The sequence below is a fragment of the Chiloscyllium plagiosum genome, chromosome 39 (assembly GCF_004010195.1).
Source record: "Chiloscyllium plagiosum isolate BGI_BamShark_2017 chromosome 39, ASM401019v2, whole genome shotgun sequence".
Classification (NCBI taxonomy): Eukaryota; Metazoa; Chordata; class Chondrichthyes; order Orectolobiformes; family Hemiscylliidae; genus Chiloscyllium; species Chiloscyllium plagiosum.
This window is the reverse complement of record NC_057748.1, coordinates 3,691,218-3,762,735: the sequence shown is the minus strand read 5'-3', so window position 1 is coordinate 3,762,735 and position 71,518 is coordinate 3,691,218. Positions and strand designations below refer to the sequence as shown.

The 71,518-nt window shown below is 45.8% G+C and overlaps 2 protein-coding genes across 8 annotated transcripts; one reads left to right on the top strand and one right to left on the bottom strand.

The window, feature by feature from the left end:
• Window positions 1-6,688: 6,688 nt before the first annotated feature.
• Window positions 6,689-26,700, top strand: LOC122542122 (interferon regulatory factor 3-like). Of its 5 annotated transcripts, none has more exons than XM_043679512.1 (9): window positions 6,689-6,713; window positions 10,656-10,821; window positions 11,587-11,758; window positions 13,937-14,037; window positions 16,739-16,793; window positions 19,774-20,013; window positions 24,464-24,829; window positions 25,654-25,775; window positions 26,454-26,700. In XM_043679512.1, exons 2-9 carry the CDS (start codon window positions 10,657-10,659, stop codon window positions 26,667-26,669), a joined length of 1,437 nt encoding a protein of 478 aa, XP_043535447.1. In that variant the 5' UTR covers window positions 6,689-6,713; window position 10,656; the 3' UTR covers window positions 26,670-26,700. The 5 variants fall into 5 exon arrangements, with proteins under 5 accessions (XP_043535447.1, XP_043535448.1, XP_043535446.1 ...); XM_043679513.1 differs by lacking the exon at window positions 6,689-6,713 and adding an exon at window positions 6,720-6,837 and having other exon boundaries at window positions 16,742-16,793; XM_043679511.1 differs by lacking the exon at window positions 6,689-6,713 and adding an exon at window positions 6,720-6,837.
• Window positions 26,701-29,879: 3,179 nt separating this feature from the next.
• On the bottom strand, window positions 29,880-70,928 carry scaf1 (SR-related CTD-associated factor 1). Of its 3 annotated transcripts, none has more exons than XM_043679508.1 (12): window positions 70,800-70,928; window positions 56,917-57,034; window positions 50,840-50,958; window positions 49,416-49,491; window positions 48,076-48,203; window positions 47,343-47,479; window positions 44,732-44,868; window positions 39,591-43,667; window positions 37,382-37,455; window positions 34,919-35,182; window positions 33,321-33,449; window positions 29,880-30,590 (listed from the first exon to the last, which is right to left on the bottom strand). In XM_043679508.1, the coding sequence occupies exons 2-12, from the start codon at window positions 57,008-57,010 to the stop codon at window positions 30,408-30,410; spliced, it is 5,418 nt and encodes a 1,805-aa protein (XP_043535443.1). In that variant the 5' UTR covers window positions 57,011-57,034; window positions 70,800-70,928; the 3' UTR covers window positions 29,880-30,407. The 3 variants fall into 3 exon arrangements, with proteins under 3 accessions (XP_043535443.1, XP_043535445.1, XP_043535444.1); XM_043679510.1 differs by having other exon boundaries at window positions 44,732-44,865; XM_043679509.1 differs by having other exon boundaries at window positions 70,805-70,920.
• Between the last annotated feature and the right edge of the window lie 590 nt (window positions 70,929-71,518).

Sequence of the window (71,518 nt, the reverse complement as noted above, 5' to 3'; positions counted from 1 at the left end):
AGTAATAGGAATGATATGCAGGGGCTATGCATGTCACTGTAACACTTCATTTACAGCATAAATCACTGAATTCATGATGTAACTTTGGCTTAAGTAAAACTTATCAGCAGAGTTCCTTCGCACTCATGCCCTCAACTGACCACTTAGACATCACGGTATTCATATCATAATATCCCTGCAGTGTGGGAGCAGGCCATTCAGCCCTTCAGGTCCACACCGACCCTCTGAACAGCATCCCACCCAGATCACCCCATCCCTGTAACCCTGCATTTCCCATGGCTAATCCACCCTAGCCTGCACATCCCTAGACACTATGGGCAATTTCCCAAGGCCACTCCACCCTAGCCTGCACATTTCTTGACACTATGGGTAATTTCCCAAGCTGAAGATGTGTTGCTGGAAAAGCGCAGCAGGTCAGGCAGCATCCAAGGAGCAGGAGAATCGATGTTTCGGGCATGAGCCCTTCTTCAGGAAATTTCCCAAGGCCAATCCACCCTAGCCTGCACATCCCTTGACACTATGGGCAATTTCCAAAGACAAATCCGCCCTAGCCTGCACATCCTTGGACACTATAGGCCATTTCCCAAGGCCAATCCATACTAGCCTGCACATCCTGGACACTATGGGCCATTTCCCAAGGCCAATGCAGCCTAGCCTGCACATCCTGGACACTATAGGCCATTTCCCAAGGCCAATCCACCCTAGCCTGCTCATCCTGGACACTATGGGCCATTTCCCAAGGCCAATCCATCCTAGCCTGCACATCCTGGACACTATGGGCCATTTACCAAGGCCAATCCATCCAAGCCTGCACATCCTGGACACTATGGGCCATTTCCCAAGGCCAATCCACCCTAGCCTGCTCATCCTGGACACTATGGGCCATTTCCCAAGGCCAATCCACCCTAGCCTGCACATCCTGGACACTATGGGCCATTTCCCAAGGCCAATCCACCCTAGCCTGCACATCCTGGACACTATGGGCCATTTCCCAAGGCCAATCCATCCTAGCCTGCACATCCTGGACACTATGGGCCATTTACCAAGGCCAATCCATCCTAGCCTGCACATCCTGGACACTATGGGCCATTTCCCAAGGCCAATCCACCCTAGCCTGCACATCCTGGACACTATGGGCCATTTCCCAAGGCCAATCCACCCTAGCCTGCACATCCTGGATACTATGGGCCATTTCCCAAGGCCAATCCACCCTAGCCTGCACATCCTGGACACTATGGGCATTTCTCAAGGCCAATCCATCCTAGCCTGCACATCCTGGACACTATGGGCCATTTCCCAAGGCCAATCCATCCTAGCCTGCACATCCTGGACACTATGGGCCATTTCCCAAGGCCAATCCACCCTAGCCTGCACATCCTGGACACTATGGGCCATTTCCCAAGGCCAATCCACCCTAGCCTGCACATCCTGGCACTTTGGGGCCATTTCCCAAGGCCAATCCATACTAGCCTGCACATCCTGGACACTATGGGCATTTCTCAAGGCCAATCCATCCTAGCCTGCACATCCTGGACACTATGGGCATTTCTCAAGGCCAATCCATCCTAGCCTGCACATCCTGGACACTATGGGCATTTCTCAAGGCCAATCCATCCTAGCCTGCACATCCTGGACACTATGGGCCATTTCCCAAGGCCAATCCACCCTAGCCTGCACATCCTGGACACTATGGGCCATTTTCCAAGGCCAATCCACCCTAGCCTGCACATCCTGGACACTATGGGCCATTTCCCAAGGCCAATCCACCCTAGCCTGCACATCCTCGACACTATGGGCCATTTCCCAAGGCCAATCCACCCTAGCCTGCACATCCTGGACACTATGGGCCATTTCCCAAGGCCAATCCACCCTAGCCTGCACATCTTTGGACTGTGGGAGAAAAACGGAGCACCCGGAGGAAACCTACAATAATGGTCACCAAGGGTGGAACTGAACACGGGTCACTGTACTATGAGCAGGAAAATCGACATTTCGGGATGGATCCCGATGAAGGGCTTCAGCCCGAAATGTTGATTCTCCTGCTCCTTGGATGCTGCCTGACCTGCTATGCTTTTCCAGCAACACGCTCTCGACTCTGATCTCCAGCATCTGCAGACCTGTACTATGAGGCAGCTGTACTAACCACTGAGCCTCCAGGGGGAGAAATTGACTTGGAATTGAACCAACTGTTGATATTTTTGTGGCCCTTCGATTGAACGGCAAGTATGTTTACACTGAGATAATAAATTAAAATAAAACTGTAATATTTGGACAGAATAATACAGTAAACTTTGTGGTGTTTAAGGTAGATCATTTTTGCTGCTTTATTGAGGATATTAGTTGATAAAAGTGCTGGCTAAAACACACAGTTTGTTGTACTCATTAATCTGTTTTGTTATCTAAAGCACTGCTGATTACTTCCGACTGCACATGCATGCATTTTTAACCGAGTTTTTTACAATTTAGATAAAAGTTCTTCTTTGTTTCTATGTCCCAAAGTTCCTCTGTTTCATTGTTGGCGGTCCCTCATGTCGAGGGTGGCTTGATTCTCTCTGGGAGAGTCGGTTCTGTGGTGGGTGAACCATCCAATCCCGGAGGAGCAGACTCTGTCCGACATGGATGGGGGGGGTGTGAGACTGTCTGGATACTGGTTCCTGGGGGTTGGTTTGGAAGAGTGATGTGGGTTGCAGGGTTTGGCTTCCAAGCTCAGTGTAGACCTCACCAGGATTCCCGTGTTGTTCTGCCACGTTTGCCATTGTGACCCCTGTCATGGTTCTGCCTGCTGTCCAGTAAATTTACCATCAACTCTACTGTAACTCCTCTGCATGCTCTTTCTGCTGTTTGCACTCCACTTGCACCTCGCAGAGTATTTGGTGTCTTTGTGGACACTTCTCCCATTTATGCGTTCCAGGGTCAAGTGAACCATTGTGTTAGTGGGAATGCTCCATTTGTTTCAGGGAGATTATTAAGAATGCTCTTGTTATGGTATCTGTGCCTTCCTAGTGATCACCTCCCAGCTGGGGTACAGCACCTGTTTACAGAGTCTGGTGCTAGGCGTACAAACAGTACGGCTCATCCATCGTAGCTGCTTACCTGTGCCCACTGCCTCGATCCTGGGAGTATCGGCCTGGTAGAGATCAGTCAGCGTTGGTGCACTTATCCCCCCCGGTGGATTTGTAGGAAAAAAATTGCAGGTGGTGACCTGACATAATGTTTGACAAAACTACTATCAATAATTGTTTTTTGTAAATATTTGTAACCGTATTTATAAGAGATAGCGTTCATAATGTGCATGCTCATTAAGCGTGGTGTCATCAAGCGTGGCCTGACTCTGTCATTAGCTCTTTGCTGTGTCTGGAATCTTGCTGTGCTCAAATCGATTCCCACCTTACAGCAGTGGCTGAGCCTCGCAAGCAAGCATGTTATTGGTTGCAAAGCATTCTGGGATGTCTGGAGGTCAGGAAGGATGCTATTCAAATGCAAATGTCAGCAAGCTTGGCCAATACCAAAAATGATTTGCATTTGAATAGCATCCTTTGTGGCCTCAGGATATCCCAGAGTGCTGCACAGCCAATGATATTTTATTATGCCTCCCATGGCCCTTTTCCGGGCAGGTTCTGTAACTGACCTGGGAGTGTCTGGGCCCAGGCAGTGACTGGATCGGCCAGAGACCCCCTCGTGACTCGTGTAAATTGATTAATGAACAGGATGTTAAAAAAGTGCAAGAAAACATCACCAGCTGTCTTTAAATGTGCACAACAGTGGCTCCTGCTGGCCAGTGGCTGCCTTGCAGGTGCAATCTTACACATTGCATACAGGAAGATGTTGATTGTCTAATTATAATGTCACTGGGTGGATAACCCAGACTTATAGGTTAATGTTCTGGGGGCATGGGGTTCAAATCACACCTCGGCAAATTTGGATTCAATGGGAAGTCAGCACAAGAGAGCTAGTTCCTCTGGCTTGCTAAACTCCTTCAGGAAGGAAATTTGTTATCCTGGGTTTATATATGACTTCAAACCCACAGGAATATGGCTGACCTTTTTTGCAGCAGCAGTGAAGACAGGCCCCACGCAGCAGCGGTGGAGTTAGGCCCCAGGCAGCAGCAGTGAAGACAGGCCCCACGCAGCAGCAGTGAAGACAGGCCCCAGGCAGCAGCGGTGCAGTTAGGCCCCAGGCAGCAGTTGGTGGGGTTAGGCCCCAGGCAGCAGTTGGTGGGGTTAGGCCCCACGCAGCAGTGGTGGAGTTGGGCCCCACGCAGCAGCGGTGGAGTTCGGCCCCAGACAGCAGCAACAGTCCTTAAGTCAGGGTGCGCTCCAGGCAGCAGCGGTGAAGGCAGGTGGCTGACTCTTTATTTTATTAAACAGTACAAAATACAATTGACAATAATCAGAAAGCAGCAGTTAAAAAAAAAACCTATATACATGAGAAAGGCAGCAAAGCCAAACCCCACCCTTTAACAAGTTTTCAGAGAAATGAGGACAAACCTCAAATCCCACTTCCATTCATCAAAGATAACAGTAACAAACACAGACAAGACAGTGCAATCAAATGAGAAACAGTGCATAGAGCACAGACCCAAGGTAGCTATAAGAGACACCTGACACCCACTTGCACAACATACTGATCAGACCACCCTTGGCTAGCCTTCCTGCAGGACAGTAGTCAGCCTTGGCTGACTCTTTATTACTGTCCAGGCAATAATTGCTGCCTTGGTCAGTAGCACCCACACCTCCGAATTAATTTTTTAAACGTCAAGGATGTACTTAAGTGTAGCAGACTGTGAAAGTTCATTCATTTGATTTTATAACACTCCAGCTTTCACATACACTGACAAATGTCTGTATGACTAACCCTATAGAATCGTACTGCACAGTGGGAGGCCGAATCTGACCCAGCCCATAACACCTATGTCCCATGAGTGAATAAAATGTGAAAGTGCCATGACAGGTAAGTGGAGGGGAGGGGGCACATCTGGAGGCAGTGTCTTCCAATTTATGCAAACTACATAGGAGACCAGTATTGGGCTGGGAGATGGGGTGGGGAAGGAGGGGGGTGTGGGGAGGAGGAGGAGGTGGGGGAGGACGGAATGATGGAGATAGAGATGGCTGTGGGAATGAGGGAGGCAGTGGGGAAGGAGGCAGTGGGTGGGAAGGAGGCGGCGATGGGAGAAGGTGGGTTGGAGGGAGGATGTAGTTGAGGTGGGGAGGAGGAATGGAGGGGGGAGGAGAGGAATGGAGGGGAAGGAGGGGGGAGAAGTTGGGAGAAGTGGAAGTGTGTAGGAGGGAGTTTGGAAGGGGCAGGAGTGATGTAGGAGGGTGGTGATAGTGGAGCAGATGGAATGGGGGGTGAAAGAGGAATGGAGGTTTGGACGAGGGGTGGAGGAAGGGGAGGAGAGAGTGGTGTTGGGGTTACGGGGTAGAGGTCTGGAGGAGACCTCTCCAGCCTGACCCTGCTGCTGTAGCTGGGCTTGGAAAGCAGCCTGGAGCACTGGCCCCTTGTCTGGATCTGCTCGACTTGTTTCAGTGTCTGCACTGGGCCATGGGGACTGCCCTGGGAGACCCAGCCGTGCTGCTTCACCCACCTGGACGTGGTCATCCATGAACTGAGTGTAGGGGAGCAGCCTCCTTCCCACCTCACCCTAACCCTTGCCAGGAAAATGACCCAGTGCTGGGATACTGGGGCAACTGCCCCTGTTCCCAGCCTTACCTGAGGATGCAAAATCCTGGCTCTTCCTCATCGTATTGTGAAATCTAGGGATGTGCCCATCCCAAAACCCTAACTGCAACTTGAGAAGGTGGTGGTGAACTATTTTCTTGGAACACAGTAGACCAAGGGATATTGGGAAGGAAAGAATATTCAACACGTGATATTGAGTTGGGTTGGCGTGTGTATTTGGGAACTGGGGGGGGTGGGGATAGTTTAACCCATTTTAACCCCTGCCTTTCTAGAGATGGTTAAAAATCACACACCACCAGGCCTATTTGGAAGCACTAGCTTTTGGAGCGCTGCTCCTTCATCAGGTAGATGTGGAGCAGGTTCATGAGGCACAGAATTTACCCCAAAAGATTACAGTGTCATGCAACTGAAATGATCATCTTTTGCTATAAATTCTGAGTCTCATGCTCCTGCTCCACATCTACCTGATGAAGGAGCAGCGCTCCAAAAGCTAGTGCTTCCAAATAAACCTGATGGACTATAACCTGGTGCTGTGTGATTTTTAACCATCTCTAGAAGGGCAGGGGTTAAAACGGGTTAAACCATCCCCACCCCATGGTGCTGTGTGATTTTTAACCATCTCTAGAAGGGCAGGGGTTAAAACGGGTTAAACCATCCTCACCCCATGGTGCTGTGTGATTTTTAACCATCTCTAGAAGGGCAGGGGTTAAAACGGGTTAAACCATCCCCACCCCCTGGTGCTGTGTGATTTTTAACTTTGTACACCCCAGTCCAACACCGGCACCTCCCCATCACGGTTTCCAGAGATGAACTTTCTAACTTGCACTCTAAACAAAGGGCGGATAATCCATTTTCTGCGTCACGGGAATTTCTGCTGGTAAACTTTGGCTCTTGGGCAATTCTGAAATCCACAACAGCAGAGCTGGGGAAACTTCCCTTTAAGACTTCGAGCGATACCAGAGGAACTGATGTCAGGGAAGGTGGAGCTGGCTGGCGTTTATTAGCAATTGGCTGGCCAGAGGAAATCCTGAAGTGTAAGTAAGAAGTGATCTGGTTCTGGGGGGGGGAACTAGCCCAGAAACCTGGCATCGCTGTGTCCTGCAACAGTTCAGTGGCTGCTGCAAGATTGGAGTAGACCCTTTGAAAATAAAGCTCCAGGTAAAGATGCTTTCGTTCACTTCCCTGAGGTAGGACGGAGAGGGGGGGCTGCGGTTAACAGTCCTCGCCGGAGAAACAGATCGATCTCCAGCAATCGGTGGTAATAAAACAGGTGGAGGGAGTGAGGGCTGCAGGTCGGGGTCAAAAAGGGTGGTGCTGGAAAAGCACAGCAGGTCAGGCAGCATCCGAGGAGCAGGAGAGTCAACATTTCGAGCATAAGCCCTTCATCAGGAATGAGGCCAAAGGGGACTGAGAGATGAATGGTAGGGTTGGGGCTGGGGGAAGGTAGCTAGGAAGGTGATAGGTAAATAAAGGTGGGGAGCAATGGTGATAGGGTGGAGCGGATAGGTGGGAAGGAAGATGGACAGGCCAAGAGGGCGGCGCTAAGTTGCAGGGTTGGATCTGGAATAAGGAGGGTGGAGGAAACCAGTGAAATCGGCTTTGATTCTGTGTGGGTAGAGGGTCCCAAGGCGGCACGGTGGCTCAGTGGTTAGCACTGCTGCCTCACAGCGCCAGGGACCAGGGTTCAATCCCAGCCTCGGGCAACTGTCTGTGTGGAGTTTGCACGTTCTCCCCATGTCGGTGTCGGTTTCCTCCAGGTGCTCCGGTTTCCTCCCACAATCCAAAGATGTGCAGGTCAGGTGAATTGGCCATGCTAAATTGCCCACAGTGTGAGGTGTATTAATCAGAGGGAAATGTGTCAGGGTGGGTTACTCTTCAGGGGGTTGGTGTGGACTTGTTGGGCTGAAGGGTCTGTTTCCACACTGTAGGGATCTAATCTTAGAAGATGAGGTATTCTTCTCTCAGTAGTCTGATGGTTAGGATTTGGCAATGGACAAGGCCCAGGGCCTGCATGTCCTTGGTGGAGTGGGAGTGGGAGTTGAAGTGTTCGGCCACAGGGCAGTGGGTTGATTGGTGCATGTGTTCCAGAGATGTTCTTTGAAACATTCTGCAAGTTGGCGTCCTGCCTCCCCAATGTGGAGGAGACCATGAAAATCTCTGTCGAATGTAGAAGAATCCTTTTGGGGCCTTGGATGGAGATGAGGGGGGAGGTGTGGGCGCAGGTTTTACACCTCTCGCAGTGGCAAGGGAAGGTGCCAGGAGGGGAGGGTGGGTTGGTGGGGGGTGTGGAGCTAATGAGGGAGTTGCGGAGGGAAGGGCCTCTGCAGAATGCTGAAAAGGGTGGTGAGGGAAACATATCTCTGGTGGTGGAATCTGTCTGTAGGTGGCAGAAATGGCAGAGGAGGCTGCGTTGTATTCAGAGGTTGGTGGGATGGAAGGTGAGGACCAGGGTGGGGATTTCTATCATTGTTGTGTTTGGAGGGGTGGGATTGAAGGTGCAAGAAGTGGTGGAGATGTGCTGGAGGGCATTGTTGATCACGTGGAAGGGGAAATTGCAGTCCTTGAAATAGGAGGCCATCTGGAATGTTCTGAGCAGATGCAGCGGAGGTGGAGGAATTGGGAGTAAAGGTTAACGTTTTTACGGGAGGATGGTGGGATGGTGGAGGTGATGAACGTTTCTGCAGGAATCGCCAATGGTCGACATGCAGACACGTTGGCTGCACTGCTGCGCATGCACTGGGGCGGGTTGATAATGTCATTCATCAGACGCCATGCGCAGCTGTGATGACATCACCACCACGAGGCGCAATGATATCATCTCCACATGTAGTGATCCAATGGCCTCTTTCTGCACCATAATGGTTCCGCGATTAACTATAATGAGTATCCTTTGCAAATAATAACCCCTTTTAGCTGTTTGCTTTAAAATTTATCATTTAGCTCAAGTGGTTGAACAGCTGGTTTGTAATGCCAACAGAGTGGGTTCAATTCCCACGCTGGTGAGGGACTCTCCTTCTCACTGTCTCCTCTCGCCTGAGGTGAGGTGTCCCTCAGGTTAAAATCCCACCAGTTGTCTCTCTTTCTCACTCTGCCTCCAATGAGAGAATAGCCCTATGGCCTGGTGGGACTATGGTAACACAGCTCTTTTTCATTTGCAAACACAAGGGAAAGGAAAAAGTGCAGCACGGTGGCTCAGTGGTTAGCACGGCTGCCTCATAGCGCTGGGAACCTGGGTTCAATTACAGCCTTGGGTGACTGTCTGTGTGGAGTTTGCACATTCACCCTGTGTCTGCGTGGGTTTCCCCTCAGTCCAGGGACGTGTAGGTTAGGTGCATCAGCCATGGGAAATGCAGAGTGATGAGGGTGAGCCTGGACAAGAAGCTTATCAGAGGGTCAGCAGGGAGTTGATGGATCAAATGGCCTGCTTCCACATTCTACGATTCTTCTATGAAAAAGCACAGGACACTCTAGTTCACAGCCTTTATGAAATTCAGGGTTGCTTCATTAATGGATTGGCAAAATATCATGCTTGGATTTGGAGCTGGGAGACTGAGAGCCGTAAATGTGCCCAAAGCAGCTAGATCTAACTCCCTACAGCTCCAAATTCCCCTCCATTTCCTGACAACAGGGTTAAAGTTCAGCCTGATATTTTCAGTGCTGGACAAATCGAGGAGAAAGTGCAGGCGATTATATTCTTGGATGATTTGAGCTGGTAATTATTCCCATCAGTACAAAGAAAGTAACTAAGGGCACTTGTGGCATAGTTGTAATGTCCCCCCTCTTGAGTGGAGGCCTGGGTTCACTCCCAACTTGCTCTAGCGCTGTGCAATAACGTCTCTGAAAATGGGTTAAAATAAAAAAAAATTCAGAGCAAGAGGGGTCCTCTTGTGGTACAGTGGTGGTGTCCCTACCATGGTGTAATGGAAGGCATTGTGAGGAGGGGGAGCAAATTTACTCAGGGCAACTTAAGGTGCAGGGGTAGTGTCCTTACCCCTGGACCAGCAGGCCTGGGTTCAAATCCCACCTACTGCAGGGGGGTGTAATAACATCTCTGAGCAGGTGGACCAGAAAACATCCAAACAGACAATCTGCTCACTATGTCTGTGGAATCTTGCTGTGCATCTTGTGGCTCGCTTCCAAGGAACTTCGGTGGCAATAAAGCATTTTGAGGCATCTAGTGGCTGGGACGGTTGCTATGTAAATGTATGCCTTTCTTTCTTGATTGAGTGGACGCTGAGAGGTGCTTCCCTTAGTTACAGGATCACAGTCTTGGGGTAAGGGAGTGGCCTTTTGCCTCACTGTAGGGATTCCATGTATGATCATGGAGCTGAGGAACATTGAAGAAAGATCTCAGTTGATGTCAGAAAATCTGTCTCGCGTTGCGTCACATTTTCCAAAAATGTCTTTCTTGTCCTCTCTGTGCTGCATACTCCATTTCTCTCTTCATCACCAACCCCACCCTCGCCCACCCACCAGATTATTCCTCCTCATTGCTTTTGCTCCAGCGCTTCAGCTCCCTGGGGGCATGATGGCCTAGTGGCATTATTGCTGAACTATTAATCCAGAGACCCAGGTCATGTTCTGGGGACCCAGGTTCGAATCCCACCAGGGCGGCTGGTGGCATTTGAATTCAATAAAAGGATCAGGAATTAAGAGTCTAATTTGATGACTCTGAATCTGATTGTTGGAAAATCCCATCTGGTTCACTAATGTCCTTCAGGGAAGGAAACTACTATCCTTACCCAGTCTGGCCTTCATGTGACTCCAGACCCAAAGCGATGTGGCTGGTTCTTAACTGCCACACTGAAACAGACACTTCAGCCCAACTCGTCCATGCTGACCAGACGTCCCTGAAGTAATCTAGTCCCATTTGTAAGCACTGGCACGTGTCTCTCTCAACCCTTCCAATTCATATATGTCCATATCCCATGAACAAAATTTTTAAAAATTCCTACTTTTTCCTTTGATCCCGACAGAATGGGTTCCCAGAAGCCGTTGTTGTGCGATTGGCTTATTGAGCAGATAAACAGTGGGCTGTACCCTGGCCTCTATTGGCTGAATGCGGAGAGAACTCGATTCCAGATCCCCTGGAAACATCACTCGAGGCACGACGTTTCTGAAGATGACTTCAAAATATTTGAGGTGCAGTTGTGTCAACTTCTTACTTGTCCAAAAATGATTGGTGGCTTGATTTTTGAAGTAATCCTGATTGTGACGAATTCTATTCTCCTGCTTTTTAAAAAAAACCTATTGGCATGTAGTGCCCGTAATGGACTCTGTGTGCGAATATTGGGTTGTCTGCACAGGACTGGTGGTGGATAGTCGTTTTTAAAATAAGCAAGAAAAAAGTCATGGTGATTTTGAAGGTGGGAGAGTCGCTCAATTGTGTGTGATAGCACTTCTGAGTACATAGAAAGAGAAACAAACTTGTATCCATTAATTCAGCCGGGTAACATTTCTTACTGTGTAACTATATAGAATACCAAAGTGAAAAATTGAAAGAACTGTGGATGCTGTAAATCAGGAATTGTTGGAAAAGCTCAGCAGGTCTGGCAGCATCTGTGGAGAGAAATCAGGATTGTTGTTGATTTGTTTTTTTTAAAAAAAATAAAGGCTCAGCTTGTGATGGCCGGGAATTGAACCCGGGTCAACTGCTTGGAAGGCAGCCATGCTCCTTCCACCAGTGCTGTGAGAAATCAGGGTTAATGTTTCAGGTCTTGACCCGGAATGTTAACTCTGATTTCTCTCCACAGGCACTGCCAGACCTGCTGAACTTTTCCAGCAATTTCTGTACAATCCAAGATCAGTAGTAATAGTTGCTTAAGTTCCTGTTTATTCAAGACTGTGAGTCTGTGTGGAAGCTGAGTTCAGCAGGGTAAGGATGAATACATTTTAAATATTCCGCAGGCTTGGGCGATAGCAAGTGGCCGATATAAGCCAGGGATTGATGTTCGTGACCCTATTGTATGGAAGAGAAACTTTCGCAGTGCTCTGAATCGGAAGAAGCATTTTCACCGCGTGGTTGACAGTAGGAATAATTCTGAGAGACCTCACCTGATTTATGAGATCCAGAGCATTGGTGAGTATTCTGCTCTCTCAAGGCTACAAGAGACTATGTTCTCAAGCCTCTGGAATGGGGCAATTTATTTATTATTCTGACTGGACAATATTTAGTTGCCTAGTTGCCATTGGGAAGGTGGGGGTGAGCTGCCTTATTGAACTACTGCAATCCATGGGCTGGAGATAGACTCACAATGTCCTTAGGGAGGTAACTACAGGATTTGGACCCAACGACACTGAAGGAACGGCGATATATTTCCAAGCCAGGATGGTGAGTGGCTTGGAAGGGAACTGGCAGGAGGTGGTGTTCCCATGTATCTGCTGTTCTTGTCCTTTGGTTGAGGACAAAATATTCCAAGAAGGAGTTCGATGTAGTTCTTAGGCCTGAAGGGATCAAAGGGTCTGGAGAGAAATTGGGAGCAGGCTATTGAGCCACATGATCAGACATGATCATAATTGAATATCAAAGCAGGTTTGAAGGGCCGAATAGCCTACTCTTGCTCCTGCTCCTCTTTTCCCTTCTGGGTGGGTGAAGTCATAGTTTGAGAAGGTGCTGTCGAAGGAGCCTTGTTGAGTTTCTGCAGTGCATCTTGTCGATGGTACACACTGCTGCTATAGAGTGGAGGGAGGGGATGCTTCTGGGTGTGGTGCCAATCAAGCGGCTGCTTTGTCCTGGATGGTGTCAAGCTTCCTGAGTGATGTTGGGACTGCACCCATGCAGGCAAGTGGGGGGTGTTCCATCACACTCCTGACTTGTGCCTTGTAGATTGTGGATAGGCTTTGGGGAGTCAGGAGGTGGGTCACTACAGTATTCCCAGCCTGTGATCTGCTCTTGCAGCCACTGTTTGTGTGGTGAGTTCAGTTGAGTTTCTGGTCAATGTTAATCCCCAGAATGTTGATAGTGGGGGATTTGGTGATGTCAAGGGGCAGTGATTAGATTGTCTCTTATGGGTGATGGTCATAGCCTGGCATTTGTGTGACATGAATGTTACTTTCCATTTGTCAGTTTAAGCCTGGATATTGTCCAGATCTTGTTGCATTTGAACATGGACTGCTTCAGTATCTGAGGAGTCACAAATTGTGCTGAATATCCCCACTTCAGACCTTTATAGTGGAGGGAAGGTCATTGATGAATCAGCTGAAGATGGTTGGGCCTAGGAGACTAATGTGGGGATTCGGGGCACTTGTGGTGCAGTGGTATTGTCCATAACTCTGAACCAGGAGGCCCAGGTTCAAGCCCCACCTGGCTCAGAAGTGTGCAATACCATTTCTGAACAAATTGATTATCAAGTATTGACTCTGAGGAACCCCTGATGAGATGTCCTGGAGTTGACGTGACTGATCTTGAACAATCGTGACCATCGGTGTGCCAGGTATGACTCCACCCAGCAAGGAGATTTGCTCCCGATTCCCTTGAACCTGCCCAGTCTTCAGACTTTGGTATCAGATTCAGCTCTGACAAGGGGTCATTTGACTTGAAACATTAGCTGGCCGTCTCTCTGCTTCTCTCCACGGATGTTGCCGGTCCTGCTGTGATCTCCAACACTCTTTTTTTTGTTTTTGGTCAGATTCTTTGCTGATGCCTCTCAATGGAGAAAGTGAGGACTGCAGATGCTGGAGATCGGAGCTGAAAATGTGATGCTGGAAAAGCGCAGCAGGTCAGGCAACATCCAAGGGGCAGGAGAATCGACCTTTCGGGTATGAGCCGAGGAGGGCTTCCTGAAGAAGGGCTCATGCCCGAAACGTCGATTCTCCTGCTCCTTGGATGCTGCCTGACCTGCTGCGCTTTTCCAGCAACACATTTTCAGCGCTGATGCCTCTCAATGACTGAGAAAGCTGGTCGAATTCAACTGTGGATCCATATATGCATCCATCTCATTCATTAAAATCTTTTCAGGAAGGAAATCTGCTGCACTTACCCGGTCTGGTCTACACATGACTCCAGACTCCTGACGATGTGATTGTGATTAACTCTTAACTGCCCTCTGAAGTGGCCTAGGGAGCCACTCGGCCTAAGGGCAATTAGGGATGGACAATAAATACTCCCCAGGCCAGCGACTCCTGAAAGATTACAGAGAAAGACCTGCCATTGGCACTGACATAGTATGAGTGCCTAGGTTTCTGTACTCCCTCCTGCTGTGTGAAGTTATAAAGTTGACTGTGTCTCACTGAAAGCCTTGTTCTTTTTCACTGAAAGGCCAGCAGAGTGGGGCCAGTGCCGAGGAGGAGAGTGAGGAAGTCAGTCCTGCCATCGACAGCGCCAGCCCTGGACTCTCCTCGGGCTCATCCCCAAACGTGGTACGTGTTACAATTTACGACGTTTGATGACCCACTGACTGTGGGGTTTTGTGAATGAGCAGTTTCCAGCGCAACAGTGGGGGCCATTCAGCCCATCCAATCCAAGCTGCTGTTTGTGCTTCACATGAATAAAAGTGAGGCAGTGGCCTGGTGGTATTATCGCTGGTGGTATTAATCCAGAGAGGAGAAAGTGAGGACTGCAGATGCTGGGGATCAGAGCTTAAAAATGCGCAGCAGGTCAGGCAGCATCAAAGGAGCAGGAGAATCAACGTTTCGGGCATAAGTGTTAATCCAGAGACACAGGTTCAACTGTTTGGACAGAAGATGGTGGGGGAGGGTTGGAATTTTAATGTCTGGGGACCCAGGTTCAAATCCTGCCACAGCATATGATGGAATTTGAATTCATTACAAAAAAAGATCTGGAATTAAGAATCGAATGATGACCATGAATCCTTTGTCAGGAACATCCCATCTGGTTCACTAATGTCCTCTCGGGAAGGAAACTGCCATCTTTACCCAGTCTGCATTACAAGTGACCTCATACCTACAGCTGTGTAATTGGCTCTTAATTGTCCCTCTGGGTGATTGGTGGGTGAGGGGCTGTCGGGGTTTAGATGGGGGGTGGGCGGTGTGTTGTTATCTGGTCTGGGAGGCAAGGGATGAATAATCCACTGAATTACTTACAAAAAGGATACAAAACCCTGTTTGTTCAGTGTTCCACACTTTTCCAGCATTGTTACAAATGAGGGGGAGTTCCCACACTGAGTATTTAAAAATCAAACACCTCTGCGTAGGTTTGAAAATTCTCAAATTCTGAATAAAGTAAAAACAAAATTGACATGGAGCTCACCTTCACTTTGTTCTTTGATCTCTTTTTACTCTCTCACATTTCTTCCACCTGATTTTCCTTCTCCCCTCAGCACACCCACTTGGGCGTCACATCTCTCACTCTTAGCTCCACCATTGGACAGTTCCTCTTCTGCCGTTTTCCCGAAGCTGACCGTTTTTCTTCCGGAGCTTTCTGAAGCGCTTCCTTCTCATGCTTGCGTTTTTCAACAAAACTGCTTTAATATTTCTACCTCGTTTGATCTCTGCAGCTTCATAATGGCCTTGGATCTCATCCAGTGAAAGGTGGGACATCATGTTGGGGGTGGCACAGTGGTTAGCACTGCTGTCTCACAGCACCAGGGTCCCAGGTTCGATTCCAGCCTCAGGCATTCTCTCCGTGTCTGTGCGGGTTTGCTCCGGGTGCTCCTGTTTCCTCCCACAGTCCAAAGATGTGCAGGTTGGGCGAATTGGCCATGGGACATTGCCCATGGTTCTAGGTGCATTAGTCAGAGGGAAATGGGTCTGGGTGGGTTACTGTTCGAAGGGTCAGTGTGGACTTGTTGGGCCGAAGGGCCTGTTTCCACACTGTAGGCAATCTAATCTAATCATGTTGAGGTTGTACAGGACACTGGTGAGGCCTCTTCAGGAGTACTGTGTCCAGTTCTGGTCACCCTGCTATAGGAAGGATAGTATTAAGTTGGAGAGGGCTCAGGAGAGATTTACCAGGAAGCTGCTGGGAATGGAGGGTTTGAGTTATGAGGAGACACTGGATAGTCTGGGACCTTTTTCACTGGAGTATAGGGGGTTGAGGGGTGACCTTGTAGAGGTTTATAAAACCATGAGGAGCATAGATAAGGTGAATGGCAGGTATCTTTTCCCTAGAGTGAGGGATTTCAAGAGCGGGGGCATATATTTAAGGTCAGAGGAGAAAGATTTAAACAGACATTAGGGGCACAGAGTAGCTTGTGTGTGGAATAAACTTCCAGAGGAAGTGGTGGATGCAGGTACAGTTATAATGTTTAAAAGACATTTGGATAAGTACATGAATAGGAAATGTTTGGAGGGACATCGGCCAGGAGCAGGCAGGTGAGACTGGTTTGGTGTGGGACTGTGGTTGGTATGGACTGGTTGGACTGTTTCCATGCTGTATGACTCAATGATTCTAGGATCAACTCAAAAGCCTGTCCAGAAGACTTCTTGTCCAATTTGTTCCACTTTGATATCAGCTGATCCTGATGCCATTATGGAACAAGACTAAATGGGTTGCTAACTTCCAAGGATTGAACACTGCCTAGTTGTGTAACTGGTCCCTCACTCCTCTCTAATTCCCTGTGGAGACATCTTTCCTGAGTCCACCCAGTCACACACCCCTTTGTAATATTAACAACTTAGATTAGGCCACTCCACTATCTTGTTCCTGGTGGGGGGAGAAAATACTTACCTGGATCTTGAATTGTTCCCCAGAGATCATAAGTTGCCATGGATACCCACTGAGGCTAGAGGATCCCTTCACAATATTCGATGGCTGAAAGATTCTCGTGAAAGTGTCTAAAATATCTCCACAGAAGCTGGTATCCCGACACTAGGATCCCTTTTATTTACAAATGGAGAGTCCTCGACACTGACCTCGCTCCCTCAGAGCCAGCTCTCGGAGTGAACAGAACTTATGACACTCCAGTATATATCTGTCAGCCAGGGCTCCCTGATTGAACCAGCTTAATAGCCCCAATCAGGGAACTCATATGCTATGAGATCCATTGGGCTGACCTTGCTAGAGTCATTACCAAGTTGATCAGGCTTGGAATCGGAGTTGTGTTTTCTGAGGGAGTGGTGTTAGTTCGCTCCGTGGGATAATCTTAACTCTGTCTTTCAGCAGGGGACCCTGGAGAGCAGTTTGCGAGACATGACGATATTCGACTGGGAGTCAGGTAAACAACATTGTTTCGTCTCTATCATACTATAGCTGTCTGTGTCTTTGATATCGCTAAAACCCTCGGCTTTTCCCCGCCGACGCAAATAGTCAATCGCAAGTGGATTTTTACAAAAGGGCACTGAGGCCAATTCAAGCACTGATCCCCCCCGCCCCCAATCTTAGGGTTGTTCAAGATTCAATGGGGTGACCAATTGGTTTTGTACCTTCAGGCATGGGGTGTCGGGCGGGGGCAAACCGTCGCTATCCCTTTGGGGGTAATTAGTTTGCCTTTTCTCCATTAGCTCCATCCCCCTTGCTGACTCAGTGGCTAACACTCATCTCTGACCTCCAAAGGTCAGGGTTCATGCATTGCTTTGGACATTTGAGCAACGAGACTTTACCGTCTGACAGAAAATGGTGGGGGAGGGTAGGAATTTTAAGGTTTTTTTTGGTTTTCCCTTAAGTACCTGGAGACTGTGGAACTGAGGGCATCAACAGGAGCATAACGATGGGGTTGAAGGACCAGTCTCCATGGAGATAGGAGCTGGGGTATTTAGAGAGGAAGGGGAAGTGATGGCTTAGCCCTATTATTGCTGAATTGCCAATCCAGAGACTCAAGAAATATACCGGGGACCTGGGTTTGAATCTCACCACAAGGCAGATGGTGGAATTTGAATTCAATAAAAACTTGGAAATGATGAGTCTAATAATAACCATGAATCGATTGTCAGTAAAACTAATTTGTTTCACTAATGCCCCTTAGGGAAGGAAACTGCCATCCTTGCCTGGTCTGGCCTACACGTGACTCCAGACCCACAGCAATGTGAATTGACTCTTAACTGCCTTCTGGGTAATTAGGGATGGGCAATAATGCTGGCCTGGGCACTGAATCCCTCATCCTGTGAATGAATTTAAAAAAAAAGCTCTTCTATTGAAAACCTCAGCACGCAAACTCCACCTTCACTAAAGTACTGAGTTAACCCAACCCCCTGTGACAGATGAACCTGAGTTCTCTGGTTGTGGGCTGGCCTACTGTGAAATCGCCGGGTTATCCAAAGCTAGAGTCTGTCTGCTCTCCTCAACGGTTTGCTTGCATTTCATAATTTAAAGCAAACCCCAGTCTGCTCTCTAACCAACCCCCCCTGTTCTGGGGGAAAAACTGGCCCTTTCTTAAAATAAAAACACAGGAAAAAACAAACCAACCTGTCAGGACACAACTCTGGGGCAGGTGAGAATTTCACACACCAGTAACAAGCTGCTGATATGTCTGAACAGGTTAAATCGGAAAATATGTTGTTACATGCTTTTGGAGTAGATTGGACTCAAACCTGGGGCTTCTTGGTGTGAGGTAGGGACACACCGTCTCCCCCAAAATAACCTTACAAAAGACGAGGCTCTTTCCTTTACTTTTAATCCCATATCCAGAAGTTCTCTTACATATGATTGATATGTTATTCCCCATCACCAAATCACCCATTTTGTTTTTTTTCCCCATCTCGTAACCACCAGTAGTAAATCACCCCGTGTTTCCAATCGAATAATATACGTTAAGGGTACGCTATCCTATCAAAGAAAACTAGCCCCTAAACATATGCTCCAATGAGCATACACTGCTGTCTGTTATCTGTGGAGCGTGGTCTCGTACATGCTATGGGGCTATTTTGGGTGCTGTAGTAGTGACCCTACTCCTAAACCAGGAGGTCTGGGTTCAAGTCTCACCTGCTCCAAAATGGGGGTAATAACATCTTTTGAACAGGTTGTTCAGAAAAACAGGTCTGGTCCATTCTTAGGGGGTCTTTTGAGGTGATGGTAGTGTCCCTATATCTGAGCCAGGAGTCCCAGGCACAAATCCCACCACTGTGTATAGTGATCTCTCCTGAATACGTTGATTCCAAAATTCTGCTCCGCCCTTAAATAGACCATCCTTGACAACGCTGTAATCCATTGTCTAGCCACTCTCCCTGGCATTGCTTTCGTGGCTACCAGAAACCTGTTCCCGTGGCCCAGGAGCTATAAGACCCTAAGGGCAGAAATTAGGCCTTTCATGCCCATCGAGTCTGCTCCACCATTCAATCGTGGCTGATAGACTTTTCAATCCCATTCTCCCACTTTCTCCCCGTAACCCTTGATCCTCTTGCTACTCAAGAACCTATCTATCTCAGTCTTAAATATACTCAATGACCCGGCCTCCACAGCCTTCTGTGGCAATGTATTCCATAGGTTCACCACTCTCTGACTGAAGAAGTTTCCCCTTATCACCATTCGAAAAGGTCTTCCCTTTACTCTAAGGCTATCCCCTTGCGTTCTAGTCTCTCTTACCAATGGAAACATCTTCCCAACATCTACTCTGTCCAAGCCATTCAATATCCTGTATGTTTCAATTAGATCCCCTCTCATCCTTCTAAACTACAATGAGTATAAACCCTGAGTCCTCAAACATTCCTCATACATTATGTCTTTCATTTCTGGGACTGTTCTCGTGAACCTCCTCTGAACATGCTCCAAGGCCAGTCCATCCTTCCTGAGATATGGGGCCCAAAACTGCACAGTACACTCCAAATGTGGTCTGACCCGAGCCTTGAACCTCAGAAGTACATCCCAGCTTTTATATTCAAGTTCTCTCAAAATAAATGCCCTCACTGTATTTGCCTTCCTAACTACTGACTCAACCTGCAAGTTTACCTTGAGAGAATCCTGGACTAGAACTCCCAAATGTCTTTGCACTTCACTTTGAACTGTCCCTCCTCCAACAATGGAATGCTCCCCCAGGGTATTGAGACTGGGGGCAAGTTAACTTCACCTCAGAGGTTCCACTGAGTCTGGGCGGGGCTGATGGCCTGTCGGGGGTGGGAGGGTGGCCTCGCACCCAGTTGGGATGGTGGCCATTCTCTATGCCACCAGCTGTTGTCCACGGAAGGTCCAAAAGGCCCAATGGCGGACAGCAGGAACAGGAGTGGACCTTGTCGCATATTGATCTGGTGCCTATCTCATCTCAGGGGGCGGTGGAGAAGGAACCATGATGGAAGTGGGAGCGGCCCCGTATTCTTCCGACTGTGCTCTGGATTATGCTGTGGCTCCAAACAACCTGAGTCAAATAGACCCCAGTGGCCAGCCCACTGCCGGTGCAGATGCTGCCTGTGCGATGCCACTTGCAGTCGAAGATCCCAACATGGTCATCCCAAACGTTGGCGAGTTTCAAACACAGATGAGGGGCTATTTCCAGAATGGACACTTCGGTTAGTTTTAATTTTCCGGTCTTTTGTTCTCTCCTTCAGCCTACGCGCTCTGTACACAAATAGTGGGTATTTAACAGGTTTAACTTCAAGTCCCTCTAACTTCCAGATAGTCATGGTCTGGACAAAGATTGCTGTCTCGTCCAATAAGGAATTCTGATTCTCCTTGGAAGCTGTTAAAGCAGGTCGGGAACTCGTGAAAGGTTCTGTGAAAGTACAAGTTGTATCTTTAATTGCGGTTGTGTGAGACACAAGATTGTAACTGTGAATCCCACTCAGTTACTGATTGTTCCAGTACGGTACTGAGTGAGGGGACATCAGAACTAGGAGCAGGAGTAGGCCATTCAGCCCCTCACACCTGCTCCACCATTCTATACCATCATAGCTGATCTCATCTCAGCCTCAACTCCAAATCGATTGCCATTTGAGGGAGAGAGTTTCAAAACTGGACTACACCTTGTGTGTGAAGGTTATATATCTAATTTCACTTCTGAAAGATCTGGGTGCACCTTGTAGACTTTGCGTGCCAATGGAAACAATCTCTGTCCATCTACTGGGGCAGCACAGCGGTTAGCACACTCTCAGCATCAGGGACCCAGGTTCAATTCCAGCCTCCGGTGACTGTGTGGAGTTTGCACACTCTTCCCCCGTGTCTGCGTGGGTTTTCTCCAGGTGCTCCGATTTCCTCCTAGTCTAAAGCTGTGCAGGTTAGGTGGAGTGGCCATGGGAAATTGTCCGTAGTGTCCAGGGATGTGTAGATTAAGTGGTTTAGCCATGGAAAACACCATGTCAGTGATGGGGTGAGTCTCTGTTCGGAGGGTCTCAGTTCAGACTCGGTGGGCTGAATGGCCTATTTCTGCACTGTAGAGTGCAGTGGTTGTAATGAGGTCAGCCAGGGAGACTTCTTGGAATATGAGTTTCCTGATTGGATTAATACTACCAATCAGGGAGTCTTCTGTGCACTTATTTCAAAGGTGTACTGTTAATTTAGCTTTGGAATCCTTCTGTTTGGGGGGAGAAAAGCATTTTAAGCACTAAGAATTGATTTTCTGACATAAAGAATCTTGTGTGTGTAGAGATCTATTGGTTTCATCTTATTTCTTTCGTTTGGCACCAAGGTTTATGTGGTGTCATCCCTCTAGTGGCTGAACCCTGCTACAACAGCCCTCTTCTTTTCTGGGTTACACCATATTTTCCCCCACACTGCTGCTTAACTGCGATATTTTCCCCAGCACCCATGGTGTGTGTGTGCAGGTATGAGACACAGTGAAAGACAACAGGTTTACAAATCTTTATTCAGTTTCCACCACCAGGAAGAAAAGAAACACCCGGGTGGCCAGTGACAAACACTGCCCTTCACATCAAAGGGCAGTGCTGTGTGATCAAACAGTGAAGGGGAGGGTAGGGACTAAATCAAAATAGAGTTGGAGGGAGAAATGATGCACTCCACTCCCTGCGGCGCCCACCTCTCCCTGAACAACTCCAGGGTGTTGGTGGACACCGCGTGCTCCTTCTCCAAGGACACCCGGGCTCTAACGTAACCGCGGAAGAGGAGCAGGCAGTCGGCCCTGACGTCCCCCTCCACGGCCCGCTGCCTGGACCTATTTATGGCCAGTTTAGCCAGGAGCAGACCCACGAGGAGGTCTTCAGACCTGCCCTCCCTCCTCTGTACCGGGTGCCTGAAGAGCAGGAGCGTGGGACTGAAGTGCAGCCAAAAGCAGAGGAGGAGGTTTTTAAGAAAATCAAAAAGGGAATGCAAACGCCCACACCCAATATACACGTGGTCCACGGACTCCACAGCGCCACAGAACAAGCAGTTGGGCTGGGAGTCCGTGAACCACCGCAATCTGTGGTTGTAGGGGACCACTGCGTGCAGCACCCTCCACCCCAGATCCCCGAGAGAAAGGGGGAGGGCTCCCGCGTAGAGAGCCCTCCACTGGGGATCCCCACCGCCCGGTGGCAAATGGGCACGCCAAGGCGTGTCCGGGCGGTGGATGAGGGAGAAGAGGGGATGGTGTGCAGCAGCAGTCGATACAGGGCCTTTTTACGTCCTTTAAAAGGGACAAAATTAAAATTCCGGAGGCGGCTCAGGTTGTGGGGCACAGGCTCCCGCGGGAAGTACGGGACCTTGGGGTCAATATGAAATTCCGTCCGGGCTGGGGTGAGCATGGATGGGATCCCACCGCACACCTGAGCGTCCTTCAACTGGTGCACTACGTCGGATCCGAGCACCGCTGTTTTGAGGCGTCGGATGGCGGTGGCCACATACTGGACGTCTACCGCTGCCCTGCCTGCTATGTCCTGCGGCAGCGTCCAGCCCAGGCCCCCGGCACCCAGCACGTCCCCTGGTCACCCTTGCCACCACGGCCTTCCCCTCTGACAGCCACTCGAACCCGCAAGAACGGAGGTGCGGATTCCTGAGCAACGGCTCCCTGACGACAGTCCTTTATTCGTAAAAACCCAGCCGCAGAAGCAGGTTCACTCACATTGGAAAGGCTACAACACTGAAAAATACAGACAAATCGAAGCAAAAGGAGAAAGAAACTAAAAAAGCAGAACACAGGAAGACAAATAGTAGAGAGAAACAAACAAGCCCTGTCTTCCATTTCAATAAAAGTTATCCACAAACTTTCAACAACAAATGGAAAGCATGGATAGTGTAGTGAATGACTTCTTCCCTGAATTACAACTATTTAAGCAACATAAACAGCATTAAAAAAACAGGAGTGGCAGAGGTTCTGTTCATTCTGAGAGAGCAGGAGCAGTGTCAAGGACTCTCCATGTGTAAGTAAAGGGGGACTTGGTGACTGGATTTATAGGGATTCTTTGTACATTCTTGAAGATAACTGGAAACACCACTCAAATTAGCCCTTTTACCGTTGGTCCTCTGTTCCAAGGTACACAGTGCTATTTTACATCACCTCATCTGATAACTTAACCCTTGGAATACACGACTAGGGTGTGACCCTGGCTGTGAGTGGAATTAATCAGAAGTTAATGCTGTCTACGGGTGAGGAGTTGCTGAAAGTAATTACATTAGTTCTATGTTGTCAGACTGAGGCTGTTCAAGTCTGATGTAGATAGACAGGCAGGCAGATTTTAATTAGGGTTATCAGATCAATCATAATCTCATTGAATGGTGGGGTAGAGTCATAGTCTATGCTGACCAGATATCCCACCCCAATCTAGTCCCATTTGCTTGCACTTGGTCCATATCCCTCTGAACCCTGGTAGTGCTTATTTTTTCCCCAGCCCCCATGTTGTGTATGTGCAGGTATGAGACACAGTGAAAGACACAAGGTGCACAAATCTATTCATTTTCCACCACCAGGAAGAAAGGAAACACCCAAGTGGCCAGTGACAAGCGGTGCCCTTCACATCAAAGCACAGTGCTGGGTGATTAAACAGTGAAGGGGAGGGCAGGGATTAAATCAAAATAGAGTCGCGAACCCTTCTTATTCATATATCCATCCCGATGCCTTTTAAATGTTGTAACTGTACCAGCTTCCATCACTTCCTCTGGCAGCTCATTCCATTCAAACACCATCCTCTGTGTGAAAACATTGCCCCTGAGGTCCCTTTTATGTCTTTTCCCTCTCACCGTAAACCTATACCCTCAAGATCTAGACTCCCCTACTCCAGGGAAAAGAACTTGTCTATTTATCCTATCCATGCCCCTCATGATTTTATAAACCTCTATAAGGTCACCCCTCTGCCTCCAACGCTCCAGGGAAAACAGCCCCAGTCTATTCAACCTCTCCCTATAGCTCAAACCCTCCAACACCCTTGTAAATCTTTTCTGAACCCTTTCATGTTTCTCCTTCAAGCATCCTTCCAATAGCAGAGAGACTAGTTTTGCATGCAATACTCCAATAGTGGCCTAACTAATGTCCTGTACAGCTGCAACATGACCTCCCAACTCCTATAATCAATACTCTGACCGATAAAGGAAAGCATACCAAACACCATCTTCACTGTCCTGTGTGATGGCTGACTTCTGCTTCTATGTCTCAGAGCATCATAGAATCCTTACAGTGTGGACATAGGCCATCTGGCCTATTGAGTCTACACCAACCCACCAGACCCAACCCCTATCCTACATTTCCCATGGCTAATCCACCTGACCTGCTCATCTTTGGACTGTGGGAGGAAACTGGAGCACCCGGTGGAAACGCACACACACTGGCAGAATGTGCAAACTCCAGACAGACAGTTGCCTGAGGGTGGAATTGAACCCGGATCCCTGGGGCTCTGAGGCAGCAATAGCTAACCACTGTGTCACCCTGGTAACTAACAGTGTGGTCATGGTATGGTAACAAACAAACATGTCTTGTTTTACAAGGTTACAGTTTCACTGGGGTGAAATGAGACACTGGCTCAAAGGTTTGGGATACAAAGATTCACAGTGAACATGGAATATTTAAATACTTACACAAAGCTTGTGTTTCCACAGCAACCGAGTTTGAGATAACAATCTACTATCGTGGCAAGAGGGTGAAGGAGCAGACTTTGAAGAACATCAATGGATTCCGACTGTTTTACACATCGGAATCTAAATTCCCGTACCTGGAGGACCTCCAGTTCCCAGACGCAGCCTCCTGTTTGACTGACCAGCAACAAATCGTGTACACAAATGTGTTGTTGGAGGGGATGGGCCAAGGGCTGACTGTGGAAGTGAACAATAATCAGATCTGCGCGCAGAGACACGGGAGCTGTAGGGCCTTCTGGTCAATGACGGAGCACCCCAGCAGTAAGGAACCTCGACAGATCTCCAGCAGGGAGCTCACTGTCCTGTATGGCCTGCCCCAGTTTCATCAAGGTTGGTGCTGGAGTTGACATAGCACACATCTCACTGTCACATTACAGACATCCTCCACACCTGTCACCATTAGACTCACACTTGGACCCTAAGATACAGGAGTAGATTCAGGCCGTTTGGCCCATCATGTTTGCTCTGCCATTTGATCATGTCTGATAGGTTTCTCAACTCCATTCTCCCTGTTAATGCCTGATCAATTGCTAATCAAGGACCTATCCAACTCTGTCTTAAATACACTCAATAACTTGGTGTAGTTTCTACCTTTTCAAAAAGTCAAACCTTTGATCCCAGGCTATGCTTTCAGGTGTCGAGAAAGAAATGGCCACAAAATTCGGGATTATTTTGACAAGAAACAGGTATAAAACTAATGTTTCAGTAATGGTGAGCATCAATTGTTGTAAAAACCCATCTGGTTCATCAGTGTCCCTTCGGGAAGTTCTCCAAGATGGTCTCCGTGATTGCTGACCCACAGAATTGTGTTTGACTCTTAATTGCCCTCTGAAAATAGCCGGGACAGTTAATGAGTTCAGGGGCACTTAGGTACAGGCAATAAACCCTGGTGTTGCCAGCGACACCCACATCCTACAAAAGAATAATAAAACTTTTTCCACATTTTTGTGGAGTCCACTTGTAAGGGCACTGAGGGGAGAGGCGGGTGAACAGGTTGAAGGGAGGTGTAGGTGTGGGAACACAGACAGGGCACGTGGTGAGGTCTGAACCAGCCACTGGTATAAACCTCCGGTAGTTCCATTACTGTTTAGTCAGCACAAGGGCTGCTATTGGGTTCTGCCGCACCGTAAATATTCCAAAACCTTTCTCCACAGAACTGTGTGCCTTTCTGAACTCTGAGCGTGGCTCTCCGCAGTATTCGATTTGGCTATGTTTCGGGGAGCTCTGGCCAGACTGTGGTGATAGACCCTGGCATAAGAAGATGATCATGGTGCAGGTAAGGCCAGCCTGTGATACCCACAGTGGATTTTACCCCTTGACTTTGGCCTGTCCCTCCCTGCTCCGTTGACTCCACCCTGAATCCAAGGCATCTCTCCCCGTTTCCCCATCCCACCAGTACCACAATCCTATTCCTCAAACTCTGAAATCGCTCTTCCTCTCTTGACAGGGGAGCTTTCAGACCCCGTGTAGTTGGGCCAAATGGCCTACTTAGTGTTGTACATTCCACATTATCCAAGCTGAGGGTGGAGATGCTTAAACCCTGCCAGCTGGGAAAGACCTCAGTCCAATATGACAGGGACCGGAGAGTGTTTCCTCAAACATGACCACTGAAAATTTCTACTCAATATCCACTTTCTCTTCGCAGCCTACAACACAACCTCCTGTAACTGCCACTGGAAATGGGAAGAGGCCATTCATCCCCTCAAACCTGTTCTGCCATTCAGTAGGATGGTTGCTGATGTGTTCCTCAACTTGCATTCTCCTGCCTTAGCTCCAGTTTCCTTGCTGTCTATTTGTGGCAGGTTACATCAAGTGGTGTGGGGACACTTCAAAGGTGCGATGAGCTGCCCAGGGGCACTGAATGCCCAGAACTACAATTAGCGTCAAATATGTTTTAACTATGGCAGGGGATTCCAGCCGCTGGACTGATGGGTTCTTCTTCCCCTCCTTTCAGGTGACACCTATAACCTTCAAGCTGTTACATGAACTGGCACACGGAGTGGGAGCCTCCTCACTGAATGGTGATTCTATAAACCTCGAGCTTTCTGACCCCCTCTCCTCCTCCAGCCTCCTGTCTATACTGGAACAGTGCATGGATGTCGAGTACACAGACAGTACCTCCCTTGGACAACTGGTCTCTGATGACCATTGCGGTGACAAGAGGGAGTGACTGTATCGAAATAAACACATTAATCCAGAGACTGGGAGTTCAAATTTCATGATGATGGGGGTTGGGGGGGGAAGGGGTGGATGAGTGAAATGATAAAAATTTATAAAGAAAAGTAATCCGGCAGTGGTTTGGGAAGTGATTGTGAAACTGTTGCATCACTGTAAAAGCCCAACTTGTGTCGATAGGCTGGGAAGTGAGAAACTATAGGTGATCCAATCCCACACCAATAACACTTGACTCATAACAGCCCCTCCGAAAGGAGACCCTCGGTCATACCAAGCTGTCAATCACTGGTCAGGAAAGCCCACAGGAGGGGCAATAAACATCAGAGAAAGGGTGCAAGCCTAAGTATAGGCAAAGTGCTCCAGATCAACAGAGAAATGAAGGGAATCGGAGAGGCCAGCTACTAACAATTGAAAACCAAAGCAGGTCAGTGACTGTGGGGAGGACAGGCTCAATTCTGAAGAGGCTTCACTGGAAACCTTGATGTATTTATGTAAATAACATTCCTATCTTTCCATGGGGAAACCCTGCTGAGAACTGGGCTTGGCTGAATCCATGGCACCACATGCCAAAGGCAAAAGTTGCTAAAGCAGCCAGTTTTCAAATTCTGACTGTGGGTCCAATTATGCATTTATTTCTATCCTGTAATTCCCCCTTTGAACGCTGTGAAGTTTCAAACGCATGAATCAATGAGCTTCTGGGAACAGATCTGCTACCAGTATGCACTCTGAAGCAAAGGTATACATGCTTTGTCCGTACATCAGTCACGCAGAGGCTGCTGCTGGAGTTAGGTTTCCTCCAGGCATATAAAGCTATCTCTGAGTTGTTTTTCACAATGTGCCACAGCACTGGAATGCAGTGGTCCCAGGACTGCAAGTAGGCAAGCACTTGCCTGTACAGACCTGCTCCTCTCACTAGCTCACTGCTGGTGAAGCCAACACTGCTGTCCTTGTTGATAGCCCAGAATCAACTTGTGCCAGGCAGAGAGAGAGCACTAAATGAAATAAAATGCTGTCTCATGTCTCCTACTGTTTTTCAAAGAGACAAGCACTCCTGTTCTGTAACAATCTGACTTTTATTTTTACAATATTCTCAATAACAGGCAGATAAATACAATATTAGCACGGCTGATGGAGCACTGAGCTGTCTACCAAAACTGATCATCTCCCCACCAATCCAACAACAACTGGCCCATTATCACTTCTGGGTGGGGATGACTGTACAATTGGAATTTATTTCTCTTCAGATAGAGATTCAAACTTTTACAATGATTTCACTTTGCCTGATTTTATCAAGAGCCACGCAAGGGGGAGGGAATCGCTGTTTTTTTAAAAAATAATTGTCCGTTCCTTTTCTCTTTGGCAACTGACCCCTGCTGCGGGACCCACTTCATCCAAAGCAGCATCTTTGCTGATTGCCCAGTGATTTATTTCATCGTTGGTGCTGTGATGTCAGAGACTGCCAGTCACATTGGTGAAAGGACACAGTGGGAATTGTAGGAAGAATAACAAGTAAAACTCTGAAGACATTTCACCTCATTTAGCTCAGCAAATCCTAACATCAGTGTGTTCCTCATTTCAGCGGTGCTAATACTGTTTAATAGTTCTATTTTTATTCAGGGTGGGAGGTGTGGAAACATTAGGGCGGGCCCCCTCAACTGCGAATATAAACAGCCCAAATAAATTAGTTGTTTTACAAAACAGTTTGTCCAATTTTCTTGAGGCAGTGAGCTTATTTCTTTTAACTAAAAAAAATTGTTTTTAATGAGATACTGTAATTTCACAAGGGGGGCCCTACTGCCTCCTTTTAAATGTGCATTCTTTATTACCTAGTATTTAAAAAGGCCAGCAAAACCCCAAATATCAATATATATATACTCCTTGGGTCAGTGAAACTGCTTTGGTTCCACAGACACATACGCACGCACACACACACACACACAGTCTCATTCATCAAATAACCACCTTTCAACAGACACACACACTGGCAAATCCATCCAGAGGTATAGACGACATCAAACGACAGTCAGACAAAGGCTGGGAATGTTGCACTGTCATCACACTGAATTTCTCAGCCCACCCACCCTCCCTCTCCTCCCCAGCTTCATCACCTCCCTCCCCCACAAACCACTCCTCGAAATTACAGAATGTACAGGACATAGCCCCAGCTTAAATCTTAAACCCAGCCCCTTATCACATTGCCAGAAATGACATAAAGCAGGTCACACATACAAGACGACTGAACTTCTTTGCACCTTTGAGCTAGACTGTTCCTGTGCAGAAACAAAAAAGCAAATTACAGCAACAGAGTCAGATGTGGCAATTCAACCTTGAGGTGCGCAACGGGGGTGCGATGCCTAGCAAGTTGCCTGAGTTAATCCCGTATTCTATAACATGATTGGCAGCAGATTGAGAGGGGGGTGGGGTGTGAATATGGGAAGGGCATGGGGCACAATTGCTGACTAAAAGCACTAAAATTAAAACAGCAGTGTTGCCTAAATTCCCTCTCAGAAACCCAGAGAGACCGCGGGGCAGGGGTGGTCACAGCCATTTGATTGCCCAAGCTTACCATAAAATATCTGGGTTCAAAATCTTTTGGTGTGTTTTTTTTTGGTTGGAAAAGTAATTGCCAGAAATTTCAAATTAAAGGTATTCCTTCATTCTTCATGAGGGCTCCTCAATTCTGTCTTGGGGATGAGACTCTTAACCCTCGCCAGAAAGTCTGAGCAAGTCTTCTAGTCCCTTCTGTGGACCTTGTGCCTAACGCCTGACACTCACAAATGGTTCTGTGGGAGAAAGATGGTGGCATAGCGTTGTACCAGATGTGTGATTAGACAGTCCCTAATACAGAATAAAACAGCCCCATTCTCCAAGAACTAACACTCACTCTACAACAGTGATTTGCAGCGGATGAAAATACTTTGGCCATAGATGCCTCATGGGCCACTAACTCCAGTATTGAGTGGATGATGAACGTAAAAGTGTCCAGAGACTGCAGTCCTGAAACAGTGCTCACCAGTACAATCCTTATGACTTCCCTAGTTAAAATACGCAAATGAAAATACTTAAATCAATTCCCCTCTGCCATTTTCCAACATTGTACTATACATGTGTGTATATATACTTTTGTAAAAGAAAGAGTAGAATAGCATAGACATCAACAGGAAAAATCATTTCTCTCTGATACATTGCCTTCTCTCAGAATGGCTGACTGTGTAATATCGTTTATTACCATTTAAAAGACAGTGCAGCTGTATGGAATTCACTGACCTACAAAAAAACTTCATGCATGAAGAAAATGGGAGGGAGGGAAGGGAAGAAGGAAGGAGGAGGAGGAGGAGAAGGAAGAGAAAAACAAATAAAAACCAACAGGACACGGGAGGAGATGAGAAAGCTTGCCAGTGGCTCCTAACTTATATACAGCGATCAGGAGATACAGTAAACAGTTCTTAAAAGGTTCTTTTTTTGTCCTTTACTTTCCAAGAATATTCTGCCCCCTCCCTCCCTCCCTCCCTCCCCACCCCTCAGCATTTCATTAAAAGTGTCCCAAGTTTCTTACATCTAATTCAGGATCATTAGGCACTGCCACAATGAGATAAACCCAGGAACGTCAGAATGACTTTCTAAAGTTTTCTTTTTTAAAAAAAAGTCTTCACACTTATTAAAATGAAAATAAAAGGAGGTGCGCAAAATTATTGAATTCTGGTAAATAATAAAAACTGTCTCTCGTTCCCGTTTACGTCTGTGCTGAGGCTTTTCCATGTTTGTCTAACTTCCCGGCCTCCTTCCCGTTGCTCTGGCGTCCTCCTTCTTCGGGTCTCTTGCTGTGTCTTCGTGCATACTTGTATTTCTCCACGTACGCTTTCACCAAGTTGGCAACTTTGACAGGGTTGATTTCGCCACTTTTACTGTGGCAGATCTGCAGCAGAGAGAGGTGAGGTTCGGTTCGGTTCGGCTGAGAATGGGCACTTTCGGTAGGTAACAATACCTGGACAGCGCAAAAGTGAGGACTGCAGACGCTGGAAACCAGAGTTTAGATCAGAGCGGTGCTGGAAAAGCACAGCAGGTCAGGCAGCATCCGAGGGGCAGGAAAATCAATGTTTCAATGATGAAGGGCTTTTGCCCAAAACGTCGATTTTCCTGCTCCTCGGATGCTGCCCGACCTGCTGTGCTTTTCCAGCACCACTCTGACCTCAACAATACCTGGACAACCACTTGAGTTTAAGCTGATAGGCGGCAAGGAACATTCGTGTCACACAAATACTAGGAAATGACCATCTCTAACAAGGGAGAAGCTAACCATCTCATGACGTTCAATGGCATCACCATCACTGAATGGCCACCATCCTGGGTTACCATCGATCAGCAACATATTTGGACCAGCCACGTAAATACTGCAGCTTCAAGAGCTGGTCAGCGAGTGGAAATTGTACAGAGGAACCCTTGACTCCAGAAACCTGTCCATCACTCGGCTTATGTCAGGGGTATGATGAAATATTCCTAAGTTGCCTGAGTGAGTACAGCTCTACAAATACTCAGAGAGTTAGGTGATACTGTGATTTGGCCAAGCTAAGTGGGCAGATACGTGACAGATGCAGTACAATGTGGATAAATCTGAGGTTATCCACTTTGGCCGCAAATCCTAGCAGGGAGATTATTAGCTGAATGACCATAGATTGGGAAAGTATAGTGAGACCTGGGTGCCCTCGTACACCAGCCACTGAAAAGTAAGAGGTTGGGATATCTGGTCGGCATGGACGGGTTGGACCGAAAGGTCTGTTTCCATGTTGTACATCTCTATGACTCTATAACTGCAGGTGGTGAAGGCAGCAAATGATTATGTTGACCTTCACAGCAAGAGGATTCATGTACAGGAGCAGCAATGTCTTGTTGTAACTGTACAGGACAGCAGGGAGACCACACCTTGAGTATTATGTACAGTTTTGATCTCCTTATATGAAGGAGGAAGTTCTGGCTATGGAGGGAGTGCATAGAGCGTTTCCCAGCTTGATTCCTGGGATTTGGGGAGGGTGTATCATAAAGCTGGGCTCCTCTTCTGCAGTAGAGAGCACCTCAACCTCCCTGCCTAGACCCTTCTGCCCTCCAGACACAGTTCCCCACCCACTTTCTCTCAACACTCGAGTGTCCTGTTATTGACTTGAGCAATGTGAAAACTGATGTGTTTAGTGCGATTAAGGGACCCATGGAGCGGAATACAATAAACCTGCAGAGGGATACAGACATATTGATTAAGGGGACAAGTTGTAAAATAATGGAGTCAGCATTGAGAGTGAAGAAATTCCTCGTCACCTCTGAGTTGTGAATCTCTATTGCAGAGAATTGGGGCTGCTCAGTCCACTAATAAATTGAAACTATAGGTGTTGGAATTAAGAGGCGTGGGATAGTGTGGGAAAGTGGAGTTGAGATGGATCAGTCATGATTTTGATTAACAGTGATTAATAGTTTCCAGCTCCTAATGTTCAAGTTTTGTAGAAGGGTGTCTTGTCTCTGATGTCATTTCCTGTCTATATATGAACATACCCTTTCTTCCGTCTTCCATCATCGGGGGGGTGACTGAAAATTACAAACCCACATCAATTTAGGAATTCCCTAACAAAAATACTTCTCACATTTGGTGGAAGGGCTAGTCTTGAGAGTATAACCACCATTAATAACTTTTATTACATCAGCGTAAGCTATGACCCACCAGTCTTTTTACAGCCCAGAACATAATGTCGATTGTTCCTTCACTGACATTGGGTCTGAATCCTGAGATTATCTCCTTAGCAGCACAATGGGTGTCACTACAGCGGTTCAGCTACATGCCTCACCACCAACATTTTACAAAATCGTGAGGGGCATGGATAGGATAAACAGACAAAGTCTTTTCCCTGGTGTGGGGGAGTCCAGAAGTAGAGGGCATAGGTTTAGGGTGAGATGGGAAAGATATAAAAGAGACCTCAGGGGCAACTTTTTCACGCAGAGGGTGATATGTGTATGGAATGAGCTGGCAGAGGAAGTGATGGAGGCTGGTACAATTGCAACATTTAAAAGGCATTTGGATGGGTATATGAATAGGAAGGGTTTGGAGGGACATGGGCCAGGTGCTGGAAGGTGGGACTAGATTGGGTTGGGATATCTGACCGGCATGGAGGGATTGGACCGAAGGGTCTGTTCTGTGCTGTACATCTCTGTGACACTATAACCTCTGAAGAGGTAACTAGGAACAGCAATAAATGCTGGTCTCCCCAGTGAAAAGGTGATGACTTTCCTCAGAGACCAGTCACATTCGGAAAGATGGAACTATAAATTGCACAGCTGGCAGTCTGGCATGTTGGAGCCCTTTGGAGACTAGGATCCAACAAAGTTTATTTTTATTCTATAGGAACAAATTACTGCAGATGCTGGAAACTGTACTGAAAACAAAAATGCTGGAGATCCCAGGGTTTCAGACAGCATCCCCGGATGATCCGCTGTGATCTGCAGCATTTTAGTTATTTTTATTCTGTTTCAGTTCTGACACTTAGACCAAGAGAAAGGGAACTAATGACAGTCAGTACATTTTAGACTGAGTTGGGGATGGGTGTTAAAGTTCTCACCATTTTGAGTCACTGCAGAAACCATCCATCAACAGTTGAGAAGGGCTTACCTTGTGTACGGCTTTGCGGAGAATATCTTTGTAATCATCCTTGTTGATCTCCTTTTTCTGATAGAAGGGTTTGATGGCGAGTTTCACCTCCTCCACTGCACGCTCCTGCGTGTGCAGCTTCTTCAGGTACTGCGACCAGAGGGAGAAACACGGTCAGCACGCATCCTCTCTCCGTGAAACATTTTCCCTCGTCTGCCCGAGCAGCTCAACCCAAAGTGGGCATCCCTTCGGTCACCGAGCACAGACCGGTTAAGCACGGGTGTGTATATAAGATGATACTGTATATATTGTGGATGGGGTGCAGAGGAGATTTATTGCCTGGGATGTCGCATTTCAGTGATGAAGAGAGGCTGAAGCTCAGATTGTTTTCTTTGGTGCAGAGAAGGTTGGAGGGAGAAAGGGGGGAACCAGATAGAGGTGTATACGATGATGAGGGGCATGGACAGGAAGCAGCTGTTCCCTTCAGTCAAAGGAGCCAGAACAAGAGGGCTCACTTTCAAAGTGAAAAGCAAGGGGTTTAGAGGGGATTTGAGAAAATGCTTTTGTCACCCGGAGGATGTTGGGGTGGAATGCACTGCCTAGGAGTGTGGTTGAGACACATGAGCACTTGAAGGCTATGGGCCTAGTGTGGGAAAGTGGGACTAACGTAGGGAGTGGCGTATCTCTCGCAGTACAGACTCGATGGGCTAAAAAGCCTTTTCTATATGATTAGGGAGCGAAAAGGCGAGGTAGAAAGCCTCATTGCTTTGAATCAGAATTGTCTTATGGGAAGGATCCAGTGAGGATAAGGAAGTCAATCAGCTGTAGATGATAACCAGGAGGGAAGATGAACCGTACAGGGAAGGATAAAGAGTGGGGAGCGGAATGGAAGGAGGGGAATAAAGGAGCCAACAATGAGGTGGAGAGAGAAGAGAGTGGAATGAGTTCACAGTCTATGGCAGTTCGAAGAATGAGAGCTAATCTTGTTGAATTCTTTAGAAGGGTCGACAGGGTAATGATGAGAGGTTTTATTTTGTCGCTGGCTAGATCCTCCATCTCAGGATAAGGACTTGAGTTTTTTTAACACTGACATCAAGAGACACTACTCCACGCAGAAAGTTGTGAACGTTTGCTATTCTATACTCAAGGCAGCTGTGGATGTTCAGTGGTTAATAACATCCATGACAGAGGCTGATGATCTGTTGTGAAACCTAATGGTGTAGAAGGCTCAAGGGAACATCTAGCTTACACCTCCAGTTCCATATGTTCTTATGAGCGGTTGGTTAAATGCTGTGTCAAAACAGTGTGCTCATTTGGGTGAAGGAGAGGGGTTAACTCTGTGTGTGTGCTGATGCTTCACAAGTAAAGTTTGGCGTTGGGAGTTGCAGGGTTTCTGATGAAATTTCCCATGCCTGCTTTTATTCCAATCCCCTTGCAGGAGAGCAGTGACTCCAGGCTGAGGGTACAAGGGGGTCCAAGAGGTGGGATGAGCACTGACATCTACCCACCCTCTCACCCAGGCCCAACCACACTTGTGCTTCTATCATAAATAAGAAATAAGATTCTTTGTACATGGGACAAATCTGGGGCATTCTGCTGAGGTAACGCAAAAGGCTTACCCTGTCGCTGTCCATGTTGCCATCTGTGCTGGTGGTGCCTTCCATCTTGCTGGGCTCTGTGCTCTCCAATGTGCTATACAGCTTCCCAGAGCTGGAGGTTGGAGGCTGAACTGCAGACCCTGACAGTGCAGGCAGCCCCGCTGAGCAGCCCAACATCGACAAGGAGCCCTGCCGGAGAAACTTGGGTGCCGGCTGGTTGGCAGGAAGGTGGGAGGACAGGCTGGTCGGCACTGGTGGCACGGGGGGCTTAGTCTGGCTGAGAATCTGGAGGCCAACAGAGCAGTTAGAGAGGATTGCTGCGTGCCTTGTGGGTTACTGAGGCTTCTTCAACACAAGGTATCACAGATTGCAGTGTCACAATATCCAGAGTTGCTCAGACAATTACAGGCCACACAAGACCATTTGCCAGTTTGTCTGTACTGGGTTTGAAAGCAGTGTCCTATCGGTCCCACACCAGCCTTCCTCATTTCCCCAAAACCTTGCAAATTTAACGTATTAACCATACACAAACTAAAGTTTCATGTCAACACGCCTTAAAGTCGTATAATTCTTATGAGATGCTTTGAAAGTGTCTACTACCACTACCTTAATCAGCAATTAGACCTGTAAAGACTAATGGGCCTATGATCACAGAAAACACTACACAGTGAGCACAGGGATGGGATGTCACACCTTTGCTCTTTCTTGCAGAGAATCTGCATCTGAATTTGCTGCTCTCCATGGACAGTGGACGTCCTGTGCAGTCACTGCCTCTGAGTCAGCCTGAATTCAAAGCCCAAACTTGAAGGAGAGTTCATAACAGGGCCAAATCATCAATCATTCCAGCACACACCAACGGCTGGGGGTGGGAGTGGGACACACCAACGGCTGGGGGTGGGAGTGGGACACACCAACGGCTGGGGGTGGGAGTGGGACAGATTCCTGGTCAGCTGTGGTGACCAGCCGTCACGATCCAGAGCTCCAGGGCAGAAGGTGCAAGCATCCACAGCAACTTGAGGACTCCCAGAGTGAAGTGTAACACACTACCACCACACTATGAAGTGCAGTTTAGGTACAATAACAGATTCTTCTTATAGAGAACTGGCTCTTGAAATGTTCCTTAGAGCAGTGAGGTCGCACTAACCCTTCAGAGGGCACCTCACACCCACATGATGAAAATTCCCAGTCAAGTGCCTCACTGTAGTGAGTTACCATCCCACTGTGATGGTTGCTGTGGCAGTAGCAGTATATGGGTATTTATGCAGATGCCAGAGTGGCAATTCCTCCTGAATGAACATCCAGAGGCCCAGCTTTTTGTTCCGGAGGGCTATAGGTTCAGATCCCAACACAGCTGCTGGGAGAATTGAAATTCAGTTCATAAATCTGGAATTTATTCATGGTGAGAACGAGGCTATAATTGCTTGTTAGAAAAATCCATTTGGTTTACTAGAGTCATGGAGATGCACAGCACGGAAACAGACCCTTCGGTCCAACTCATCCATGCCGACCAAAGATCCCAACCCAATCTAGTCCCACCTGCCAGCACCTGGCCCATATCTCTCTAAACCCTTCCTATTCATATACCCATTCAGATGCCTTTTAAATGTTGCAATTGTACCAGCCTCCACCACTCCCTCTGGCAGCTCATTCCATACACATACCACCCTCTGTATGAAAAAGTTGCCCTTTAGGTCTCTTTCCCCTCTCACCCTAAACCTATGTCCTCTAGTTCTGGACTCCCCCACCCTAGAGAAAAGACTTTACCTAATTATCCTATCCATATGATTTTATAAACCTCTATAAGGTCACCCCTCAGTCTCCGACACTCCAGGGAAAACAGCCTTAGCATGTTCAGCCTCTCCCTGTAGCTCAAATCCCCCAACCCTGGCAACATCCTTGTAAATCTTTTCTGAACCCTTTCAAATTTTAAAACATCTTTCCAATGGGAAGGAGACTAGAATTGCACGCAATATTCCAACAGTGGCCTAACTAATGTCCTGTACAGCCGCAACATTTCTTCCCAATTCCTGTACTCAATACTCTGACCAATAAAGGAAAGCATACCAAATGCCTTCTTCACTATCCTATCTACCTGCGACTCCACTTTTAAGGAGCTACGAACTACACTCTTTTCAGCAACATTCCTTACCATTAAGTGTGTAAGTCCTGCTAAGATTTGCTTTCTCAAAATGCAGCAACCTCATATTTATTTAAACTCCATCTAATCTGCCGCCCTTACCAGGACTGGCCTATGTGTGAATTCAGACGCCACAGTAATGGGGTTGGCTCTTTTAATCCCTCTTAAATGGCTAAACTAGCCACTCAGTTAAAAGGGTACTGAGGGATGGATAACAAATACTGGCCTTTGCCAGTGAAATGCACATCCCATGAAAGAATAAAGAAAATCTTTCTTTGGAATTAACTGCAGCTTTACTAGAGAATCCGTAAGTACAGATTTGGAGCTGTCAGTTGCAGTGACATTACCTGGGTGATTGCTTGAATAGAATCCTGGGCCTTTGCTCGGTTGGCTTCCTCCATCTTGAACAGCAGTGCAGTAACTAAGAACCAAAACACAAGGATAATGTTCGAAAATTATACTGTTCAAAGCACAAATGGCAGTCTCAGAACTCAATAACCAACAAGAGTACTATTGGCAGAGGCTGCAGTGAATATAGAACTGAGGCAACAGAACTTTCAGGAGTAATCTGGCTGTTCTCCACAGTGTACAAGCATTTGGGCAAAGAATCATAGAATCCCAACAATGTGGAAGCAGGCCATTTGACCAATCAAGTCCACACCAACTCTCCAAACAGTATCCCACCCAGACTCAATTCCCCACATTTCCCATGGCTAATCCACCTAACCTGCACAACTTTGGACCATAGAAGGAAACAGTCACCTGAAGGTGGTATCAAACCTAGGACCCTGGCGCTGTGAGCCAGCAATGCTAATCACTCAGCCACTGTGCCACCCCAAAATAGGAATCTTGCGATGGCTAGGAAAGTTGACCACATTTTCTTGGCCCCATTTCCTCAACCACAATTCCCATCAGCGCTGCACTGAACAGAGATGGAAAGACGATGAATAACCTTGGTTTAAACAGTAATTGGTTAAATACTTGAAGGGAGAAGAGATTGCAGAGGAAAGGGCATATGAAGTTGCACTATCTTGATGGTTCTACCAAAAAGCCAACACCGGCATAATGGGCCTAATGGCCTCCTTCTGCACTGCTTCATTCCAGTATTCCAACATACATACATGGGTCTCGTGGTACAATGATGATGTGGGTCTTTGGACCAGCGGGCCCAGAGTCAAGGTTAGAGTAGTACTGGAAAAGCACAGTAGGTCAGGCAGCATCCAAGGAGCAGGAAAATCAACGTTTCGGGCAAAAGCCCTTCATCAGGGATCCTTGATGAAGGGCTCCTGCCTGAAACATCGATTTTCCTGCTCCTCAATGCTGCCTGACGTGCTGTGCTGTTCCAGCACTACTCTAACCTTGACTCTGATCTCCAGCATCTGCAGTCCTCACTTTCGCCCAGAGGGCCCAGATAAAAGCCCCCCCCTCAGACATGGATAATGCCCAAACAGGTTAACTTACAGGAATTTGTTTCCTGCCTGACCTCAATCTTGAACTTGTATCAAAGGAAGAGATGTGTGTGTGTGTGTGTTTGTCAGTATGTTGACAGTCCTAACCATTTCTCCTCCATAGCCATTGAATCTAACAGTAGAAAGGAAAGTGTTTAGTTTCTCATGGATGATGCCAAGTGACCTGCAAACACAAATGTGGGCATCAAAAAACTACAAATGCCACGTTATTGGCAATTTGCAGGATGAGCTGATCTTGGGAAAATAAAATTATCAACTGTGATAGAACCTATAGACAACAAACTACTCCAAAGGTCTCCGAGGAACTAACCGACCATTGCTTGAACTTGGAGCTCTACCTAACCAGATATGGATGGAATCGCTCAGCTTACTGATGTACACTCTGCAAGTATTGGCCACGGTTGGGACAGCTGCCTCCCACACTCTTGTTTATAACTTCTTGCCAATGTGCCTACAGGTTTGAGTCCTTTTAATTCAAGTTTTCAAATGCTTCTGACTGCATGAGATGATAACTTGCGTACAACAGGAAACGAGGGGCTGGGCTTAGTGATTCTGCCAAGGAATTATTAGTAAAATATCATACATTGCTCAAAGTCCCGGCAATGCCTGCACACAACAGCAGTATTCAGCTAAGTTGTGAGGGAGCAGAGGCAGGAGTTGTAGGACTGAGCATACTGCCCATTCGCTGCAGGAACATCAGCCCTGCCTTCCCCTACCCAGGCACACACAAGCAGAGGATCGGAATTGAGCGAGACAAGCCCAAAGAAATCTGACAGGGAGATCTTCCCCTAAAGCAATCACTCAAAGGAGACATCAGACACCATCTATGGCAGTGTAAACCTCATGCCTGCCTGAAATAACACCTTGAGGTGAGGTCAGTGAGAGGAATACAAAGTATACTGATCTTAATAACGGTTCCTTTTCTAACACTGGTTTCACTTCCAGGATAAAATATACAGCGCAACTCAGAAAGATTTGCACATCAGTCTGAAACACAGGATCATTCAACTCGGTTTTGTGTGGCATGTGGCCAAAGCCAGGCTTCATTAGGGCCTCCTCTCCAACACTACACAGAGACGTCACTTACGTGCTAACATTCCTCCGCCTGTTTGCAGGTCCCAAGACAACGGTTTGCTCAGTGCTCTCGGCTTGTCTCCATTGACCTTTGAAGTGTCGCTGTGCTCGTGATAGTCCTTCTGTTGCTGCGGAGGGGGTGGGGGAGGGGGCTGCTGGTGGACAGTTGGCTCCTTTGGCGTGAAGGCAGCCTCCACGGGCTGGGGAGCACACTCTGAAATCTGAGAGAGGGGGGACAGCCCCTGCTCCACCGTGTCCTTCGACGGGCTCGGGAGGTTGACTTTGTCGTCGGATTTCTCCGACGAAGACCACGACAGCTCTTCCTTGATCCTGAAGGGACTGGACTCTTTGCTGCTGCTGCTGCTGCTGCCACTGTCAGTCGCTGCCTTCTTCAGGGCCGTTTTCGGCTTGGCTTCCTTCTTCTTTTTCCCGGATCCCTTCACCTTGGCGCCGGCTGCTTTCGTTTTCTTGGGCGCGGAGCGGGGCTTGGCCACGGCCTTTCCCTTTGGCGCCCGCAAGGCGATGCCTTTGCTCTCCGAACTGACGGCTCGGTGCCTGCCGGGCTTGGAGTCATGGATCTGTTCCTCGGTTTTCATAAACGGCGATCTGCTCTCCCTATCGCGACTGAACTTCACGCCAATCAAGCCTCCGCCTTTGCCACGGTCTTCCTTCATTGAGGCAGCACAGCTCACCCCATCTCGGATTAGAACTGCTACCTTGGATTGGAGCTTCACTTTCCTGGGCACCTGTTTGCTTTCCTTGGGCACAGACTTGACCTTTTTCCCGGACTGGCTGCCAATCAAGTGCTCTTTCCCTTTTTTCTCTGCCTTCAAGCTCTCTGACCCGGCTGCCCCCTTCTGCCCATCCGGTAGCTTTTTCCTTCGCTTCTCTTTGCCTGACTTCTCATCTGCATGAGCTCGCTTTCGGTCTTTGACTTTGAGAAGCTTTGCCCCAGGGTCTCCGGCTCTGTGGCTTTTCTCGTGACTGCTTCGCCTCTCGTTCTTGCTCCCTTGGCCCTTTCCAGGAACCCTGCTCTCCTGCGCGTGGTCCCCAGCCTCGACGTCAGAGAAACTGTTCTCAAAGCCCAACTCGTCGGAGTCGTACATGGCTTCCCGGGTTGGAGACAGAGCTGCCACCTCCATGGGATCATCTTGGTCTTCCTCACCTGGATTCACAGTAATGGTCCTGGTAATTGAGCGAGCTTTAATTAAGATGTCATCATCGTTTAGGTCTTGAATTGAGGGGGGGACCACTATTCTGCTGTCCCGCCTTCCCTTTACAGTCTTCTCATGTTTCTTTTCACTTGGGGGGTTTCTCTCTCTACTTCTGTCCTTCTCTTTCTCGTTCCTCTCTTTCGATCTTCTGGGAGAAGGGCTGAGTGCTCTCTTCTCCCTCTGTGACCGCTCCGTGGACCTGGACCTTGAATGCCTTCGGCGTTTTACTGCTTCCAGCTCCCGGTGTTTCTCCTTCTTCCTCCTCTCCTTCCTGGACTTGCTGCTTGACCGGGAACGATGGAATGACCCACTCTCCTTCGATTGGGGCACGCGGTTTTTCCACCTCTCGGCTGAAGCCCTCAGAGGCCCGAGCGCAGAAATGCTAGTGCTGTTGGAAGGTGACCACGATCTGGATCTACGATGCTCTCGAGAACGGGTCCGGGACCGAGATACCTTATGACGTGATCTGGAATTTGACCTCCTTCGTTCCCAGGATCTAGATCTGGATCTGGACTTTTTGCGGTGGATTCGCAACCTACTTCTAGACGAGGACCTTTTACGTTCCCGTGACTGGGACCTGGATCGTTTGCGATCTTTCGACCGGGCCTTTTTGTGCTCTCTCTTGCGCTTTTTCCGGCTGCGGGAGCTGGATTCGGAATGTGACCCAGACTGGGTCTTGGACTCTGCTGGCGACCTGGACTCTTTCACATACTTCTCCCTCTGCTGGTTTGTCACTTTTCTTCTCTGGTCCACTTTCTTTCGCCCTCCATCTGCTGAGCTCTCGCCCAGATCTATCTGCAGTGCCCCTTCATCGGAATCAGCGTGCAAAGAGATGAAATCATCTCCTTCAACTCCCCTCAGGCGCTCAAAGATACGCCCGCGACTGCGAAAGGTTCTAGCAGGACTGAAGTTCTCTTCATCTTGCTGCACAATCTCGCCCTCTTCGATTTCAGAGTCTTCATATTTACGTGCATCCTCTGGCCACTTGGAAACGTTCACCGTGAAAACCAGATTGTCTTTTCTTTCCACAGTACGGTGGGATTTGTGGTGGTACCTGGAGGCAGAAGCAGACTTGCTCTTGTGCTCTGCCTTTGAATGCACTTTGGAGTCGGATTTGTCCTTTCGAACCACTTCAGTTCTTGCCCGTTGCCTCGATGCGGACTTGGACGTGACACAGCTACTTGAGCTCGACTTTGCTTTTAACCGGCTCTGGGATTCCAGCGATTCTACTGGCTCAGAGATGGTCCTTTCAGAATTCTTCTGATACCTGGGGGCACTGAGTGAACCTGCATCTGTTTCTTGTTTCGCTGTTTCCAGGGGGCCAGAATTGCCCTTTGCTTCAAGACCCAGCTCTTTTGTGTGTTCACTTTTCCAAATGTCTCCCTCCTGCAAGGAGCAGACTAAGACTTCTTTCTGCACCGATTTCAATGAAAGCTTCACTGTTTCATTCTCCATTTGTAAATTGGGGCCAGGACTCTGCATTAAGCTATAATCAATGCCAACTGGTGATAACAATGGCTCCTCATCTTCAAACATTGCATCGCTGGTCCCCTCTCTAGCCAGCTCATTTTGAGACTGAATATCATTTTCTGAGTCAATCGATTCAGTCTCTTGTTGTGAGACTGAGTCCAGCTGAACATTGATCTGCAGTTTGGAGTCACTTTCAAATTCATTTTTGATCGCACAGCTTAACCCTTCTGCAAAGCCCGTCTGGAGCTCAGATTCTAAATCTCTGTACTCAGGGGAGCTGTAGAGATCAGGTTCCAGACTGGATTTGACCACGTTGCCGCAGTCAATCTGCAGTTCCACGTCTGACAGAGCACATGTTGTTGATTCCGGTGACTGGTCTTCTTCGTATTCAGGACTCTCACAATCCTCTTCTTCAGTTAGCCCTGCATCACTAACAATTTTCAGCTCACCTTCTGAATCATCTCCTAATGGACTTAAATTATTAGAACTTGCAATGGATCCTGTGGGATCAAAAGGGTCATATTTCTCCTCATCCTCTTCCTCCTCTTCAGCTTCCTCCTCACCGTCATCCAATTCAATCCTGTCTTTTGGGGAGAAGTCACCACCCATAAACTCTCCGTTGACATTCTCCTCATCAGTTGGACTGAATGGGTCATAGGTATCAGGCCCCAATCGACTATCAGAACAAGTAATCCGGTTGGTAACGTTCTGCTGACAAGAGACAGAGCTGGATTCAGCCTTTTCCGGACATGTTTGAGAGACACTGGATGAACTTGGTTGGTTTCCTGAGTTGGAGCACCCACCTCCATTCAATGGTCTTTGTTGACCATTTGAGATACCACTGCCGTTCCCAAGAACCAGGCCCCAGTTGGCTCCTTCAGAGGGCTGAGAGCTCTGGGTATCACCCACTAGCCTTTTTAAAGGAGAATCCGATGATTTTTGATCTGTGCTAGGATTTGCAATTCCACCGAGCCCACTGCCTCTCTGAGATAGGCAGTTGAGCTCCACATCCAATAGATCCAGTTTTCTCTTCATTCCCAAATCCTTATCTGGGGAGAAAACTGGGGTTCTGAAGTCTTTAGTCACTGGCTGACTACCTGTCTCTGTCCTTAGTTCTTTGTTTCTCATTCGAGAGATCCCCAAAGTTTCAGATTCCTCTAGGCTGCCCGTGTTCCTCAGCAAACCTTGTCTCAAAAGTTCCAAGGATGCTGGTGACAACATATATCGATCCAATAAATGCAATCCATTGTTTGTCTTTTTAGCGCCATGGGACTCCACAGATGGGTTTGCATCGTCTCTCATGCCGGACAGTCCACCACTGCATACGCAATCTTGGTAAGGTAAAGCTTCTCCCAAGATGCTGTGAAACGGTACTCTCTGTGATGAAGGTGGTAGGCCAGCCGACGCTGCACGGAGAAATGCAAAACATACATCAGTAAGTTGCAACTGACTCATCAGAAGTCACATTTTTAATTAATTGCAATGCCCTCCCCTCTTTCTTTCTTGTAGAGGGTGATTTCTGCTAGTCTGTATGGTTACAGTGCAGAGCTTTAACCAAGATGTTAGACAGTGTGTAAGAACTCAGGCAGCGAGTAGTGGGTGGCCTGTTTGAGCATGGAAAATGTTTAATTCTATCCTCACCAGAAGGTACCAAACATGCCATTTGCTACTGGAACTATTAGATGGCAAAATATCTAGCCCAGGGACTTGGAAGTCAAATGAAACCTTCTGAATGCATACTTTGGCTGAAAATAGCCATCTCAGTGGAGACTAAGAATTGAAATGAGTATTTCTTGAACCGTATGGTTTAACATCAGAGAACCTCTGCCTTCTTTATACAGGAGGAGTAATATTAAAATGTACGCCTTTTTATGCAATTTCCATGAAACTTAACTAAATATAGCCCATGTAAAGCTTATGGTATGGAAATTAGCTTTTAATATGCAATAACAGCACTGTGGGACCTCTTTATTTGCATAGGGTCATCTTCAGCATGTAAATGTCAAATTACCAGATTACACCATGTGCAGTGAGTGGGGAAGCAATGATGCAGAGAACCATAGTATGGTTGAGACGAGAAGTGTGAATGGCTCCAAGGGGAAGCTAGACAAACACAAAAGGTACAGAAAGATAAACTAGGCTGAGATGAAGTAGGTTACAGCAGGCTTGCATACAGCATAAGTGCTAGCATGAACTGGTTGGGCCAAATGGCTTATTTCTATGATGTACATTCCATTTAATTCTGTACATCATCCTCACCCACCCCAAAAATAATTTAAGGACAGCAAATAATTCAATGTTTAACAGCATCATTCATACCTTGAGTGTAGCAACACACCTTGTAGATCAACCTGAAAGATATCACAGTGCATCAACCCAGAGTGATGCAACCCAATAACAGGTGTCACACATCCTGAGTTGCTTCTGTTGGAGAGACAGTGGAAAAGAAACAAGAAAGACCTTTCCCCACCTGACTTTTTGTATCTCCAGGCTCGATCCTTCTTGAGCGTAAACCCTGGGTGATGCACAACGCGGATCCCAAGACTGGAGATGCCGTCTTCTTGCAGGTCACTTGTGGCCTCCGTGCTTTCCGGCTCCAACCTGCTACTAGGAGCCAAACCAATGCAGAGATTAAAGAACTCCTAATGGAGCTAAGCTCAACCTCATGGAAACAAAGACCACCAACTTAACCAATCAAATTTACCAACAGTCCAGGAGGTCCTGAGCTTGCATTGTGCTGCCAGCTAAAAAATGACAGGTGCCATTTTTCTAATGATGGCGTATATTCAGCAAACATCCAACATGGAACTGGGCACTTACGCTGAAACAGAATGCAACATTCAACCCATGACAGCAATGCGCATTTGTATAGCACTTTAACCTTGCAAAACATGCCAAGCTGCTTTGCAGCAGCTATTCAGAGAGACAGGTCCAATGAAAAAGGGAATTTGCAGAAACATTTTAAAGGAGGAGAAAGACTGAAACAACTGAAGGCATGGCTGCCAGTGAAATGATCAAATGCGAGGATTTCAGAAGGCCTGAATGTGAGGAGTGCAATTAAAATATCGTGGGGCTAGAAAAGGTTCCAGAGATAGTGCATCTCATTATGTTCCCATTGAGCTGCACCTTAATCACTTCTAACCTTGATTCCAGAACACACAAAATTTTGCAGAACAAAAATCTAGCAAACCCAGTTCTGAAATTTACAATTCGTTTTCAACGATAGGTTTTCTTTTGGGGAGGAGAGGGCAGAGAGTTCCAGACTTCCATCCCCATTGTGTGAATGTATACTTCCTGACATCGCTCCTGAACTACTTGGCTCTTGTTCTGAGATTATGCACGCTTGTTCTGGACTCTCCCAGAGGATGCAGATTCTATGTACCTGATCAAATCCTTTAATCAGCTTACATGTATCAATCACACGTCAATGGCATTTTTTCCATTTCTTGCAACAGCTAATCTGAAGAATTTGAGGTGAAACAGTGGGTCACTGTGTTGAAGTGCAGGCAGTTTATTTGTTCTAATCCTCTATTGATTCTTCCCCTCACTATTTCCGTAATCCTTCCTACAGCTTTATAACTGCATTCCTCTGAGCCTGGCCTTTTGCACATCTTTGACAGTCGCGCCTTCAGATGCCTAGGTTTCAAGCACATCTTTCTGAAACCCGCATCCTCCACACTTCTGAAAATCTCTTTTTCTCTTTATGTAGCTGCTTTGAAACACTAGGTTAACTGGGTTATAGGTACGTATAAATATGATCTGGAGGTGCCGGTGTTGGACTGGGGTGTACAAAGTTAAAAATCACATACCACCTGGTTATAGTCCAACAGGTTTAATTGGAAACACTAGCTTTCGGAGCGCTGCTCCTTCATCACCTGAAAGCTAGTGCTTCCAATTAAACCTGTTGGACTATAACCTGGTGTTGTGTGATTTTTAACTTTGTATAATATGAGGCATTGCAGTTGTGGCTTCACTGGGTAGCACTCTCACTTTTGAGTCAGAGGGTCTGAGGGTTCAACTCCCCATGCAAGGGATTGCAGGACAAAATCAATGTACAAGCCCCCAGTCCAGAAAGGAGGGTTTACTGCACTTGTGAGACCTGTTCTCTTTGAATGTGAGACTGAACAGATCTCCCAGGTGGAATAAAAGGACCCATGATCACCAGGCAGCTGAAGGCATGGCTGCCAGTACTGATCTTTCCCCGTGCTGAGGCCTCTTCTGGGGTACTGTATCCAGGATATTATTAAACTGGATACTGTTCAGAAGGTTTACCAGGATGTTGCCAGGAATGGAGGGTTTGAGTTATAAGGAGAGGCTGGATAGGCTTGGACGTTTTCACTGAAGTGTAGGAGGTTGACAGGTGACCTTATAAAGGTTTATAAAATCATGAGAGATATAGATAAGTTGAATGGTAGGTATCTTTTCCCTAGGGTGGGGAATTTCTAGACTAGGGGGCATATTTTTAAGATGAGAGGAGAGACAATTTAAAAGAAGCTAATGGAGGGGGGGGGAGGGGGCAACTTTTTTTTTAAACACAGAGTGGTTCGTGTGTGGAATGAATTTCCAGAGGGGGTGATGGACGTGGGAACAGTTACAACGTGTTAAAGACATTTGGATATGTACATGAATAAGAAATGTTTGGAGGGATAAGGGCCAAGTACAGGCAGGTGGGACTAGTTTAGTTTGGGATTGTAATCGGCGTGGACTGGTTGGACCAAAGGGTCTGTTTCTGTGCTGTATGACTATGACTCTATAACCAATAATATGAAAAGGAAATGGAGATGGCCTGATAATCATCTCATTCTTGTTTGTGAGTGCTTGCTGTGTGCAAACTGGTAACTTTGTCCCTAAAAAGACAACAGCAACTGACTCAAGACAAACTATGATGATTGTAAAGGAATTTGGAACGTGGTGGATTAGACTCAAAAAGCTGAATGGACTACTCTCGCTCTTACGTTGCGAAAGGCACTAAAGAAATGCAAGTTCTTTGTTTCTTCAATAGCTTAACAAGTGTATGTGTTAGGGAAGAGAGACAGTAGCATCTAACTCAGCAATAAAAGGAGAAGAAAGGTGATTCTTACAAATAAGAAGCTCCCAGATCTGCAACAGGCTCAGGTTCTGGATTCAGCCGTGTTCGGAAAGTGGCTCCATATGTGGATCCGATATGTTGCAGTGCACTGGTGAGGTGGGACAGTAAAACAGATACCACTTCCTTCTCCTTCATAGGAAAAAGAACAGTAAAGAGTGCAGAAAGTCAATCTCTAGCACAGTCTCAATGATGGTGGAAGCAGACAGTGTTAAATACAAAAGTGAAATCCTACAGATGCTGCTAATCTGAATGAGAATCATATCTGACTGGAAATGTTAACTGCTTCCCTCTACACAGATGATGCCAGAACTGTTGAGGTTCTCCAGCATTTTCTGTGTTTGTTTCAAAATTGTACAGATTTTTTCCAGAAGTAACACCTGTTTCGGTTTCTGTTTGACAGAGGCTGATAGGACGGTCAGTATATGAATAATTTGACACATAACGTACGGGCAGTGGAGACTGGAAGGAAAAGCAAGTTTGGAGTTTGCATTCACAAAAAAACTCTTGCACTGAAGGTTGTCCTCACCTCATGTCTGTTGTAAAGTCATTGACAGAGAATGATCACTGAGATTAATCAGTGATTGCATTATCATAGTATCATGTGACTAGGAGAGTATTAGAAAGGGAGAATGCAGGACTGTGCATTTTTTAAAATGTCCAGCAACTCTTACGTTTCTAGGATGTGAGGGCAAATTTACAGCCAATAGGCAGTTCCAATATCTTACCGGGTTCCCATTGCTGGTTGTACTGTGAAGACCAGCCACTGCAATCTCCGGTGAGTTCCTAGTGATGGCATTTGAACCTGCTGGTGTGCATGTCTTCCTCCTTCTAATCTGTTTCTGCTTCCTGGAATCTGGGGGAATAGGAGCCACAAATAAAATCATACAGTGTGTAATGAGGGCATTCAGCCCACTTCAGCTGTGCTGGCTCTTTGGCAAAACTACCTGCTGCTCTCTCGTTATAATCCTGTAAATTGCTCGTATTCAAGTAGAAACTCAATTCTCCTTTGACTGCTTGATCAGTTTGCACTGCCCTTTCAGATCACCAAAGGAAAGTAGAAGGGCTATCTCAGAGACAGCCTCCACATAGCTTAATAAAGATTCACGTTTAAGCTTACAACATCACTGGGATCTCAGATTCTGTCACAGCCCGAGAACACACTGCTGGTGTATATTGCAGGTTTGTGTGATGCATATGGGACTGCATGTGTATTTACAGTGCTTCTCTACATACACAGACGCAATGGACCTTAAATAAGTCAACATGTAGCCCTGCAGCACTACCACTGTGCTGTTATCTAGACTGTAGTGAAGGATAATGGTTGGGATAGGACATCTTCACACAATGTTTACTGGAGTGCTCTCAGCCATACAAATGTGGGTTTGCATCTCTCAAACAGACACAATAGTGCTGTGTGCACAAACCAGACACTGGTAATATAGAGCAATTAGGGATGGTTATTAAGTGCTGACCTTGCTAACAGCATTCATCCCACAAATATGAAAAAGGCAGCAGGTCCAACTTGAGATGATAAATAAGGTTAACACATATACAGACAAGAAATCAAAATTACAGGTCTCTCCTCCAAGACACAGCTGTCAATATCTACATCAATCGCTAATTAATTACCTTTGTTATTCCTGCCATAGGACATGGTTGTTATAAGGCAGCTCTGTTGGCAACTGCACACTTCTCCCACTAGATTGCTGATCCCCACACCTCATTAAGCGACATCAAGCACACACTTGACAGGTATCTTTACAGATATACAGCCCCTTTCAGCCTCTGGAGCATGGACATCAACTCCATTATCATTTGTACCTTTGCATAACAAAAATCTATTGACCTGAACTCTTGAAAATTTGAATTATCCCATCATCAATGACTGTACATACAGGAGGTTTCCAGTTTTCCACCAGCCTTTTTGACTCAAGAAGCATTTTCTGATTTGACTCTTGAATGTCCTACCTCTAATAATTCAGAAAATAATCATCTCCGGACCTGATCGTAGGAGAGTTTTAACTGCATTCAAGCTCGGATGCACTTTATGAAGGGTCACACATACCTCGTTGACATGTTTTCCCGCAGTCATTTGGTTGTCGAGTGGCTGCATTCAAATCTCTTAAGTGCTGCAGCGTGTTCTGGAAAATAAATCACGGTTTCTCTTTGACACAGGCTGATGTGACGGTCAGCTCACTCACAGTCAACCATAACCCAGCATTCTGCACTCTGTACTGAATGGGAGCACTCTTGTCTTCAATCAACTCTACATCACTGTGAAACACTTTAGAAATAATAGTTGATATACGAGTTACTGTGACTAATGACATGTTAGCTACAGTGTCAGTGTCGCTATGGCTTACTGAATTGCATTCCATCCCAAAGTCAGAAGAGTATGGGTTCAATCCCTCTCTGGAGAGTTCTAGGGTGGCAGATCTGAAATATGGAGGGAGTGCTGCAAGGTCAGAGTTACTGTCATTCAGATGAGATGTTAATCTGAGACCCCCGCTGACTCTATCAAGCAGACATAAGACCCTCTGGTATTATTTTGAAGAACAAGTCATCTTACCATGTTGATCCCTCAGTTAACACGAGACCAGATCATCTCCTCACTGTCTTATTTAACGTTGGATCTTGCTGCTTGCAAATTAGCTGCTATCATCCCAACATCCTAACAGCATCTAACTTCAAAAACTGTTGTACAGAATGCAAAGTGATTTGAGAAGTGAAAGGCGAAGCAGATCCTATGAACAGCAACAGGTAAGGACCTAAAAGGCTGTTTTATGAATATTATTTGAGGTTTCAACAGCGGAATGGAAACCAGGTTGTACATCCCCAGTACTTGTCTTTCAAGTAGTGCTAAGGAGATCCAATCTAACTCTCTAACCTTCTGACTGAGAATGGCCAACCAACTTCAATCACAGTCAACAGATTTGAGCGGGAGGCACAGCAGGTCAGACAGTATCTGAGCAGCAGGAAAGTCGATGTTTGGGGCGGCACGGTGGCTCAGTGGTTAGCACTGCTGCCTCACAGCACCAGGTTCAATTCCAGCCTTGAGCAACTGTCTGTGTGGAGTTTGCACATTCTCCCAGTGTCTGCGTGGGTTTCCTCCGGGTGCTCCGGTTTCCTCCCACAGTCCAGAGATGTGCAGGTCAGGTGAATTGGCCATGCTAAATTGCCCATAGTGTTAGGTGCATCATTCAGAGGGAAATGGGTCTGGGTGGGTTACTCTTTGGAGGGTCGGTGTGGATTAGTTGGTCCGAAGGGCCTGTTTCCACATTGTAGATAATCTAATCTAAAAAAAAGGTGACTCTCCTGCTCCTCGGATGCTGTCTGACCTGTTGTGTTTTTCCAGCCTCACATCTGGCCTCCTGCATCTGCAGTCCTTACTGTCTCCAATTTCAATATTTGAATATCGGATCTGCAGCTCCCTGAGAATAGCAGGAATTCTTGGAGATGTCCGCACAGCATTACAACGTTAAACATTACCTTAACTTGCTGCACACATGGCTGGGTGCAGTTGACCTGTGTCGAAGTGTTGCACTCAGTCCATTTATCGAGTGGGCTCCTCCCCAGTGGCTGTAGGATCAGCCGTACCTGCTCAGCACCTGCAACACACAGAACCAAAGCCACTACTTAACACAACATCCAGCAAACCAGGAACGTGGACTCCTGATAATGACTAACAATGAGAGAGCCTGTTTTATAAATTTGATTTGGAAGAAATTGAAGGAGGCATTGCTGTAAGCTGAGGAATATAGTTAAGAGAAAAGTACAATGCGACTCCGACAAACATTTTCAGAAGAAATATCAACCCTGGAGGGAATGCAGCGTTGATTTATCAGAATGAAAGCTGACCTCCATCTACGAAATGGCAAAGAGAGATTAACACAAATTGGAATTTAGAAGATTAAGGCCAGATTTGATCAAAGTTTTAAGCTATTAAGGGAAACTGATAGGGTAGTTAGAGAGAAACTATTTCCGTTGGACTGATAAGGTAGATAGAGATAAACTATTTCTGTTGGTTGGGGAATATCGGATTAGGGAACATAGCCTAATCAGGAGCAAAACAAGCAACGCTTCTACACCATAAATGCCAGTACAACTCTAAAACTCCCTTCCACAAGCACAAGTTGATAGTGGGTCATTTGCTAACTTTAAATCTGCGATTGCCAGATTTTCAATGGTATGAGTGATATAGGGCAGAGACGGGCACCTGGTGTTAGATCATTGATCACTCAAGGTCTTACTGTAGGGTGGAGGACACTCAAGGGGCTAACGGCCTCCTCCTGCTCCTATGGTTCGGACAATGTTTTTAAAGAACAATAAGGCTAGAAATGAAAAAAATACTGAGGATGCAGAAAGGGCTGGAAATCCTCTGCAGGTTTGGAAGTCTCTGTGGAGAAAAGCAGCATTAACATCTCAGGTGTGTGACATCATCAGATCTATGTTAGTGACCATTTCAGCATTTTCTGTTTTATTTCTATTAAAAATGTATAAGAGATTACGTAGTTGGTTTTGATGTGAGGAGATTAAGGAATGACAGAATTAAGGAATTAAAGAATTATGAGTAAAGAGATTATTACAGTGTGCGCAACACAAAGAAAGGTTATTTGGCCCAGATTAGAGCGGTGTTGGAAAAGTACAGCAGGTCAGGCAGCATCCGAGGAGCAGGAAAATCGATGTTTCGCCCTTGAAGGGCTTTTGCCTGAAACATCGATATTCCTGCTCCTCGATGCTGCCTGACCTGCTGTGCTTTTCCAGCACCACGCCAAGCTTGACTCTCATCTCCAATATCTGCAGTCCTCACTTCTGCCCAAGTTATTTGGCCCAACTTGTCCATAGCACCTTTAACCATCGCAGCCTATCAACATATCCTTCTATTCCTTTAACAAAAACAGAAACTTCTGAGAGAACCCAGTAGGTCCGGCAGCACCTATGGAAAGTAAGTAGAGCTAACATCCTGAAGAAGGGTCGCTAGACTCAAAAGGTTAACTCTGTTTCTCTCTCCACAGATCCTGCCAGACCTGCTGAGTTTTCCCGGCAGTTTCTGATTTCCAGCATGTGCAGTTCTTTGCTTTTTTCTCTCGCATTTATTCAGCAACGTTTTGACCACAGATATACTATTTGGCTCAATACTCCCTGTGTAGTGAGTACAACATTCTTACCCCACTCGAGAACAGAAGCCTCCTCTTAATTCAGCACAGGATTTCTTGGTGACTGACCTTTCCCCACAAAGAGAAAAAGCTGTTCCCAAGTTGACAGGATTGACATTAAATGCATGTTTCCTCTTGTGGGACAAATTGAAATGAGGGGACATGGTTTAAATGTAAGTCATCTCCGGTTAATGTTGGAGATGAGAATTGTTTTGCTGTCAACAGATCACTGATCTGTTAATTCTCTTCCTCAGAGAATAGTGGAAGCAGTGCCACGGAATACTGCTAAAGCCAGGTTTGATAGATTCTTTACTGGTGAAGTATTGAAGGAAAGACAGTAGACAAAACAGAGGCCACAACCAAACAGGCCACGATTCCATCAAATGGCAGAACAGGTTCAAGGGATTGAATACCCTGCACATGTTCCTAATTCAAATATCTGTATATCCATAAGTCTATTCTCATCATCTTAAAGATCTCTATGCTACCTCTCACTTTTATGCTAACGAACAAACGATGACAGCACATTTAATATTATAATCTTTATCATGATCAAATAATACTTTACCGGGGTAACCCTGTTCTTGAAGTATAAGCATCCTTGTAATACTGGCTCTTGTTTTCAGAGTGTGAATTTTCATTGAAAGTCAATGCAGTGGGGACTGTTGCAAGGTGCAGTACCCTAGGGTCTGTTAGTACATCTCTGCATGAACTACATATGGTTCATGTGTTACAGCAGGCAGCAGCAAGAATTGAATGTTGCCTGTAGACCAGTTTGTGCAGGTCTCAGCACTGTCTCACAAATGGCAGTAACAGACGCCTGTGAGCAGGTTTCTGCTCGTCCTCTCCGCCTTGCAGTAGATTGCAACAACGGGTAGGATGAAAGTAATCACTGTTCAAATGGGATTACACAGCAGGAATGCCTCTGGGCTAATCAAAGTTTCGAAGAAGTCATCGAGTGATCTCAGCAAAGCAAAGGACGTTAGTGCTGGAGAACTGAGCACTTCCAGCATTCCCAGGTCACTGGTAGGATGGTTAAATGCAGTGCAGAGCTCTCAGGACTTTACACCATCATCAGAGGAACATCCAATGCTTTGGAGGTCAGTTAGCTCAGTTGGTTGGATGGCTAGTTTATTACGCAGAATGATGGCAACAGTGGAGGTCACAATCTGGGTCTCACTTTTTCAACCTCGCTTGACGCAGAGTGACCCTCGGGTTAAATTCACTATTTGTTTCGGTATAATGAGCGAGCAGCCCTATGGTTCTCTAGGACTATGACAACATTTTAGTGTGTAAAGTGACAGATATCAACTTCTCTTAGCGATCTATCTGTCCTGTAGCTTGGAATGTTTTACTATGTTTAAGCTTGTATATAAATACATGTAATTGTGATTCCACCCAGTGGAGCTGCTATTTCTAGCTTTTTGGTTAAGAAATCAAGCTGAAGGATTGAAGCTTATAAGATAAGATGGCAGTGATATTGGAAAGAGCAGAAGTAATCAGACAAATCAGGAACTACTAGTCAGCTGTGCTCTGTGGATTGTTTAAAAAAAATCTATAATAAGAGAATGAATCAAAGACTGACATACGTGACTTTTGCTTGGGTTCTGGGAAAGACTGGGTGGCAATTTTTGATTGAATATTGGGGCAAGGGCTTTTGGAACTTAGAAACAAAGTTCAGAACAATGACATAGTACCATTGATAAACTAGAAAGCTAAAGGGAGTACAGAGCAATAAAACAGAGCAAAAAAAGGCTCTGGTGGAGTATGGTAGAGACCCTACCTCTGAGCCAGGAAGCCTAGGTTCAAGTCTCACCTCCTCTAAAGATGTGTAGTAACACCTCTGAGAAGGTCAATTAGAAATTATCAATAAAAGAGACCAAGGAATCAAGGAATGTGGAGAGTTGAGACAAGAATCATCTTTCAGGCAAGCTCAATGCCATCCACAAGATGTTAAAAAGTACTCTCTCCAGCATTTAACAAAAGAAAAACAAAATAGGGTGGATACTACAAATCTGAAAGAGGAGGTGAAAATGCTGACAATGGTCAGCAGGTCAGGTATGATCATGAAAGAGAGAGAGGAACAAAATGATTCAGCTTTTCAGGCCGATAGCATTTTGTCAGATCTTTAACATTCAAGTCTGGGATGGATTTGGACTCTCTGGATTCTTGATGGTTTCTCATAAGAAGTATTTTAAAAAAAAAACAAGAGCATCATGAAAGCAAAACCGAAGGGGAGGCAGATGGGTCAGGGAAGCCAAGAAGGATCAATGGTGGACCCAAAGAAAACAGGTGGCTGCTATTGGTTAGGCTGGGTATAGGCGAGTGTCAACTTAGTTGATAAGTTCTGCTATGGATGAATGCCAACTAAAACTCGATCACCTGACTTATTTTGCATAAGCATGTAGCCAACGAGTGAAGGAAACTCCACTCCATCCCACTGATCTGGGCGAAATGTGAAATCAGCCCTAAATGGTACCTAGCTCACCACAGAACCCAGGCAACAGTAACACCAGAATGAACCCACGAAGGAACATGTGGATGGCCTTGTGACCAAACACTGACACCATGTGGTTCTGAACCATCACTGCATATCCACTCGCAATTATATCCCCACTGGTCCGTTCAATGTGAAAAACAAACAACATTTCTGTTTCTTTTAAAACCAAAAACACAGGCTTATGTTCCTTGGGTTACAAAACACCTTTTCAAACAAAGGGTAATGAAAATATAGAACTCATGGATGTTTACATCCATTGAAACTATTCTAATGCAAGTGAAAATCAGAATACTGTTAGCAGGTTATGAGAGTTTCTGATTCAACCATCCTTTCAGGAAGTGATTTCCAGACTCCCACCACCTTCTAGGCGAAAATAAAATCTCCCCAATTCTTCTCTTAGCCTCCTACCTCATGCCTTAAACCTGTGCCTCCTGGCTATCGACACATCAACTGATAAAAAAAACTGCTTTCCTATCTACTCTTATGTCCATCATACGTTGTACACCTCTCAACCTTCACTACTACAAGAAAAAAAACAACCCCAGCTGATCCAATCCTTCCTCATAGCTCAGATCCTCCACGGTAGTGTTCTGGTACATCTCTCCTCAACATTTTTATTGCAATCATATCCTTGCGATAATGTGGTGACCGGAACTGCATGTAGCAATCTATTTGTAGCCTAACCAGCATTTGATACAGTTTCGGTGTAACCTCCTTGCTCTTGTACTCTATGCTTTGACTAATAAAGTTGATGTGCGTTGCTGGGAAAGCACAGCAGGTCAAGCAGCATCCGAGGAGCAGGAGAATCGACGTTTCAGGCATAAGCCCTTCATCAGGAATTTTGGCTCATAAAGGCAAGTATTCCGTATACTTTCCCAACTACTGCATCTACATGTTCGGCTACTTTCAGGGATCTGTGGATATTCAGAACAAGGTCCCTTGGACCTTCAGTACTTTCCAGTGCCCTACCAGTCATAGTATGCCCCCTCTGCCCAAATATTGCTAAGCATTCAGGGCATTGAGGAGAGCAGTTGGAAGTGATAAACTGAGACTGATAAATTTTTAACATAAAACAAAGTGCTACGGAGAAGCTCAGTAGATCTAAGGTCAACTGTGGAGAGAGAAACAGAATTAATGTCTCGAGCCCAATAGGGCTCTTCTATAGAAGATAGTATCTGTACCTAACAAAACTCTAACAGTTTGGAAAGGTGAGGGATCAAGGTTGCTGTATATTGCAGTTAGCACCTGAAAGGGTTAACTGATGTCATGAGATAAGCTCCACCAAAATCTCAAGGATTGTTCGGAGAAGAACAAATTCGAAGTCAGTTCTAGGTCCGTGCTAAGTGTATGTAGCAAACTGCAAAGTTTACTTACTCTTAAGTATAGCTTGAGGTCTCACAAAAACCTCTCATGTAACTCAGATGTAACTAGCCATTTAGTACTATGTAGTAAACCTATTTCAGCTTTCAAGACCAAGCATCTCCTCGAGATATTGTATGACACCCTTGCCATTCGCTATAAGTAACTAAAACTAATGTCAAGGAGGAGAATTGGTGGCAACTAATCTGCCCCAAAGCACCTCAGATGGTTCCAGTGAACATAGCCTCAACAGGTACCTGGTCAGCAGGGCTAGTCCCTGACAATAAACCAAAATGTACAAATCAACCATAATCAAATTGAACAGCAGACAGACCTAAAGTACTGGATGGACTTGACCTCCTCTCAACATCAGCCCCCTCTCCTTACCACTATCTCTCCATCTATTAGTCAACCAGTAATAACCATCTTAACTCAGACAGGTAGAATTCCCATTTGGGTAAGGTACCAGAGTGATACTGATGTTTCTGGAATTAGCACCTTCAGGAGGGCAGGAAATTGGAGGAAATAAAGAAAGAGATTGTTTCTGGTACCTCGCTCCCTGTAAGATTCAGTGCATTGATCCGATTCGGATTCATCCCCTGAGCACTCGTTCTGCTGTGGATCCCGGTTTTCATCATCTTCCATAATTCCAGATCAGGAGAAGAACCACTACAGAAATGAGACACAATTGATAAGTACGGTGTTGAAAGTATGTCATGCTGTTAACAAGGACAAGAGTGCTGAAGACTGGAATGTAATGGTAATATTGTGCTGCTCAGGGACCTGGCCTTCAAGGCAACAAAGATGTGTCGGGTAAACACAGGATAAGAACAATCAGAGTTTGATTGCTGCAGCTTGGAAATTATTTGATAGTTTCAGACTGTAGCTAAGACTCAGTCAGCAATTGCTAACAATCACTGTTGGGCCCTCCGCTCTGGAATTCCCTTACTAAACATTTTGGTCTTTAAGAAAGGTTGTATACACATTAGAGACAGTTCAGAGAGGGCTCACTCAACTGATATATGAGATGGGTAAGAGTTATCTTACGAGGCAAAATTGGACAGGTCTCAGTTTCTTTTCAATGCAGTTTATAAGAATGATGTGACCTTATTGAGACATACAAGATCCAGAGGGAACTTGAAATGGCTGATGCGGAAAGAATAATTATTCTTATGGGAGAGACTAGAACGAGGGGAACACAATTCAAAAATCAGCAGTCACCCATTTAAAACTGATGAAGAGATTTTTTTACTCTCCGATGGTCATGAACCTTTGGGACTTTGTTCCTTAGAGAGCAGTGGAGGTGGGCTCTTGAATATTTTCATCTCCTTTAAGATGGTCCATAAAATCCCCCTCTTTTTGTCAATTACCTCCTTTGGCTCAGGGTCCAATTTTGATTAATAACACTTTTGTGAAGCACCTTGGGATGTTTGTGATGTTAAAGGCACTATAAAATGCAAGTTGTTAGTATTATAAAACAGGCATGTTTTCAGATCTCCACTGGCGATGTTCACCGAGAGTCAAAGGATACATCAAAACTACCTGAAATGTGATGACAAACTGCAGCAGGAAGTCTCATACTTAAAAGATCACAGAATTACCTTATAAATTACAGGGAATAAAAAGTGAATGCAATGGATTTTTAATGATGCACTATTTGCTTCTTGTGTTTCTCAGAATTGCTTCAAATTGCTACCACTCATTATCACCACCTGTACTTCAACCCTGTTAGGGCTGCTCCCTCCACACACAATTAAATTTTAGATGAACAATATCAGAAACTGTACTATGGGTTCTTTTACATAATTCAGACATGGGAAATGTTCACAAAACAAGCATTGTTCTTTCCTGAAATTCTGCAGCAACATTGTTTAACCACAGATAAATGATAGTCAGATGAACCACAGCACAACTTCACTGTACAGAGACAACCCAATACCCATTCAGCTGTGGGCGACTTCCATGTAACAGTGCACAAGGGCACCCCTTCAAGGATGTTTCTGCCAAATGGTGTGCATAATATTCAAGTCCAAGTTCCCATTAACATGTATTTACTCCAGTTGTTGATACCAAAGGGTCTTGGTGTTCTGATTTAGGATTTATCCACCTCTGAAATATCAAGAACAGCCTTTTCCAAAACTCCATACAGAGAAAAGTCAGATAGGGATAAATCCAAAAGTCAGAAAGACTTGCACTTATATAGTGCTATTCACAACAATTAGATGTCTCAAAGCACTTTACAACCAATTAAATACTTTTATGATACTATCACCGTATGGGGTGCAAATGTTTAGATGAAACATTAAAATGATATCCCATGCGCTCTCTTAAGTGGATGAAAATGATCTCTTGGCATTATTTGTAAAACAGAGAGGAGTGCCCTTCGGTGTCCTGGACTATATTTCTCAACATACACCAAGACAGGTTTAACTGGTCACACGTTTCATTCCGGTGTACAAGTTGGCATTTCTCTACTTCTGTAACACAAAATGTATTTAGTTAGTTGTAATGAACTTTGTGATGCCCTGAGGAAGTGAAAGGCACTGTACAGATGCCAGCTTTTCTTAAGAGAGTTTCCTGGACTTAGAAGCTACCTTTTTGGTAATCTTACACTAAATGTGCTAAAGTCAAGCAATCTCACAACCAATATAGCAGATATCAGCTCTGCTGTCCTGCCACATTCAGCCATAAATGGAAGTGGAAATTTAATCAGTAACTAGAAGAGCCTTGAAAAATACTCTTATTCTCAGTAATGGGATGGCCCAGCATTTGCTGAAATATTTTAAACCATCTTTAGCTAAAAGTGCTGAGTGAATGCTCCATTTCAGCCTCTTTCTGAGGCTTCTAAAGTCTTCAGCCAATTTGATTCTTCCACACGATATCAAAAAAGGGCTGAAAGCACTTGATTCTGCACACGATAAGGGCCCTGTCAAAATTCTGGCAGTAGAAGATAAGATTTCTGCTCCAGAACTGGCTACATCTTTAGCCAAGCTGTTCCAATATAAAACTGACATCTACATCGGCAAAATGATAAATTACTCAAGTATGCCCTGTCCGCAAAAAGCAAGACAAGTCCAAATTGGTCAATGACCATTCCCACCAACCTACTCTCTATCATCAGCAAAGTGATGGGAGTTGTTGTTGACAGTGCAATCAAGTGGCACTTACTCAGCAATAATCTGCTGGCTGATGCAGTTTGTGTTCCTGAAAGTGCCTCTCAGCTCCTGACACGATTACAGTCTTGGTTCAAACATGAACAAAAGAATTGAATTCAAGAGGTTAAGTAAATAATGCCCCTTTGACATCAAGGTCATATTTCACCAAGTGTGGCATCACGGAGCCTGAGTAAAACTGGAGGCAATGAGAATCAGGGAGGAAACCTTCCACAGGCTGGAGTTATATTGAACGTATAAGAAAACGGTTGTGGTCATTGCAGGTCAATCACTTCAGACCAAATACATCACGGCTGGAATTCTGTCAGATAGTGCTTTAGCCCCTTACAATCTTCAGCTGCTTCATCAATGATGTTCTCTCCACCACAAGGTCAGAAATGGGATGCTCACAGTCAATTGTACAGTATTCACTGCCATTCAGAACTCTTCAGAAACTGAAGCAGTCTGTACCTACATGAAGCAAGACCTGGACAACATTCAGGCTAAGGTCTGATAGTTGGCAAGTTACATACACGATGCACAAGAGTGAAACAATGACCATCCCAAACAAAACAGAATCTAACTATGAACCTATGATGTTCAACAGCATTACTATCTCAGAATTCCCCACAACCAATATACCTGAGCAGCACGGTGACTCAGTGGTTAGCACTGCTGCCTCACAGCACCAGGGTCCCAGGTTCGATTCCAGCCTCAGGCAACTGTCTGTGTGGAGTTTGCACATTCTCCCTGTGTCTATGTGGATTTCCTCTAGGTGCTCCGGTTTCCTCCCACAGTCCATAAATGTGCAGGTCAGGTGAATTGGCCATGCTAGATTGGCCATAGTGTTAGGTGCATTAGTCAGAGGGAAATGGGTCTTGGTGGGTTACTCTTCGGAGGGTCGGTGTGGACTTGTTGGGCTGAAGGGCCTGTTTCCACACTGCAGGGAATCTAATCTAATCTAATCTAATCTTACCATTGACCAGAAAATGAACTGGACCAACTATATAAATATTACGGCTACAAGAACAGGTCGGAAGCTGTGAATTCTGGCTCTCTAAAACCTCTCCAACGTCTAAAGGCGCAAGTCAGGAGTCTGATGGAATACCACTTACCCCAAATGAGTGCAGCTCCAACAACAATTAAGAAGCTCAACACCAGCTTGCTTTACTGGTACAGCATTCAACTGTCTCTCCAACTGTCTTTGCCCCGCATTATTGGGAAGCTAGTCACACTTAGTGGAAAGAATCTCCAGAATTTTCAGTCCTGAATTTAACTTTCAGCATTTTGAACATATGCTTCTACCTAATTTGTTGTACTTTCAAGATGAAAGTCAAAGACCTGCTCCAGCTGATCCTTACCATAATACTTCATAACTTGCATACTTTATTGCCTGTATTTTATGCAGTTCACATTTCTCTAGCTGCTCCTCAGAACTTAAGCTTCTAACAAAATTTCAAATGCAGAAGTCAAAATGCTTGCGCATCTGTAGGTTTAGAAAGGGATTGCTTTGTTGTTGGATTAATCCTGAATCAAAGCACCTAGATTTTTAAGTCTCTCCTCATCATCACCTCCAGCTTTTGAATGCTTTCATTATGTCACAGTGGCCAGAAGTGGATTACAGTACTTGAGGCATGATCTGAACAGAGCTGTCAAAGCTGGACCAGGTAAGAGGTCCCTAACGCTGTAAATTTCTAAAATTTGCTCTTTTGTTTCCCTACACTGTGCATGATGACAACTCAAAAATCATCTCAATGCCGGTGAAGAGTTCTCACAGGTCCCCAGGACATGAACATGCTATACAAATGCAAGTCTTTCTTACTTCATTGCAGCTTTATGGAATGATACCATAGCACCATTGAACATCTTAAAGATAAATTAACACCATGTATGCACCCCTGCACTGCACACACTCCAGCCACACTCTCCTCAACTGTTACATTGACTGCACAGCCATACTGTATCAGTCACTTAGACTTTCCACAATGTTGCTTTTGTTGCACTCCCAGTAAGCAGCTCCATTCTGTTGGGGAGAGAGGGAGTAAAGTATGGGTCAGTTCAAGGAACTTCTGAAAGTGGAAAAAAATCCTTGCCTGATGCTCTTGAATGGATTGTGTGCATTAAAACTTCATTACATTGAAATGACAATACTGCACGCAACTTCCTGTTCAAATTAAGTTTTTCCCACGGGCGTAAAACCATGGCATTCTTTACCATGCTTGATCTTCTCTTCTTACTTCAGTCTTCGTCCAATTCTGATTTTACCTAACCATTTCACTCGCTGCAATAACTTGGTACTTTATACTGTTTCCCATCAATAACAATTCACACTTAGACTCAACTCAGTCAAATGAACAGAGGCACGCCTAATTTTACACTCAAAGGTCCAGGAACACATTAAGATACTAATGCTATTAATTTTTTTCTGGGATTAATCATTCTCAATTTTCCACGATGTGGGAGAGGGTTGCAGCTTGAAACGTCTGGTGCATTAGGAAAATACTGAGTTCTCATCGAGTGCTCATATACGGAACCTTTCTGGTCTTAGTCCAACAGGTTTATTTGAAAGTACAAGCTTTCAGAGCGCTGCTCCTTCATCAGCTAGCTACCTGACAAAGGAACAGCACTCCGAAAGCTTTACTTTCAAATAAACCTGTTGGACTATAACCTGGTGTTGTGTGACTTTTAACTTTGTCCACCCCAGTCCAACACCAGCACCTCCAAATCATGGCCTCTCTGGTCTTTGCATACGCAATGAGTGTACCACTAGAAAGAAAAACATCCAGAAGCTATTTACCGGTGGCTCAGGTCAGAATTACAATGACTAGAAGGTTAATAAATCCTCATTCAGGTGAAAGTACACAGGAGTGAAATACACCCCACCTTCAACAGCAGTTTGGATAGAGGAAGTCAGAGTGATAAGTCTGCTTTAACATGAGGTTAGTTACAGTGACAAGACTACATTAACATGGGGTTAGCCAGTCAATCATACAGTGACAGAACAGCACTATTGAGTATTATAGAGGGATCAGTTATATACTGATGGGATAGCAGCACTGTTGGGTCAATTACACTCAAAGCTGCAGGCTACTCCAGTGAGGGATCTGCCAGTAGTTACCTGCATGAAATCTAGAAAGGAACCTGTGAACTTAAATGAACAGCAAATAGTCTTTTTGTCAGTGTGGAAACAGGCCGATCAGCCCAACAAGTCCACACTAACTCTTCGACAGGGTCCATCCAGACTCATTTCCTACCCTATCCTATCCCTATAACCCTGCATTTCCTATGGCCAATCCACATAACCTGCATATTTTTGGACTGTGGGATGAAACTGGGGCACCCAGAGGAAACCCACGCAGACTTGGGGAGAATGTGCAAACTCCACACAGACAGTCACTTGAGGGTGGAATCGAACCTGCATCGCTAGCATTGTGAGGCAGCAGTGCTAACCATTGAGCTACTATGCCGCCCCACTGGACCAGACTTCATTGTTTTGTGTTCATTTATGAGAAGTAGGCATCATTATTGCCCATCACTGGAGGGCAGTTAAGAATCAACTACACTGCTGTGAGTCTGGAGTCACATGAAGGCCAGACTGGGCAAGGGTGGCAGATTTGGCAGCACGGTGGCTCAGTGGTTAGCACTGCTGCCTCACAGTACCAGGGTCCCAGGCTCGATTCCAGCCTCAGGCAACTGTGTGTGTGGAGTTGGCACATTCTCCCTGTGTCTGCGTGGGTTTCCTCCGGTTTCCTCCCACAGTCCAAAGATGTGCAGGTCAGGTGAATTGACCATGCTAAATTGCCCATCGTTTTAGGTGCATTAGTCAGAGGGAAATGGGTGGGTTACTCTTCGGAGATTCGGTGTGGACTGGTTGGGCCAATGGGCCTGTTTCCACACTGTAGGCAATCTAATCTAATCTAATCATTTCCTTCCTTAATGGGAAGGTAGCGGTACAGATAGTACCGCTGCACCACAGGAGACCTTGAAGGATCACGATACATCAGTGATTGAGTCTTTTCCACCTGCAGACTCAGGGAGCTATTTAATCCTTTTTTTGAGTGGGGAGGGTGGACGGTGGCACAGCCTGACTGCTCTTGCCTTACATTACTGAACCAATTGGTTTCTTAATGCTTACATGGTCACCATTGGCTAGATTTTTATTCCAGACTTATACTGAATTAAAGTTTCACCATCTGCTACGGTGGGATTCGAACCCATCTCCCCTGAATATTAATCTGTGGTTCTGGATGACTAGCCCAGTGACATTACCACTACCCACCTCCTCCTACGTGGACTCCATTACCTCAACAAACACACAAGGCCACGATCAGAGATCACCCCAGGCCCTTTCTAAATCTCAGCAGTCACAATGGAAGCCCCACTGATAGCTCAGCAGATAAACAGTGAAACACAAAGATACATGAATCAGGAAGGTCAAGTTCAGGCTGATCTCAATTCACTCATTTTCGGCAGGTCTGTAATTCAAGCACTGCCCACTGATCTCAGCACCAATGGGCTCGTGATCAAATAAACAGATCAACTTGCAAGGTGCAGTTGGGGAGAAGCAGGTTAGATTGTGCCACATCCCCAGAGCTAAGTAGCTTCCCGAGACTGGAGATGGAAATTCAACTGACATATCACAACACTTCAAGGTCACTTGTGGCGCAGTGGTACTGTCCCTATCTCTAAACCAGGAGGCCCAACACACCTGCTCCAGAAGTGTGGAGTAACATCTCTGAACAGGGTGATCAGAAAGTACATCACAACACTTCAAGGGTTCTTGTGCTGCAGTGGTAGTATCCCTACATCTGGGCCAGGACACCCAGGTTAAGTACCGTCTGCTTCAGAGGTGTGTAATAACATCTCTGAACAGACGGATCAGAAAATATCCATCTTCAGCCACCAATCGAATCAGCACCTTCTAGGTGAGGTTAGGAGACAATGGAAGAAAAAGAAGTTAGAAGATTTAAGAAGAGATCTCATAAATAATTGTAAATAATGAAGAAGAGAATTACCAAGTATTTACAGCACAGAAATAGGCCACTTGGCCCAAGTAGGCACTGTTGGTGTTTATGTCTGTACTGCCAGCCTATCAGTACCTATATACTTCTATTTCATTCTTCCCTATGCTTGTCTAACTTCCACTTAAATACATTTAAGATTCACCTTAATTATTTCTGCGGGAGAGAGTTCTGGTTCAAAATATTTCTCCTGAGCTCCCGACAGAATTTATAAACAACTGCCTTATATTTATTGCAAGCAGTTTAGGTTTTTCTCACAAGTGGAGCCATGTTTGTTGAACCAAAGACATCCACGATTAAATCCTGCTGCTTCAAATTTGTCGCTGACCTCAAATCAGAGTCTCTATACATGGGTCCATTGTTTTGTCAATTTATTCATCTTCAGAGCAGCTTATCAGCATCTTTTGTTATTTTACAGTCACAGAGCCTTTCAACACGGAAACAAAATCTTCGGTCCAACCAGTCCATACCAACCATATTCCCAAACTAAACTAGCCCCACCTGCCTGCGCCTGGCCCATATCCTTCCAAACATTTCTTGTTCATGTACTTATCCAAATGTCTTTTAAACATTATAATTGTACTTGCATCTCTGGAAGTTCATTCCACACACGAACCACTGTGTAAAAAAATAAGCTGCTCCTCATTTTTTTTTAAATTGTTCTCCTCTCACCTTAAAAATATGCCCCTAGTCTTGAAATTGCCCATCCTAGGGAAAAGACACCTGCCATTCACCTTATCTATACCCCTCATGATTTTATAAACTGCTATGTGGTCATTCCTCAACCTCCTACACTCCAGTGAAAAAGTCCCAGTATATCCAGCCTCTCCTTGTAACTCAAACCCTTGTAATTCAAACAACATCCTAGTAAACCTCTTCTGAACCCTATCCTGCTTAATAATTCCTTAATAGGGCAACAAGAACTGGACATAGTATTCCAGATGGGCCTCACCAACGTTCTGTACAACTCAACGTAACATCCCAACTCCTATACTCAAAGGTTTGCGCAATGAAGGCAAGTGTGCTGAACGCCATCTTATCCACCATTCTACATGTAACGCAAATTTCAAAGAATAATGTACCTAAATCCCTTGGTCTCTGTTCCAGAACATTACAATATTCATGGAACATAGGCTGGTTAGGGCAACAGCTATTGCCTACCTCTAACTGTCCTCGAGAACATGGTGGTGAGCTGTCTTCCAAAACTATGCAGTTCATGGGATGTGGGTACATCCACAGTGCTGATAGGGAGGGAGTTTCAGGATTTTCAAACAGCAACAATGCAAGAACAGCAATAATGCTCAGGAAGGTGTGATGGGGAGAGGATTTGCAAGAACCTGAGACTTTAATTGAGTAAAATCCTGCATGCTTATTGTGTTTGTTCCATTGCATATTTCACAGCATTCAGACAACCTAAGGTACTTTAGCTGGTGGTGGTGGTGGGGTGGGGAGGGAAGCAAGTGCTGTCCTTGGGAACATCTCCAAGGCACCTGCCAGCACCGACTGGCAGATGAAGGTCCCTAGAACCTCATTTGCCTTTAATCGACCCTTGATGTTAGGAAGTATCTGGTGTGTCTCCTAGTGGGCTGAGATGGGCATTGGGTCCCTCTTTGGCATGGCATAAAGATGCTCTTGCCTGACCCAACAGAACTGTTTAGGATCTTTTTGTACCAAAGCCATTCTTACCAGTCTCATCAGCAGTGAATGTAACTGAAGGCAAACAGGCAACACATCACCAAAGGATTTAGGTAAATGAGGAAGCAGCTCAGAAAAGGTTTAATATACTGATACCCGAAATGAGTGGGTTATCTTATGAAGAAAGATTGGACAGACTGGGCTTGTTCCTACTGGAGTTAGAGGAGTGACTGATTGAAGCAAATAAAATCCTGAATGGTCTTAACAAAGTCAATGTGAAAAGGGTATTTCCTCTAGTGGGGCAGTCCAGGAGTAGGGGGCACTGCTCTAAAGTTAGGACGTGCCCCTTTCAGGCACAGATGAAGAGAATTTTTGTGCCTCATGGCTGTGTGACACTGGAATTCTCTGCCTCAGAAGCTGTTAGAGGCACAGTCATAGAGTCATAGAGATGTACAGCATGGAAACAGTCCCTTCAGTCCAACCCATCCATGCCGACCAGATATTCCAAAATACATACATTTTTGTTAGCAAAGAGATTCAAAGTCATTGGGGGTAAAAGGAAATGTAGAATTCAAAACGAAAGCAAATAAGTGATCTTAATGAATGGTGCAGCGAGCCCAAAAGGTCAAATGGTCTATTTATGCTCTTATTTCATTTGTTCATCACATCAATCATCACAGCTATGAGGGGTCATCCTGGTCTCCAGTCCCCATTCATTTGTGATCACTAGTTATCATCGTAGTTCAAACATAGCAAACTTGGCTCAGGGCGCAGAAAGAGTTGGTGTAACCTGGGGAGGGGACAGGAGGTAGAGAGTCAGACAAACTTCTCCCTCCTGTGCAATAACACTGAACACCGTCTGGAAGGATTACTGGATGCAGGCTGATGATCCACAATCCCATTTTACATCCTCGCAGTCAAATCGTTAATCAATATTCTTTGGTCTGGGCTCTTTGGTGAAGACCGGATGCTGGACAAAGATGTTTGAGAGTCGCCAGCCGTTAAAAGCGTCCAGAGAAAAGAGACAAGAATGAGAAGGATACTTTCACCTGCAATGCAAGTTCCCTGGTGACATCCCTTTCACAGTGCTCAAGTGATTTGTGAAGTGGATCAGTTACTCCTCAGCACTTCCTGGTTACTAAATGGCACCACTGCACCTGCACTAACCCAATTCCTTCCAAATACACCTGATATCATACCTAGTAGATCTAAGAAGGAGAATAGCAACAGTAAATAAGATAGGAAGATAAGTACAGAGGAACCTCGATTATCCGAAGGACACGGGCAGGAGTATTTTGTTCAGTTAATCGAATGCCGGATGACATAGTTAGCCAAGCATTGGGACCTTGATATCTTGTTAGGATAATCTGAAATTTGGTTAATCGAATTCCAGATAATCGAGGTTCCTCTGTACACTGAAAATAAAATAATCAAAATGTTTATGAGGAAGGATCTTAGGCAAACCCAGTTGCCATGAGAAAGAACCAGCAAAGGATGGGAAAAATCTTCCACAGACTCGATGTTATGATTTCTGTTGAGTTCCCCATATTTCCCAACGCCTGCTGCTGAAGGAGAAGTGAGCCAAAGTAGTGACATTAAAGATCAATCGGAGTCTCCCTCCAAAAGGCTGGCAACTTTGGGTGGAGTGGGACAAAAGATGGTGTGAGTCAGGAATTGAAACCTGATGATTTTATGCAGAAGGGACCATTGACAGAGGTAAAAAGGCCCCAGTGTTCTGAGGTCCTGGGACAGAAGTAAGTATAAATTTCAAATCCTGATCTCGGTGATGACCAGTGAGAAAGCAAATGGGTTACGAGACTATCAGATCACCACCAAACCAACAGCACCTCAGAAACAGATCAATTTTCTCCTCTCCTCTCCCAAGTGCTGTTGGAGATTACATTTAAAAACTGCCAAGCAGTCACTGGTCATTTAGTCCAATTTTGTTTTCTGGTAGGCCAAATGAGCCAAGGTAAGAGGAAAATAGCTTTCACCCTGACTCAGGGACAAAATGCCACAATCAAGGTCTCAGTTCTAAAGCAACTCAGTCCTATTTAGGTTTCACTCTGAATTAGTGGTTGGTTCCTCTTTAAATTTGGTGGGATTGAATGCTTGGAAGCACCATCCACATGACAGACAAATCCCAAATTGACCTCAAGTACTTTGAGATGGATGAAATTAATGGGAAGAAGGGAAGAATTTGCACCTCTAGAATTCAGGATTTCCAAAGCTCTTCTCAGCCATTGATGCACAGTCAATGTTAAAACGGAGCAAGCATCACCTCACTTCAAGGCTTTGCTTGAGTTGAGTTGAGGTCAACACAGACTACAGAGGAATCAAATTTGAGAACTTCCTGGTCAAAGCCAAGGTTTTTTTTACTCATGGTCTGCGTTGAAATGTTCCCCCCCACCACCACAAAAATTCCAATGAAACCAGGCATTCCTAGTTAGCAAGATTCCATGGTCACAGAGTATCAGCCAATGTCGAATGAGTTTGGTCACTTTCAGTTGTGTCAGACTGCCTCAGACATGCAGGACAGTGAAGACATGTTGACCGGACAAAGTACACATGATAAGATCCTATCCCTTAACGTAGAAAGGGAAGGAGATCATTCAGTTTCCCCACCATTCAATGAGATCACCATCAAATCACCTAAATCCACGTACATGCCCTTGGCCCTTGTACCTCTGTAATAGCAGAGTTCACATAGGTCATATTTAAAATTTAGCATCGATTTCTTGCCTTTCATGGAATACTTTCTGATTTCTACCATACATCACTCCTGAAAGCCTAAGAAATTTGTGCCAGACTTAGGTCGCAGAATGTTGGATTGGCCAATCACCAGAAATAGTTTCTCTATATTTACTTAATTGGAGTCCATTACCATCTTAACTGTTGGAGATTATCATGGGTACTTTAAGACAATCCACCAACGTTCATACGTTTCGTACTAGCCCACAAATTACTAGATTTATCAAAGTGAATTTCAAAACTTGTCAGGGTTGGTTTGCAATTCAGAACTTCGGTATTGCAAGCCCGATGCCATAACTGTTACAATAATATTAGTTACATGCAGAGCCTCCAATGATTATTATAAAATGGATTGGAAAATATATTATGGATTGAGCTAGCCTTCTGATATTTTTATGGTGCAACTTCAGACTTGAATAAATAGATACCTAAGAGAGAGAGTGCAGGCGGGGGTGTTGGTCTGCTAAAGAAACAGAGTAATTCCTCAGTGAATAACAATGAAAGTTGACCTGCTGATATGAATTAGGCATCAAAGCCAGCAGGAAGGTAATGTTGATATTATCCAATTGCTATGCTCAAAGGAGTGAACTCAAAAATCATCCCAATGGTGCCTGGATGACTCAAAATCTGAGTGACAAAGGACCTGAGGTCAGTTGCCTCTTTAGGAATAAATTGTTACAGATGCTGGAATCTGTATTGAAAACAAAAAAAATGTGCTGACGAAGAGTCATATGGACTCAAAACTTGCTTTCTCTCCATGGATGCTTAGTTGCCTACTTCTTTCTTTGAATTGCTTAAATCTTTAAAGAAAATATTCCTGAAATTCGAGTCCACTAGGCTTTTGCCCCTCGTCTTAAGTTCCAATCTAGCACAGTGATAATACTGTGATAATTTGATGGTTGTAAAAACCCTTAACTATATTAGTCTTAATTCAAGCTCTGGAAGATAATGACACCACAAGCTTACATGCCGAATGCTGAGTTTTGGGTTGAATCAAAGAAGATTTATTCTGTATCCAACTGCGTTGTGCATGCTTAATGAGAAATCTGGATCCCTGAGACAGACAAAAGTTTGACTTCTCCAGTCTCGGACATCCAGCAGAAAATACACAAAAAGAATCATGAGCAGGAAAATAAAATAAAAATTATACTTTAGTTCAGTCATGAGAGTTAATGATCCCCCCCCCATCCAGATTCAACTCAACTGAGACTTAAAGTTTGTCAATGCACACAAGACATCCTCTTACATGCATTAATATTTTTGACACATTGATAACCTAGAACATATGATTCACAATTTTCCAAAAGAGAGAAAGCAATGCTAAGAACAAGCACATACAACGGTATTAAATTTTGCTCAATAAAAGATCAAGTTGACAATTTTTCAGAGAGTGTGGCAGACACGGGCAAGGCACAGGGATGAAGTGGGGAGGGTGGGAGCAGGAGGCTGGGGAGTGCATATTAAAGTTCCCTCTGCTCGTCGCGTTACAGTGCAATGGTATCACAAACTGTGCACTGCGGTGAGAGCAGAACCTTACATTTTCCCAAAGAGTGACCGGGTGGAAAGGGCTGAGCGGGCTTCGATGCAGATTTTTCCAAAGTTTGGTCTGATGATTGTGGCTTGCAAATCCAAAAAGATGGAGAGGGAGGCAATGGAGAGGCAGCGATAAGCATCAACAGCTCTCAGGGTTTGAAATATCCTCAGTGGCTGTGAACTGCAATAACCTGGCTCTCCTAACTGGAGATCCCTGAAGATGTTCTGGTGCTCTGCCCCCACTGAGATTAACATATTCCCAATCCATTACAGTCAAATCCTCAAATTGCTAAAAACACATTATACCTTCATTAATTTTTATACAGATGGGTTTAATATTACCTTACATATGAATTTCAGGCCTTATTTCCTCCGCCGGTCGTTTTCAGGGGATTTTTTTCTCTTGCAAACATACAGCTGAACAATGGAGCAGCCACCATCTTACCACAATGCACTGTCGGCTCCCACAGCGCAGCGCGCAGGCGCGGGTACCGCCGGTCGCGCCGGGAATTGTAGTTCAGTACCTCCGCCTGCTGCCATGGATGCGGACGGCGCACCTACCGCAGAGGGACCACACCTCCCAAGGTGCATTGCGCAGCGGCGGCCCGGCTACAGCGGAGAGAGGGGATCCGAGCGGAAGCGGGGAAGGACGAGATACGGACGGACGATTCCGGAAATGGCCGAGAGTTGCCGGAGATCACCGAAGGAGGGGTGGAGGTTGGGTAGAGGCAGAAGGGGAGAGTGACCGAAGATTGACGGAAGTCCACGAAGCCTGTTTCTTAAAGGGAAAAGCACACTCATTTTTATCCAGTTTCCACTTTGAACAAATGTGGGAAAGATGGATCGAGAAATACGTTGGTTAGCTCTAAGTTCAAGATTCTATCAAAATGGATTATCATAAATGGTGTCAAGCTGAAAACAGTGGAACCCTGGCAAATGGTCATTGACCTGAAACATGAACTTTGCCCTCTCTCAATATATGCGCCGCTTGACTAGCTAAATTTCTTGCATTTTCTGTTTTACTTCAGATTCCCATCATCTGCAGAGTTTTATTTTTGTAA

Coding starts and splice junctions, on each gene's coding strand:
- scaf1 (XM_043679508.1), bottom strand. CDS start 57,010: ATGGAAGATGATGAAAACCGGGATCCACAGCAGAACGAGTGCTCAGGG. Junction 47,480..48,075: donor CAACCAGCAATGGGAACCCG/GTAAGATATTGG, acceptor TTTCCTATGAAG/GAGAAGGAAGTGGTATCTGT. Junction 44,869..47,342: donor GATCTGGGAGCTTCTTATTT/GTAAGAATCACC, acceptor TTTGGCTCCTAG/TAGCAGGTTGGAGCCGGAAA.
- LOC122542122 (XM_043679512.1), top strand. CDS start 10,657: ATGGGTTCCCAGAAGCCGTTGTTGTGCGATTGGCTTATTGAGCAGATA. Junction 10,822..11,586: donor ATGACTTCAAAATATTTGAG/GTGCAGTTGTGT, acceptor AATATTCCGCAG/GCTTGGGCGATAGCAAGTGG. Junction 16,794..19,773: donor GATATTCGACTGGGAGTCAG/GTAAACAACATT, acceptor ATCTCATCTCAG/GGGGCGGTGGAGAAGGAACC.